Raw genomic sequence first — 72,089 nt, 5'->3', positions numbered from 1 at the left:
TGGACCGGTCCTCCATAGACCACGGGAGGAGGAACCGAGGTAAAGGTATTTTCCCCACTCGTTTCTTGAGGCAATTTATCTTTTTCACTACTAGTACTTTCCTTTTCAGAATTGGCCCCCGTATCCGAAGCTGTGGGATTAGCCACAAACAACTCGTCGGTAGACGGTTTGTAAATATCAAGGAAATCTTTAAGCATGTTCTTGACTTCGACAACCATTAAGGATTTAAATGTGGACATGACTTCATTTAACTCCTCTCGGGTGACCGGGTTGGCACAACCTCCCTCGGCCACCTCCTCAACTCGCTCCTCATCGTTAGCCATACTCTCTGGGTGGTGAAACCCTTAATAGAGAGACGAGGCTCTGATACCAATTGAAAGGATCGATATGGTTGACTAGAGGGGGTGAATAGGCAACTAACAAATTTTACAATTTTCTTTAAACAATTTAGGTTGAGCAACAAATATGTTGTCTAGATATGCAACTAAGTGAGCAACCTATATGATGCTAACAACAACAATAATAAGCAAGAAGTAAACACAAGTAAAGGTAAGAAATAACCATAAGTGGAACCAATGAAGACAAGGATGTGTTTCCGAAGTTCCTTCCCTTTGAGGGTAAGTACGTCTCCCTTGGAGTAGTGTGGAGGCACAATGCTCCCCAAGATGCCACTAAGGCCACCATATTCTCCTCACACCCTCACACAATGTGAGGTGTCGTGATTCCACTAAGTGGTGCCCTTGAAGGCGGCGATCGAACCTTTACAAACAAGGTTGGGGCAATCTCCACAATTTAATTGGAGGCTCCCAACAAGACCATGAAGCTTCACCACAATGGAATATGGCTTCAAGGTGACCTCAACCATCTAGGGTGCCCAAACACCCAAGAGTAACAAGATCCGCGAGGGATTAGTGGGAGGAATCAAATTTCTCTTGGTGGAAGTGTAGATCAAGGCCCTTTCAACCAAACCCTAGAATATCAACAAGTTTTGTTGGCTAGGGAGAGAAATCGGGCTAAAATGGAGCTTGGAGCAACAATGGAGCTTTGGGGAAAAAGGTAGGGTTCTCAGGGAAGAAGAACCCATTTATATAGTGGTGGAAGGAAACTGCCGTTACCCACCCCCAAGGTTGTGAGAATCGCGATTCTGTTGTGCGATTCTACGACTTTACGATCCAAACAAACCCCTCTGATTCTATGATTTTGGTTCATAGAATCTATGTTTTTATGATCCTGATAGTGAAGATTCTACAATTTGCGATCATGTCATCACGGCTCCAATCCGATTCAGAATCGCGATTCTAACAACCTTGCCCACCCCCTCTGCACGAGCCAGAGCGGTACTACCGCTCCTTGGAGCAATACTACCAATGATAAGCGGTAGTACCGCTCAGGTGAGCGGGGTACTACCGCTCACGCAGAGGGAGGCCGAGCCAGAACCAAGGCAAGGCAGCTAGTACCACCCGGAGCGGTAGTAACAAGCGGTAGTACCACCCAGTACTACCAGAAAGTCCGACCACAGAAGTGTTCACACTTCCGAGCAGCGGTACAGGCCCGCGGTACCATCACAACACTACCGCTCTGAGCGGTACTACCGTCGGCTCTGGCGGTACTACCGGTGATAAGAGGTAGTACCTCTCCTGGGAGCGGTACCGCCGCTTAGAAACTTCAGGGCAAGCTTTTGGCAGGGTAGATAGCTCCATCGAAGCGGAAAAGGGGAGAGGAAAGTGTACGTGATGATTCCACCCAGACTTTTCCAAAGTGGATCCCCTCTTAATAGTACGACTTTTCCTACGACTCAAGTCCATCGACAATGAAGCATAAGAAAGAAAACCGTCTTCACATCAAAACACCGAGGAGCAAGAATCGTCTTTGTGCAAACCGAGGAAGTACGTGAAAGGCTTATTGCACATGATTAGTCCACAAATGGATTGTCATCAATCACCAAAACTACTAGGGTAGAAATATGCCCTTACAATCTTGCTATCACTTAGTTGTTTATCTTGCTTAGCATAAGTTGTTGGTGCACATAGGTGAGCCTAGTTGTTTTATGTTTTGTGCTTGACAAATTAAACGTTAGTTTTATTCCACATTTGTTCAAGCCTAAACTGTAATTATTTTAATGCACCTATTCACCCCCCCTCTAGGCGACATCCACGTCTTTTCACATGGGTTGCTTGCGAGTACATTCAAAGTACTCACTGGCTTGCCACTGGTTATTTTATTGACCATGCATAACAGAACAGGATATGATGGGGAATACCTTGGTGATGTTCTTGCGAGCTAGGACGCTTCCTAGTCAGAATGCTTGTTGGGTTAAGGCAAATGGCTTGGGTTCACATTCTCGATGAAGATTCTCCGCTGAAGATACATGAAGGCTTGGCCATAAAGGCCATATTCAAGCTAAACTATACATAATTGACGTAAGATTCTTGTTATTCAGAACACTGGGGGCGGCCGTACTGTCTGCCCATGACGAATCTCGTTGGACGATGCCGAGCGTACCACACGTGTCCTGCGTCAACCTTAGGCGAGAGCCTCATTGGCTAGTCAGCGGGTCCCACAGCCAGACGGGACCTCGCAGCCGGCGGGCCCCTCAAGTGACAAGACAAGACCCCCGCGGGCCCTCTAGCCAGCCGGCGAGGCTGCCAGCCGGGTCCCACTCTTGTACCCTTTATCCATATTGTAGGCCGGTGGGTTCGTCTATAAAACCCCCCGGCCCCCTCCATGCAGAGGGTCGGTCAACTGATCACACACACACACACACCAACCACGTAGGAGAGGCAGAGATGAGCCGAATTCTCCTTCTTCCTCATCCGCAATACAGCTCCAGGAGCAACTTGTAATCCCATCCATACACATCATACACTCCGATAGGACTAGGGGTATTATCTCTAGGGAGAGCCCGGAACCTATGTACATCGTGCGTTCCATGCTTGTACCAACCTTGCCACCAGCACCCTCCGGTGCCACTTCGGTTCCTACCTTCTTTAGCCTACCCATCGCTTATGTTGTGAGTATTCACCGACATTTGGCGCCCACCATGGGGCCGATCGCGGCATCGGTTGGCTTTATGCGTTGGGCGGGGCCCCGCACCTACACCACCGAATGCATCGCGTCCGGACCAATCTGCATGCCCATGGAGCCTGCCTTTGATGAGGCAACGCCGATGATGATTGACATCCCTGTCCGCCTACGGATTCAGACGGGGAGTACGACGACGAGGCGCCTCCCAGCGTCGACGTCGCTGCTATGGAAAACCTCAGCGTTCTCTTTAGCGACCTGTGCCTCAACGATGGTCCTTGCTACTTTGGCAAGGACTTCGATGTTGAGGCGTTATGCGCCAGCTTTAGTAGGCTCTCTATCGCTGAGACGCCTACACACGACGTGTACCCCAGCAACGTACTCGTCTTCGACGGCCCTCCGCCGTCTGTGGGGTTCTTCACCCCGTACCATGTCGCCACTGTCTCCAACATCGTGGAGGTGATGGTCATCGGCGCCGGCACCAGCACGACTCAGAGCAAGGCGCCAGCAGACGCTGGTGAGCCTGCTGCTGTCGCCGCTGACACTCTTCAGGCTGCGCTTACCGGCCTGAAGATGCCCATCGCCGCCTCCACAAACCCTAGCGACGCGCGAGCCTTGCTGGAGGAGGCTCGCAGGCAGATCTTGGAGGAGGGCATCGCCATTGCTTTGGCGAAACGTCGGATGGAGGCCATGCAGCGCGAGTATAACTCCGCATACGACCTCACTCCGGTTTCCGAGGCCCCTAGCCAGCTTGGCTCGGTCCGCGGCCGTGGCCGGGTCATCGCCGAGATTCTATGCGGCAAGCAGCCCATCTACGAGACTCCTGCAGCCGACTTGCAGGCGGCCCATGCAGCCATGGAAGAAATGCCGAGTTTGGAGGGCGAGGAGCGCGCCTTCCAGGAGAAGCGGGTCAAGGATCTCCTTGACGCCGCCAACAAGTAGGAGACACGGCTTGACCCCGGTCGAGCCCAATCAGAGTCTTCGGGACCCAACCCCGGAGCGCGCCGCAACCCCAGCGGTCATCAGCACGCTGAGGGATCTTCCTCGCATCGCACTTCCGAACGGAAAGGCGAGGGAAGCCATGACAGGCGCTCCCAGCGCCAGAGCGAGCATACTTCGAGCCGTCATCGTGGAGATGACGAGAGCGACTCGGTGTATGAGTTTCCTCGTCCGGGGAGGACCCATGCCACCGGTTCACAAGGTGCCCTTCCGATTGCGGCTCGGATCGGCGCTCGCGTTCCCCAGGGCGACCACGACGCCCGCACGCGTATCAACGCCCTTGTACAGTCAGCACTTCTGGAGGAGGACGGTCCCATCGGTCCGGCCTGCTTCGGCCCCCGGATCTGAGGGGAGCCGTTTCCCCAAGGCTTCACCTTGCCTCGGGATACTCCCAAGTACAACGGCACCGCCAAGCCAGAGGACTGGTTGATCGACTACACCACTGCCGTTAGCATTTCCAGGGGCAACAAGCGAGTAGTAGTCCGCTACGTGCTACTCATGTTGGCCGGCTCGGCTCAGACATTGCTTAAGAGCCTCCCAGCCGGCAGCGTCAACTCGTGGGTGGACTTTGAGGAGGCATTCGTCCGCAACTTCACAGGCACTTAAAAGCGTCCTCGCCGGCCTCGCGAGCTGGCCATGTGCATCCAGAGGCCCGACGAACCCCTCGCGACTACATCATGCACTGGACGGAGCTTCGCAACTCTTGCGAGGGAGTGCATGAGGTACATGCCATCCAGTACTTCATAGACGGTTGCCGAGACGGCGCCCTCCTCAAGCACAAGCTCATGTGCTCCGAGCCCACCTCTCTGGCGGTGCTCATGACCAAGGCGGACAAGTACGCCACGGGCGACTCCGTGATGCGAGTCAAGGTGACCGCCTCGGACAAGGATGTCCCCACGCTGGCTACTCCTAAGCCGGCTGTAGATAATCGAGGCGGGCAAAACAACAACAAGCGCAAGGCGGATCAGCTAGATTCGCACTCCAACAACAAGTTGGTAGCCAACGTGGAGGGTGAGGCGTTGTCTACTCAGACCGGCTCCCAACGGAAGCGGCCCAACAAGGGCAACTGGTTGCCCAGGCAGACCTTTGAGCATATGCTTGACGCACCCTGCAAAATACATTCTGGGGCACAACCCTCTACCCACACCCTTCAACAGTGCAGCTTTGCACGAGGCTGTCGCAAGGGGAGGGCTTGCCGGCTGCCCCAGGTGCACCGGTTGCGCCTCAAGCTCCGGCTCCCGGTCCTACTCCGACTCCACCACCACCGCCTCACGACGACGGCCGTCTCCACGACGACTACTGATACGTCTCAAACGTATCTGTAATTTTTGATGGTTTCACGCTGTTATCTTGTCTTCTTTGGATGTTTCATGTACCTTTTTTATCTTTTTGGGACTAACTTATTAATTCAGTGCCAAGTGCCAATTCCTGTTTTTTCTGTGTTTTTGACTCTTTTCAGATCTGATTTTGGAACGGAGTCCAAACGGAATAAAAACCCCGAAATGATTTTTTCCCGAACGGAAGAAGATCAGGGGGCCTTTGGGCCAAGCCAGGTGGGCTCCAGGGAGCCCACAAGCCCCCACTCCGCCACCAGAGGGAGGCGGCAGTGTCAGGGCTTGTGGCCTCCCTGGCCGCCCCCTGACCTAGATCCTTGGCCTATATATTCCCAAATGTTTAGAAAAAAATCAGGGGAGCCTCGAAAATACTTTTCTGCCGCTGCAAACTTCCGTTTCCGCGAGATCTGATCTAGAGACCCTTCCCGGCGCCCTGCCGGAGGGGACTTTGGAGTTGGAGGGCTTCTTCATCATCATCATCGCCCCTTCAATGACTCGTGAGTAGTTCACTTCAGACCTACGGGTCCGTAGTTAGTAGCTAGATGGCTTCTTCTCTCTCTTGGATCTTCAATACAAAGTTCTCCATGATCTTCATGGAGATCTATCCGATGTAATCTTCTTTGGCGGTGTGTCTATCGAGATCCGATGAATTGTGGATTTGTGATCAGATTATCTATGATATATATTTGAGTCTTTGCTGATTTCTTATATGTATGATTTGATATCCTTGTAAGTCTCTCTGAGTCTTGGGTTTTGTTTGGCCAACTAGATCTATGATTCTTGCAATGGGAGAAGTGCTTGGTTTTGGGTTCTACCATGTGGTGACCTTTCCCAGTGAAAGTAGGGGCAGCAAGGCACACATCAAGTAGTTGCCATCAAGGGTAAAAAGATGGGGTTTTTATCATTGGTTTGAGATTATCCCTCTACATCATGTCATCTTGCTTAAGGTGTTACTCTGTTCTTATGGACTTAATACACTAGATGCATGCTGGATAGCGGTCGACGTGTGGAGTAATAGTAATAGATGCAGCAAGTATCGGTCTACTTGTTTTGGACGTGATGCCTATAGATATAATCATTGCATAGATATCGTCACGACTTTGCGCGGTTCTATCAATTGCTCGACAGTAATTTGTTCACCCACCGTCTACTTGCTTTCATGAGAGAAGCCACTAGTTAACACTACGGCCCCCGGGTCTATTCACATCCATCGTTTACACCTCCGCTTTTACTTTGCTTTGTTACTTTGTTGCTTTCAGTTCTCACTTGGCAAACAATCTATAAGGGATTGACAACCCCTTCATAGCGTTGGGAGCAAGCTTTTGTGTTTGTGCAGGATCTTGTGATAGTCCTCCACTGGATTGATATCTTGGTTCTCAAACTGAGGGAAATACTTACCACCGCTGTGCTACATCACCCTTTCCGCTTCGAGGGAACACCAACGCAAGGCTCCAAGGCCACGGGGGAAATCCTTTGCATACTTGCCTAGGAAGTCCCTTAAGGCGTAGCCGCAGCTGAAGGATTCCTGGTGCCGTCAACACGACAATTTCTGGCGCCGTTGCAAGGGAAGCACAGCTGACATCAACTACCCCCATCAAGACGGAGCATTCGTCGTCTTCACCAGTGAAGGCGACGACAAGCACAGCCTGCACCAGCGACGACGTGAGGTGAATGCCATGGTCCCCCCGGCTTCTCAATACATGCACTGGTCTGAAAAGCCCATCACATGGAGCCGGGTTGACCATCCTGCGGTGATGCCCAACCCGGACTCATATGCGCTCGTCCTTGACCCTACCTTCGCCTCCAAGAGGCTCACCTGCCGGTTCTCCCGGGTGTTGGTTGATGGTGGCAGCAGCATCAACATCCTCTACCTCGACACCCTCCTCAAGCTTGGGCTCAAGGAGACAGACGTCTTGCCGACCAATATTATCTTCCACGGCATCGTGTCGGGGCTGTCCTGCTCGCCTATCGGCAAAATCCAGTTGGATGTCCTCTTCGGTGACAAAGCTCACTTCTGCCGCGAGTCCATGTGGTTCGAGGTGGTGGACCTCAGCAGCCCGTATCACGCACTGCTAGGCAGACTGGCTCTGGCCAAGTTCATGGCTATCCCCACTACGCCTACCTGAAGATGAAGATGCCGGGTCCAAAGGGCATCATCACCATTGATGGCGACTACAAGAAGTCGCTTGAGTGTGGATAGGGCAGCAGCCGCCTGGCCGACGCCACGGTGATTGCTGAGGAGAGGAGACAGATTGATCGGCTTGTGGCTCAGGCTACCGAGCAGCCGGCGATCCCTTCTCCTCCATCCGAGTCGACCGGCGAAGGCTCCTTCAAGCCGGCTAAAGAAACCAAGCAGGTGCCACTCGACCGTGAAACCCCAAGCAGTGTGTCACCATCGGGGGTGGCCTCAGCCCCAAATAGGAAGGCGAGCTCGTCGACTTCCTCCGCGAGAATCGGGACATCTTTGCATGGTCCCCCAAAGACATGTCGGGTGTACCGAGGAAGTACGCCGAGCACAAACTTCACGTGCGTCCGGATGCAAAGGCGGTAAAACAACCTTTGCGCTGCTTCGCCGAGGGGAAGCGGCGCACAATCGGAGAAGAGATTACCTGGCTCCTTGCAGCCGGCTTCATCATGGAGGTTTTCCATCTGGACTGGTTAGCCAATCCAGTCTTGGTGCTGAAGAAAAACAACACATGGCGAATGTGTATCGACTACACAAGCCTGAATAAGGCATGCCCGAAGGACCCTTTCGTGTTGCCTCGGATAGATCAAGTGCTCGACTCCAGTGCTGGCTGCGAAATGTTGTCATTTCTGGATGCTTATTCAGGCTACCATCAAATCAAGCTGGATCCATCTGATCGCCTGAAGACCTCCTTCATCACGCCCTTCAGGGCCTACCGCTACAGCACCATGAAGTTCGGTCTGAAGAACGCTGGTGCGACATTCCAACGCTGCATGCAGCAGTGCCTACTGCCACAGATTGGCAAAAACATCCACGTCTATGTGGATGACATCGTCGTCAAGACCAAGCAACACTTCAGCCTCCTCAACAACCTGCACGAGACGTTCGCCAACCTGTGCGAGTACAAGATCCGACTAACCCCAGAGAAGTGCGTCTTTGGGGTTCCCGGCGGCAAGCTCTTGGGGTTCTTCGTGTCCGCTCGTGGCATCGAGGCGAACCCCGAGAAGATCGGCACCATCAAGGGGATAGTGAAGCCGGTTCGAATCCTAGACGTCCAGAAGTTCGTCGGCTGCCTGGCATCCCTTAGCCGGTTCGTCAGCCGGCTCAGCGAGAAGGCCCTTCCACTCTACCAGCTCATGAAGAAAACAACGAAGTTCGAGTGGAACGACCAGGCGGACGAAGCCTTCCGCGACCTCAAGCAGGTCATCTCGAGTCTGCCAATCTTGGCAGCACCGGCTGAAAGGGAACCCATACTCATATACATTGCAGCGACCACTCGCGTCGTTTGTGTAGTGCTGGTAGTTGAACACAAGGAGGAGGGCAAGGTACTGTTAGTGCAACGCCCTATCTACTACCTCAGCGAGGTCTTGTCCGCCTCCAAGCAAAACTATCCCCACTACCAAAAAATGTGTTATGGTGTTTACCTTGCTACAAAGAAGTTGAAGCAATACTTCCAAGAGCATGCCATCACTATGGTGAGCACTGCTCCACTTTCAGAAATCATGGGCAACCGTGATGCGACTGGCAGGATCGCCAAGTGGTCCATCGCCATGGCGGACCACGATATCCGCTACGAGCCTTGCACTGCCATCAAATCTTAGGTTGTGGCCGACTTCGTGGTCGACTGGGCTGAAACCGAGTTTGAGCCACCACCTCCAGACTCCACTCATTGGCAGATGCACTTCGACGGCTCGAAGATGCGAACTGGTCTGGGAGCCGACATCGTCTTGACGTCTCCGAAAGGAGACCATCTCAAGTATGCTCTCCGGATCCACTTCGCCGCCTCCAACAACATCGCCGAGTACGAAGCGCTCGCTCACGGTCTCCGGCTCACCAAGGAGATTGGCATCCGGCAGCTCCTCTGCTTCGGCGATTCAGACATCGTGGTGCAGCAAGTTTCTGGCGAATGGGACGCTAGGGACGCCAACATGGCAAGCTACCGCTTCCTCATCCAGCAGCTCAGCGGCCCTTTCGAGGGTTGCGAGTTACACCACGTTCCCAAGGCGGACAACGAGGCGGCCGATACATTGGCTAAAATTGGCTCCACGAGACAGGCCATCCCAGCCGGCGTCTCTCTCGAGCAGCTGCACAAGCCGTCTATCAGGTCGTCTCCAGAGTCGGCATCAATTTTCGTGTTCGCTGATTCCTCGATGCAAGCGCCGTCGGCTACGCCAGCTGCGCCGGCTACAGCTCCTGTGCTGGCTGCACTGGCTCTGCCGACTCCAATTGCGGCACCGGCTACAACCACTTCGCCGGCTACGACTACTTCGCCGGCTACAACAACAAATCCGGCTCCGCCAAGCCTTGAATCATGTCGTCTCGATACCAAGTGGGTGGACGTCATGGAGGTAGATGGCGAGCTAGTTGCCAGGACGGCATCAAAACACAGTGTCTCAAGCCCGCGACTGCTTCATCAAGCGCGGGGGCTGCAGAAGCCCCCGGCAATCAGGTCGAGACAGAGCCAGCCCTTGTGTCGGCTCCATCATGTGCTCAACCCATCCTGGCCTTCCTCCTTCGCGGCGAACTTCCTCAAGAGAAGGCGGAGGCGAGGCAGATCCAGCGCAGATCTGCAGCCTACGCCATCATCAATCGCGAGTTGGTTCGGCATAGCGTGACTGGCGTGTTCCAGCATTGCGCCGAATCCAAAAAGGGATAGGAGATCCTCAGAGACATTCATCAGGGGGAGTGAGGGCATCATGCCGCCTCTAGAACCCTGGTGGCCAAGGCATTTCGCCACGGATTCTATTGGCCCACGACCCTCGAGGAGGCCGTCGACATGGTCAACAAATGCGAGGGCTGCCAACACTTTGGCGCGTAGAGCCACATGCCGCCTTCGGCCCTCAAAACCATCCCCTTGTCATGGCCTTTCGCGGTCTCAGGGTTGGACATGGTGGGGCCTTTCAAGACGGCTCGCGGTGGCATGACTCACCTCTTGGTGGCCATCCACAAATTTACCAAGTGGATCGAAGCTAGGCCCATCAAGAAGCTTGATGGACACACGGCTATCAAGTTCATCATGGACATCTCTGTCCGATACGGCGTCCCCCGCAGCATCATCACCGACAACGGCACTAACTTCGCCAAGCGCGCTTTGGCGCTCTACTGCTCCAAGGTAGGCATCCGGCTCGACTTGGCGTCAGTGGCACATCCCCAGTCCAATGGCCAAGTGGAGAGGGCCAACGGCCTAATCTTGGCCGGCATCAAGCCAAGACTGGTGGCACCGCTGGTCAAGTCAGCCGGCTGCTGGATCGAAGAGTTGCCGGCAGTACTGTGGAGTCTCCACACCACGCCCAACCGGTCAACTGGCTTCACCCCGTTCTTTCTGGTATACGGGTCCGAGGCTATCATCCCTATGGATATTGAGTTCGACCGCCTCGGGTCAACCTGTACACACAAACGGAGGCAAGGGAGGCAAGAGAAGATGGCGTTGATCTCCTCGAGGAGGCATGGGACCTAGCCTTGAGCCGGACGGCAATCTATCAACAGAAGCTGAGGTACTACCACAGCAAGAAGATCAAGCCTCTCTCCTTCAGAGAGGGAGACTTGGTGCTCAGAAGCCAGCGCACAGCCGGCCAGCACAAGCTCTCATCCCCATGGGAGGGACTGATACGTCTCCAACGTATCTACTTTTCCAAACTCTTTTGCCCTTTTTTTGGACTATAATTTGCATGATTTGAATGGAACTAACCTGGACTGATGTTGTTTTTAGCAGAATTGCCTTGGTGTTATTTTTGTGCAGAAATCAAAATTCTCCAAACATCCTGAAAATTTACGGGGAGCAGTTTTGGAAAATATCAAAAATATCTGCACCAAGTTCCACCTCATGGGGTGGGCCAGTGGGCCACAAGCCCCTGCTCCGCCACCACCCCCTGGTGGCGGTGGGCAGGCTTGTGGGGCCCACAGGCACCTGTCGCCCCCAATTCCAGCTCTATAAGTTGTCTTTCGTCCCAGAAAAAATAAAAAGAGAAGTTTTCGTCGCGTTTTCGATACGGAGGCGCCGCCACCACCTGTTCTTCATCTGGAGGGCAGATTTGGAGTCTGTCTTGGGCTCCGAAGAGGGGAAATCATCGCCATCATCATCATCAACCTTCTTCCCTCTCCAATTCCATGAAGCTCTTCGTCGTTCGTGCGTAATCTATTCGTAGGCTCGCTGGGCGGTGATGAGTAGGATGAGATCTATCATGTAATTGAGTTAGTTTTGATGGGGATTGATCCCTAGTATCCACTATGTTCTGAGATTTGATGTTGCTACTACTTTGCCATGCTTAATGCTTGTCACTAGGGCCCGAGTGCCATGATTTCAGATCTGAAATTATTATGTTGTCACCAATATATGTGTGTTTTAGATCCGATCTTGCAAGTTGTAGTTACCTACTATGTGTTATGATCCGGCAACCCCGGAGTGACAATAACCGGAACCACTCCCGATGATGATCATAGTTTGAGGAGTTCATGTGTTCACCAAGTGCTAATGCATTGGTCCGGTTCTTTATTAAAAGGAGAACATTAATATCCCGTAGTTTCCTTTTGGACCCCGCTGCCACGGGAGGGATGGACAATAGATGTCATGCAAGTTCTTTTCCCTAAGCACGTATGATGACACACGGAATGCATGCCTACATCACACTGATGAACGGGAGCTAGCCACATATCTCTCCGTGTTATAGTTGTTGCATGACGAATATCATCCAAACAAATCACCGACCCATTGCCTACGAGTTTGTCCTACTGCTGTTGTTACTTGTCTTGCTCTGCTGCTGCTACTACTGTTGCTACTATTGTTATTTGTCTTGCTCTGCTGCTGCTACTACTGTTGCTACTGCTGTTACTTGTCTTGCTCTGCTGCTGCTACTACTGTTGCTACTATTGTCGCTTGCTATTGTTGCTACTTGCTACTGCTGTCACTACTCGTGTTCCTTGCCACTGCTATTGGTCGTTACACTGCTACTACATGTTACACTGTTGATTCGCCTGACCGTTGACGGGAATTGACAACTTCCGGCAACGCGGCAATGGAAGCGCCATTGATACAATCGTTAGGAATAGTCTGCCATCAACAGGTCGTTTCTAACACCGTTGTTATCATACTACTTTGTTGTTACTATTGTGCTTGCAGATACTAATCTTTCAGGTGTGGCTGGATCCGACAAATTCAGCTGCTAATACTTGAGAGTATATTCTCACCTCCTTTTGGCGATCTACAAATTTGGGTCGAATACTCTACCCTCGAAAACTGCTGCGAACCCACGCGCTGGTGGGCCATCAACAACATTCTTCCAGTTTCATTGCCGGGGAGTGCTATCAGCATTCTTCTGGTGCTGTTGCAGGAGAAGGTTAGTTGTTATAAGCATTCGTCTAGCTAACGCCAGAGATTGCAGGATCAACCCTTTTCTGGAGCCATTGCCAGGGAAGCACAGCTGACGTCAGCATTTTTCTAGCGCCGTTGCCGGGGAGGTGTTGCTATATTCTCTGAGTTACTTGGGATTTGTATCTGCTGATCACTATGAAGAATCTGAAGGATCCGAAGACCAAAGTCTTGCCCTCAACTACGAGGGGAGGTAAGGAGTTGCCATCTAGCTCTGCACTTGATTCACCTTGAGTTATGAGTAAGTTTGCGACTTCACCTCCTGCTAGAAATCTTGATATGTCGCATGTGCTTGATGATGCTTGTGATACTACTGCTAGGATGCTATGCTTGATACTATGCGTGATGATACTATGCTTGATGCTATGCCTGATACTGCTAGAGATGCTATGCTTGATACTATGCCTGATGATGCTATGCTTGATACTACTGCTAGAGATGCTATGCCTGATACTGCTAGAGATGCTATGCTTGATACTGTTTTGCCTGATGATGCTAGAGATGCTATTTTGCCTGATAATGCTATGCTTGATACTGCTAGAGATGCTCCTTTGCCTGTTCCACTAGGAGTGTTCCTTGATGCTCATATTGCTAGAGTTACTACCAATGCTCATGATGCTTCTGAAATTGCCGATGCTATTGAGATAGAACCTGCTTTTCCTCCCATTATACCTAGCTCTCCTAGATTTGGAACAAAGTGCTCGTATGCTTAGCCATTTAAGTGCTTGTGTAGACAGAAATGTCAATGCTCTGAAGCTTCTGAGTAAACATGACTCTATGATTACTACTCAGGTAGAACAAGTACTTAAAGCTCAGAATGACCTGCTCAATGAATAAAATGACAACTCTGTCAGAGTCATTACTAGAGGAGGCAAAATGACTCTGGAACCTTTGTATCCTGAAGGTCATCCTAAGAGAATTAATCAAGATTCTCAAGGAATCAATGGTGATACACCTAGTCATCCTAAGGAGAAAAAGAAGGATGATAGAAACCTGCACGCCAGTTCACCAAATACTATCACACCTGAAGAACCTAATGATATTTTTGCGTCTGATGCAGAAACACAATCAGGTGATGAACATGAACCTGGTGACAATGTGGACAGTGATGTTCATAATAATGCTCAACCTAGCCATGATGAGGATGTGGAGATTGAACCTATGGTTAATCCTGATAATCCACAACCTAAGAGATACGACAAGAATGACTTTACTACTAGGAAGCATGGTAAAGAAAGAGAGCCATGGGTTCAGAGACCTATGCCCTTTTCTCCTAAGCCATCCAAGAAAAAAGATGATGAGGATTTTGAGCGCTTCGTTGAGATGATAAGACCCATCTTTCTGCAGATGCGGTTAACTGATATGCTCAAGATGTCTCCGTATGCCAAGTACATGAAAGATATCGTGACTAATAAACGAAAGATACCAGATCTTGAGATCTCCACCATGCTTGCCAATTACACTTTCAAAGGTGGAACTCCTAAGAAACTTGGTGATCCCGGAGTGCCCACTATACCTTGCTCCATTAAAGGAAACTACGTAAGAACTGCCTTATGTGACCTTGGATCCGGTGTTAGTGTTATGCCGCTCTCTCTTTATCATAGACTTGAGTTGGATAAGTTGACACCCACTGAAATTTCTCTGCTAATGGCCGACAAATCAACTGCTTTCCCTATCGGCATTTGTGAGGATGTGCTTGTTGTGGTTGCTAATACCACTATCTTAACAGACTTTGTTATCATGGATATTCCCGAGGACGATGCCATGGCTATCATCCTCGGAAGACCCTTTTTAAACACTGCAGGGGCTGTTATGGATTGCAACAAAGGCAATGTCACTTTCCATGTCAACGGTAATGAGCACACAGTGCATTTTCTGAAGAAACGATATCAAGTACATTGCATCAATGCTATCGAAAAGACTTCATCGATTCTCATTGGGAGCTTTGAATGCCCTATTCCTCGTGTCAAGATGAAGTATGATTTGCTTGTTGGGGAGATCCATATCCCCATTGAGGTGACTTAGTGGCTATTTGAAAATTCTCCGTTCTCTCTTGCAATTCGAGAAGGTTTTGTCATAAGGACTTGATCAATCCCATTGACGGATTTCTTTCGATGACCATGAGAAGGATGAATCAAAGAGTCATATACCTATGTTTTGAGTTTTCCTTTTCTGTTGCTTAGAAGAAAAATGATAGAATTAGTTTAGCTTTTCCCGTTTTCTGTTTTAGCGTCCCGGAGAAAAATACCTCGAAAATAAAAGTTCTCCGATGGTCCTGAAAATTTAGTATGATTTTTTCTGGAATTTTTGAAATTTTTTGGGCCTGAGAGCTGGCCTGGGGGCCAGACCAGTGGGCCAGAAGCCCCCCCCCCCCCCCCCACCGCCACCTACCCCCCTGGTGGCAGGGTGCAAGCTTGTGGGGCCCACAGGCATCCCCACCACTCATTCCAGCTCTCATCCTCTTCTTCCACCTCCAGAAAAAATTGTTTTGCAGCTCAAACTCGTGTTCTTGCTCATTTGGCTGTGATTTTCGATCTCCTTGCTCAAAGCACCATTCTCCGAACTGTTTTGGGGAAATTACTCCTTGGTAAGTGACTCCTCCATTGGTCCAATTAGTTTTTGCTCTAGTGCTTTATCCTTCCGAATTCTTACTACCTTGGTGACCCTGTTCTTGAGCTAGAAATGTTGATTTTAACTGGTTCAAGTAGTTTTAGCGCGTGATACGGTCTCTAGGCACTAGTATGAGTAGTTGCTACAAGTTGGGTTGATCCTTGTTCACTTTTCTTTCGAAGTCTCTAAAAATTTCAGAATTTTTCAGAGCTAGAAAAAGGAAAAGATGAGGAGGTTCTTGAGAGTCTCTTCAAGTCGTAACCACAAGGAGGATGAGAAGAACCACCCCAAGTACGTAGTCCCTCGAGTCACAGAAGTTCGAGCGTGCGAGTGGCCAAGTGATGAATTTTTGCGCGCCGCCGGACTTTATGAAGACTTTTATTACTTGGTGGAGAACGCAGGTCTTACTGCGTTCGTTGAAGATAAGTGCCCACAATATCTCCTCCTCACCAATATTTTCGTTCAAAGCTTCAACTTTTATCCGAGGAAGAATCCTCCCATGGTTGAGTTCATGATTTACGATGTTCCCCAGTGCATGACGCTGCAGAACTTTTGCAATGTATGCAAATTACCTTATGTTGGGGATATCTGTTACCCTCGTCCATGGGACTTGGAGGATTTCATTGGTTCTATTGTTGTTGTAGAGGAGAGAGGAGTGTCTCGCGCTAGAATTGCTAGCATACATTTTCCTGTGCTTCGGTACTTCTCACTATTTGTGGGAAAATGTTTGATTGGCCATGGGGAGGCTGGATCACTTAGTTCTCCAGACCTTGCGGTTTTGCACGAAGGCCTTTATAATGATAAGACTTATAGCTTGGGCACTATAGTAGCTCAACGGTTGAACATGAACCATTCTAAAGGTGTTGTCTATGGAGGTATCTATGCTACCCGTCTTGCCAGACACTTTGAGATACCGATTAGACTCGGAGAGGAAGGAGAGATGCTTCTCCCTGAGAGATATCTGGATTATGACAACATGGTTCGCCATGATTTTTTGGATAGAGATGCTAGTAGACGGATGATTTATAACCTGGTGTTTAGTCAGAGTACTCGAGAGACTATTACTTTTCCTGCTCCTTCTTTGTTTGATCTTCATGCAGGCAGGTACACTATTATGCCCGCGGACATCTACGCATATTGGGGCTTGGCCCAACCACAGGCGCTCGTGCCTGAGCCGCCAGCCGAGTACGAGACGCCAGTTTATCAGTGGGAGCCAGAGGAGCTCGCACAGCAGTGGCATCCGCAGTCTGCTCCGGGGTATCCTGGAGCTGGTTATTTCCCACGTTGGGAGTAGACCAAGCTAGTCCAAAAGCCTAAGCTTGGGGGAGTACGTGTTCTCACCGACTTTACATTCATGCTTATGCTTTCACTTTGTTAGCCGGTGCTTACACTTTGCCACTGTATTATCCATGCTAGTTTCTTTTTGTTTTCTTGTTTTCTTGTTTTGTGTCCTTTTGAGAAAACCCAAAAATATTTTTCTTTCTTCTTTTGCTTTTTGGGAGCTTTCCTGTGTAAATAGCTTTCTTTTTCTTTGTGTCAAGGTAGAAGATATTGGTTACAATGCTTAGTGGTTCTTACATGCCCACCTGTTTAGCTTTCAAAGAGCCATATTATTTTGTATTCTCCTTTGCGTTTGCCTACAGATTCAGCTTACTCCAATGCACTTATTATCGTTTTCATCGTTCGATCGTGCAAACGAAAGGCAACAATGATGATATATGATGAAGTGACTGAGACTAAAAAGTTGGTATGAACTCTATCTATTTTGTTTTTGTAAATATGACTAGCTTGTCGACCCAGATTTAGCTTTGTTGTGAGGGAACCATGTTTGCAATGACAACTTAGAGATCATAGTTTCTGATGCCATGCTTATTTAGCTAAGAGCTTATAATGGTTTGTCTTGAATGCCAACATAGATTTTGAGATGACTGTGATGTGGTATGATAGGATGGTATTCTCCTTTGAATGTTTCAAGTGGCTTGACTTGGCGCATGTTCATGCATGTAGTTGAAACAAAATCAACATAGCCTCTATGATGTTCGTGCTCATAGTGATTTATATCCTGTTCATGCTTGCATTCAATGTTAGTCAAACTCATTGCATCTTGATGACTATCGTCGCTCTCTAGTTGGTCGCTTCCCAGTCTTTTGCTAGCCTTCACTTGTACTAAGCGGGAATGCTGCTTGTGCATCCACTTCCATGAACCCAAAAGTTTTTCCATGAGAGTCCACCATACCTACCTATTTGCGGTATCTACCTGCCGTTCCAAGTAAATTTGCATGTGTCATTCTCTAAACCTTCAAGAAATAAATCTGTTTTGCATGCCCGAACCGCTCATGTGGTGACAGAGGGCTACTGGTATCTTCCATGCTAGGAGTGTTATCCTCGACATGTGTTTATTCACAGTCCTTCACGAGAAAGGGGACGATATTTGGGATGCCCAGTTCCATGCTTAAATCGAAAACATAACTGTAAAACAAGACTCCCCCCGGATTGATGTTAGTATGGACGGTACCCGAGGATTCGGCTAGCCGTGGAGTGTGATTGATTGGTGGTGTGGGGGTTAAAACTTTACTTTTCTGTTTGGGAACCGCCTATAGCATGAGTAGCATGGAATATATTGAGAACTCTTGGTCATTGCGTTGACAATGAAAGCATGCCACCCAAAATTATTATCTTTGTTTTCAAAAGCTTGAGCTCTGGCACCTCTGCAAATCAATGCTTCCCTCTGCGAAGGGCCTGACTATTTATTTTCTTGACGAGTCGTCCTCCTCTTATATAAGCACCAATTAGAGAGCACCCCTATCATTTTTATGCTTTGCTTTTGATTGATATTGAGTATGACTATGACTGGATCTTCGTTGCTATGAATTACAATGTTTAGTCAGCCCTTGATCTTTGAAAGTGCTCTGCATTTATGTTTTGCGGTCTCAGAAAGAGCTAGCGAGATACCACCTATTCATATTGCTTCATGCTTGCTTTGATTCAAGTGTTGGTATTTGAAACTCATTATTATTTTCTCGTTAACTGGTTATGCCATTGATATTAGTTTACCGTGAGACCTTTGTGTCATTTGCTTATGTGGTTAACTTGTGATCTTGCTGAAATTCTCGTTATGAGTTAGACATAGTTGCAACAACAAGATCAAACAGAGTTTGTCAAAGTTTTTCTTTCTCTCTCAGTTTGTCAACTGAGTTGCTTGAGGACAAGCAAGGTTTTAAGCTTGGGGGAGTTGATACGTCTCCAACGTATGTACTTTTCCAAACTCTTTTGCCCTTGTTTTGGACTATAATTTGCATGATTTGAATGGAACTAACCTGGACTGACGCTGTTTTCAGCAGAATTGCCTTGGTGTTATTTTTGTGTAGAAATCAAAGTTCTCCAAACGTCCTGAAAATTTACGAGGAGCAGTTTTGGAAAATATCAAAAATATCTGTGCCAAGTTCCACCTTAGGGGGTGGGCCAGTGGGCCACAAGCCCCTGCTCCGCCACCACCCCCTTGGTGGCGGTGGGCAGGCTTGTGGGGCCCACAGGCACCTGCCGCCCCCAACTCTAGCTCTATAAGTTGTCTTTCGTCCCAGAAAATATAAAAAGAGAAGTTTTCATCGCGTTTTCGATACGGAGGCGCCGCCACCACCTGTTCTTCATCTCGAGGGCAGATTTGGAGTCCATCTTGGGCTCCGGAGAGGGGAAATCGTCGCCATCGTCATCATCAACCTTCTTCCCTCTCCAATTCCATGAATCTCTTCGTCGTTCGTGAGTAATCTATTCGTAGGCTCACTGGGCGTTGATGAGTAGGATGAGATCTATCATGTAATCGAGTTAGTTTTGATGGGGATTGATCCCTAGTATCCACTATGTTCTGAGATTTGATGTTGCTACTACTTTACCATGCTTAATGCTTGCCATTAGGGCCCGAGTGTCATGATTTCAGATATGAAATTATTATGTTGTCACTAATACATGTGTGTTTTAGATCCGATCTTGCAAGTTGTAGTTACCTACTATGTGTTATGATCCGGCAACCCCGGAGTGACAATAACCGGAACCACTCCCGGTGATGATCATAGTTTGAGGAGTTCATGTGTCCACCAAGTGTTAATGCGTTGGTCCGGTTCTTTATTAAAAGGAGAACCTTAATATCCCATAGTTTCCTTTTGGACCCCGCTGCCACGGGAGGGATGGACAATAGATGTCATGCAAGTTCTTTTCCCTAAGCACGTATGACGACACACGGAATGCATGCCTACATCACATTGACGAACGGGAGCTAGCCACATATCTCTCCATGTTATAGTTGTTGCATGATGAATATCATCCAAAAAATCACCGACCCATTGCCTACGAGTTTGTCCTACTGCTGATGTTACTTGTCTTGCTCTGCTGCTGCTACTATTGTTGCTACTGCTGTTACTTGTCTTGCTCTGCTGGTGCTACTACTGTTGCTACTGTTGTTACTTGTCTTCCTCTGCTGCTACTACTCTCGCTTGCTACTGTTGCTACTTGCTACTGTTGTCACTACTGCTGTTCCTTGCCACTGCTATTGCTCGTTACACTGCTACTACCTGTTACACTGTTGATTCGCCTGACCGTTGACGGGAATTGACAACTTCCGTCAACGCGGCAACGGAAGCGCCATTGATACAATCGTTAGGAATAGTCTGCCGTCAACTGATCGTTTCTAACACCATTGTTATCATACTACTTTGTTGTTACTATTGTGCTTGCAGATACTAATCTTTTAGGTGTGGTTGGATCCGACAAATTCAGCTGCTAATACTTGAGAGTATACTCTCACCTCCTTTTGCGATCTACAAATTTGGGTCGAATACTCTACCCTCGAAAACTGCTGCGAACCCACGCGCTGGTGGGCCATCAACAACATTCTTCCAGTTTCATTGCCGGGGAGTGCTATCAGCATTCTTCTGGTGCCGTTGCAGGGGAAGGTTAGTTGTTATAAGCATTCGTCTAGCTAACGCCAGAGATTGCAGGATCAACCCTTTTCTAGAGCCATTGCCAGGGAAGCACAGCTGATGTCAGGGACCCTTCATCATCAGTAGGGCATTGCACAACAATGCATACTACTTGATCGATGCCTAGAAGCCAAGGAAGCGCAAGAGGGACGACTCCGGCCAGGAGACGGAACGTCCATGGAATGTGGCGTTGCTTCGCATGTTCTATTGCTAGAAGGCAAGTATCAAACATGGAAAGAGCATGCACATATGTATCTTTCTCCCTCTTCAGGGATTTCTAATGAATGCAATGAAAAGAGCATGCACATAGCCTCTTTTTAGATTCATATCTAGAGTTTTCACTCACTCTGTGAGTCCCTTGACTGGCTCTAATAAGCTCGGTGGCTCGCTAGCCGCCCGGACGACTTCCTTATGTTGTAGAAAAGCACATAGTGTACGCCGGATCGATCCCTGGTCACCTCGTAACAGCTACAGACCGGCTCCCGGCTGTCCGGCTAGCGAGGCGACGCCAGGTAAGGCCGGATACATGAAAAGTTTGACTACAAAAAGGTTGTCGGCTCGGGTTGGCTTGATCTTTTTACGATCCCATTCTAGCCGGCCTCTGTTGGTTTATGTCTGAGTCTTTAAGTCTTGATGGCTTTGAAAAATCGAAGTCCTATATTCCCAAAGACAGAAACCTCGACCCAGTCACAGACCGGCTCCCGACCGTTGGGCTGGCGGGGTGGAAGCTAGGGGGAGTAGAGGGGTTGGAGAAAAAGAAGTCAAGTAGGAATCAAAAGATGAAGATATAAAATAGCACGCATGGCATTACGAATATAATGTAGAATTCATACATTCAAAGGCTTTGGCCCACGGCCGAAGTTCATTACACCCCCAGTGGGTGGAACTATTGGACTGACAAAGTATTGCACACAACGAAAAGAAAAACAGGATCGGCTAAGGGGAGGCGGCCTCGTTTGTTGCCCCGACTGCTGCTCCTCGAGTGGTGGCTTCACCATCGCCGGCTACTCCCGAGGTGGTGGCGTCGTCTCCTCCGTGAGGGCTTTCGGCTCCGTCCTCGATGGATTCGGCATATGCCTCGCCGCTGGAGGTGGCGTCTTCCACCTCACGGGCCGCCTCGTCGGAGCTTCCATCGGCATCATAGGGCTGAAGGCTGTGCAGATCCTCAGGGATCACGTTTCCGTCTTCACCCCGCTCCAAGTTGAGCTCATCCCACGCGGCGTACGAGGCGATGTCGCTGGCCCTCACGCGCAGCTGCTCCTCCACGGCTTATAGCTCCCCCTCCGAGTCGTCGCATTGAGCGACGAGCTTGCCCAAGTCCAGGTTTCGGTACCAGGACTTGGCCAAGCGCAGGGCCATGTAGGCTCCAGCACGGGCGGCCGAAGCACGCCAGGCGTCAAGGCGATCATCGCCAGCCGCAAGCCATCGGGAGAGCCGACTCATCGACGCCGGCTCCACGGGTTCAGGCCGCAGAGCCTTCACCATCGACGAGCCTGCGACTTGGAGCCGCGCCATGGACTCGCCCAGGGCATGCAGGCGGGCTCTGAGGCCCACCCCGATCTCCTTCACGCTCCAGCCGGAGGCGACATCTACCTCCTGCCCAGCCACGCGATGCTCCTCGCGGCTCACCTCGACGGTCGTCTCGGCTGCATCCTGTGTCTCAGGGAAGAGACCTGAGATAGGGGAAGGGGCGCAAATAAGAATAAGAAGAGGATGCAGCAAAGAAGAAAATTCAAGACAAAACAAAGAGGACTCGCGATCGAAGTGGCCGTCAGTCTCGTGAGCACTCTCCAGGGCCTCGAGCTCCCGCACCTTGCTCGCTTGAGTGATGCAGGCGACTTCTTCCGGGAGGGTCGCGGCTATGTCCAGCGCCTTGGCCAGCTGCGCCTGCCTCTGGATCAGGGTTTCCTCCTTCTCCTTCAAGGCAGCGTCCTTGAGCTTCATCTCCTCGGGATGAACCGTCTCAAGACGCTCCATGTCGGCAGCATGGGAGTTGTCCTTCTCCTATACGGAGGCGCGCAACTGCTCCTGCTCATCCTGGCGGGCCGCCTCGAGCTCCTTTTTCTCCGTCTGAAGAAGAGTCAGCTGCTTCTGGAACCAGCCGTCCGCGTCGCGCAGGGCGTCCCGCTCCACGACGACCTCGCCCAGCCGGGCCTTAAGTTCGGCGACCTGGCCATCGGTCGCCTGGTTCTGAGCCTGCAGCGTGTTATATGCTTGCACCTGAGCATCATAAAGATCCTACAAGCAAAGAATAAGCAAAAGTAAGATTCGTCCTGGTTAATTCATAACCAGCCCGATTCTCGGGGATACACCCAGTGGGTGCGCTAGCGCGCCCCCACTAAAAAAGCAAAGCAAGAGATAAGCTCAAAGAGATTCGGCCAATGCTTGGCCGGCCCAATTCTCGGGAGCTACACCTAGTGGGTGCACTGGCGCGCCCCCACTGATCCAAAAATAAGAAGAAAAAATCGAAATCCAAGACAAAGACGAGGCAATTACCCTGGTGCGCTCCACCAGGCGCTCCAGATCGCTGCCCGCCACGCGGGCCGCCTGCTCCACCTTTGTATCGGCTGTTGGCAAACATCGATACCAGCTCCGGGACACCTTGGAGTATGGTGCCTACGGGCATCGTCTGGCGCTCAAGATTGGCCGCTCGCCAAGCCTTCATGGGCCGGCTCCCGGCTCTGGGGCCGGCTCCTGGAGCAGTCGGGCCACGATTGGAGACAACGATGGTGTCGTCTCCAGGCGTCGGTGTGGCGACCGGCTCCGCCGACGTACAAGCCGGCACCATCTCCACAGCAGGAGGTGGATTAGCCGCGTCCGGCGCATCAATGATCACCTCTGGTGCGTCCAGGGCCACATCTGGCGCGTCCAGGGCCACATCTGGCGCGTCCAGGTTTAGTTCTGGCGCGTTGGCCGCCACCTCGGCCTCCGACAACTCAGGGATCTCCTCAAGATCCACTAGCGCACAGGCGTACGAATCGGACGGCTTGGTCGCCTCGGTCCTCCGAGCGCGCCTCGGGGCCGCCTCGCTAGCTAGATCCTCCACGCGAGCACGTGTGGAGGGGTCATTTTTAGCCTTCCTACGCCTCTCCACAGGCTTCTCGGCCCGGCTGGGCCGAGATTGGCCTTCGGCCATCTTCTCCACGGCTGCATCCCAGCGGCGGGCAGATTGTTCCTCAAGTTCCTTCTCGGTAGCGTCAGGCGCTGCCCAGCCGGCTCGCTCAGCGGCGGAGGCGGTGTCTTCCTCTACGTCCTCCGCCTCCCTGCCAAGTAGCACTTTGAGGAACAAGTCTTCACGCAAGACAAAGCTAAAAGCATGAAAGGGAACCCTTACCCCGCGACGATGGGCACCTGCCTCCTGCCGGCGCCAGCACGACGCTTCTTAGCGCCGCCTGCTCGTACTCCAGCTAGAGGACCCGTCGCGTCTCGCTTGGGAGCTGGCCTGGAAGTTGTGGCACCCTTGCCTTTCCTCCGGGCCACCTCGCCAAGACTGTCTGCCTCGGCCTTATGGTGTCGCCTGCACGTCAGAGGCGGGCTGATGACCTCCTCCACCCCGTCGGAGTCTTCTGCAAAGGTTGCATCAGATAAGGAGGGCGGTGTCTCATCATCATCCGTCCAATCAACAATGGAGGGCTTCAAACGCTCACCAGACGGCTCTGTGCCCTCCGACTCCAGCGCGTCCTCTGAACCTTCGGAGGTGGCAGAACGAGGCTCAATCATGCCCTCGTCCTCGATCTCCGAGGCGTCAGACGTCACCACGTCGGGGGCAGGCGGGTTGAGTGCCTGCAGCTTCTCGAACGTCTGCATAATGGAGTCGGCGGCTAGCTCAAAAAGATGATCGACTACAAGAAAACAACAAGAACAGACTCAACGAGAGTGCTTACCATCGGAGGCGGACGGGACCCGTCGTAAGGGGCCAGCCCCCACTCCCAGTTCCCACTATCGTCCATGTGGGCGGTGGAAATCTGGTTCACCCCCCGCGCCACCACGCTGGCTGTGAAGCTCTTGGTGGAGGTCCGACAGGGATCATACCGGCCGCTCATCTGGCAAACCAGATGGGGCTGCCTCTGCAGAGGCAAGATCCTCCGGGAGACCATGGTGGTAAGCACGTCACGGCCCAGGAGGCCGCAACCCTTCAAGCTATCAAGGTAGGCGCCGATCTGCGCCACCTCGGGAATCGGCTTCGGATACTTTGCTCCCCAGTTCAACTTCACCTTCGGAGGATCGATGTTGAATGGGGGCATGTTGAGGGCGTCGTGTGCGGGGCTGGCGTTCTTCACATAGAAGAAGCCTTTCTGCCACTGCTTCATGGATTCTTGCAGTGGCATCTGGGGGAAGCCGGACTTTGAGCAATGGTGCACCAGCGCAGCCCCGCACGGCATCATCGGGCGAGGCACGTCGAGCTTCTCCAGCTCGGCCTTGTCCATCTTCCTGGAGTGCTGCTTGAGGAAGAATAAGCTTTGTCAGAGGTCGAGGTGAGGCTCTATCCCCAGAAAGCCCTCGCACAGGTCGACGAAGGAAGACAGCTGGAGAATGGCGTTCGGCGCCAGGTGGTGCGACTGCAGGCCAAAGAAGATGAGCCCGTTGGAGAAGAAGGTGCTCGCCGGGAGCCCGAAGCCCCTGTCGAAGTGCTCGTCGAATACGATGATCTCTCCTTCCCGCGGCGTCGGGGTGGTCTCGGCGTCGGAGATCCGCACCATCACGAGAGAGGCCGGAGGCAGCATCCGACGGTGGTGGAGCGCCTCGATGTGGCCGTCGCAAATCTCGCTGCCGAACCAAGCTCCCTGGGACGAGGTCTTCTTTGAAGAGGAGCCGCTCGCCATGACTGCAGGCGACGGATGCTAGGGAAGACTGGTGGCGACGGGTGGCGCGACGGCGACGGAGAGGACGAAGACGGAGGCAGACGGTCTCTTTCTCTCTAGGCTCAGGGAGGAAGGGGGCGTTGATGCGGGGCAAGAAGGGGGCGAATGGCCTCCTCGGTACCACCACACCCCATTTAAACCCCACGAAGGATCGTGGGGAGGGGATCTGGTGCGCGCGGAGCCCCACTAATCCCGTGTATTACGGGCGGTAACGTTTCCCGAAACCCAACCGTCGCACAGTAAATCCACAGAGGATCCTCCGCACGGCGGCCGAGGGGGGCGTCGTGGCGGGACCCAGGGCCCGGTCCCGGTCACGTCACCTACGTAAACCATCATCACGCCAGGCCGGGCCTGGCACCTGGCGCGATTTGCACAACCTACGATGAAGCCAAGGCGTCGCTTGGAAGCCAGCCGGCTTTCGAGCCGACGTCCCCTGCCACAAGCGGCGGCAGGGATAGAACGACAAACAATCAAGCCGGTGAGGCCACCCGCAACCAAGCGGTGGGCATCTCCAGCTTCGGGGACTACTGTCGGGGGGATAACCCCGGGGTAGGCTCAACGAGCCCGCTCCTTTATCTCCAGCCCAGAAGGAATGACCCAAAACAATTCTACAAGGCCCAATTCTCCTCGCCCGCTAGGCAACACCTACCGGCTGGGGGGCGAGGCGACCAACTCTCTGGCCAGCCAGGAAGCACCTGTCGGCTAGAGGCAAGACGGCTCCCTCTCCCTGGCCGCCTAGGCCAAGCCAGACGGTTAGGGACGAGGTGGTCGTGCCCAGGCCGGCTAGTCGAGCAGGCTAGTCGGTCGGGGATCTCGAGTCACATCAGATCGTAGGTCATGACGAGACCCTACGATTAAAGGTGGCTACGCGTCAGCAAAGGTACTCGATCGGAGTGCACGACGGGTACCAGCATCGGCGGCCATGCCGCTGACCTCCCCCGGCTCTGATCCATCACCCAGCACAGTGTCGGCCCATCAAACTCCCACTACATTACTACACTCGGCATGGGAACAGTGGAGGCCACCGTACTGTCTGCCCATGACAAATCTTGCTGGATGACACCGAGCGTACCACACGTGTCCGGCGTCAACCTTACGCGAGAGCCTCATTGGCTAGCCGGCAGGTCCCACAGCCAGACGGGACCTCGCAGTCGGTGGGCCCCTTAAGCGACAAGACAAGACCCCCGCGGGCCCTCTGTCCAGCCGGCGAGGCTGCGAGCGGGGTCCCACTCTTGTACCCTTTATCCATATTGTAGGCCGGTGGGTTTGTCTATAAAACCCCCGCCCCCTTCATTCAGAGGGTAGGTCAACTGATCACACACACACACACCAACCACATAGGAGAGGTAGAGACGAGCCGGCTGCTCCTTCTTCCTCATCGGCAATACAGCTCGAGGAGCAACTTGTAATCCCATCCATACACATCATACACTCCGGCAGGACTAGGGGTATTATCTCTATGGAGAGCCCCGAACCTGGGTACATCATGTGTTCCATGCTTGTACCAACCTTGCCCCCAGCACCCTTCGGTGCCACTTCGGTTCCTACCTTCTTTAGCCTACCCATGGCTTATGTTGTGAGTATTCACCGACAGCAAGAGAGTGGGTGTATATCAGCATGCTCAAGGGAGGGTGCTTGTCTGACGCTTCTGAAGATAGCATTGTTTCTTCATTAGTGAAATAGATCTCAATGTCGGAACAACGTCTAACGAGAGGGAACAAACATCGGCAAACAAAAAAGCAGCAATGTTTATTTCACGGAAATGCAACACTACGATGCATCATCATGATATGGAAATATGGTGTTGAAAATGCATCTAATAACCAGATTAAATGAAGTTTGTTTGAATCAAGATTAAAATTCAAACACCAAATATGGTATTTCAAATACCCTTTAACTGATTTGACCTCGTCAACAGGTGTAACTTGTTTTGTCATGCATGAAAATGGTATAAACAGATTGATTGGATTTTTCTCATCATTTTCATATATAAAATATTTTCATCTGACTTACAAATCATTTTCTATGATTTTTGGAAGTTTCAAACATTTTCTGAATTTTTCTTAATTATTTGGAATTTAAAAAATCAAGAAAATGCATTACCGCATCAACATTGCGCCACTGTGATGTCAGCAGGTCAATTGATCGTTCCACGTCAAACCTGACGAGTGGGACGCATTCGTAAGTGATCCAGCTAATTAAGAGAGTTGATTAGCATTAAGTTAATTCCTAACTAAACTGTGAGCAAGACTGGACCGAATTATCACTGAGTCATTAGGTTGAATAGGGTTATTTAAAACTTAACTAAGATTTTTAGGGCGCGTAGGCCCACTTGTTAGTGACCGAGGGGGTCAAACATGGTGAGTTTGGGTCAAACCCACCGGCGATTAGTCGCCAACGAAGCCCGAGACATCGAAGGGCATCGGTATCGCTCCTCCGGCGACCAAAATAGCGGCGGAGACCATGGTCGAGGTCCTGGGACTCGTCCACATCAGATGGAGCAAATGGGAGGTGCGAGGCCGTCGGAGGTGCCGCCGGCAAGCTCATCCGTGGCGGTCGGAGCACGATGATGAGTGATTGTTCTGCTGTGTATCCCTTGCAATGGCGCCAGAAATAGTTGTGTTGACGGCACCAGGAATCCTTCAGCTACGGCTACGCCTTAAGGGACTTCCTAGGCAAGTATGCAAAGGATTTCCCCCGTGGCCTTGGAGCCTTGCGTTGGTGTTCCCTCGAAGCGGAAAGGGTGATGTAGCACAGCGACGGTAAGTATTTCCCTCAGTTTGAGAACCAAGGTATCAATCCGGCGGAAGAGTATCTCAAGATCCTGCACAAACACAAAACCTTGCACCCAACGCTATGAAGGGGTTGTCAATCCCTTATAGATTGTTTGCCAAGTGAGAACTGAAAGCAACAAAGTAACAAAGCAAAGTAAAAGCGGAGATGTAAACGATGGATGTGAATAGACCCGGGGGCCGTAGTGTTTACTAGTGGCTTCTCTCATGAAAGCAAGTAGGCGATGGGTGAACAAATTACTGTCGAGCAATTGATAGAACTGTGCAGAGTCGTGACGATATCTATGCAATGATTATTTCTATAGGCATCACGTCCGAAACAAGTAGACCGATACTTTCTGCATCTACTACTATTACTCCACACGTCGACCGCTATCCATCATGCATCTAGTGTATTAAGTCCATAAGAACAGAGTAACGCCTTAAGCAAGATGACATGATGTAAAGGGATAATCTCAAACCAATGATAAAAACCCCATCTTTTTACCCGTGATGGCAACTGCTTGATGTGTGCCTTGCTGCCCCTACTGTCACTGGGAAAGGTCACCACATGGCAGAACCCAAAACCAAGCACTTCTCCCATTGCAAGAATCATAGATCTAGTTGGCCAAACAAAACCCAAGACTCGGAGAGACTTACAAGGATATCAAATCATGCATATAAGAAATCAGCAAAGACTCAAATATATATCATAGATAATTTGATCACAAGTCCACAATTCATCGGATCTTGACAAACACATCGCCAAAGAAGATTACGTCGGATAGATCTCCATGAAGATCATGGAGAACTTTGTATTGAAGATCTAAGAGAGAGAAGAATCCATCTAGCTACTAACTACGGACCCGTAGGTCTGAAGTGAACTACTCACGAGTCATTGAAGGGGCGATGATGATGATGATGAAGAAGCCCTCCACCTCCAAAGTCCCCTCCGGCAGGGTGCCGGGAAGGGTCTCCGGATGAGATCTCATGGAAACGGAAGCTTGCGGCGGCGGGAAAGTATTTTCGAGGCTCCCCTGATTTTTTGCGGAATATTTGGGAATATATAGGCGCAAGACCTAGGTCACGAGGCGGCCAGGGAGGCCACAAGCCTGCCCACCGCCGCCTCCCCTGGTGGCGGAGTGGGGGCTTGTGGGCTCCCTCGAGCCCACCTGGCTTGGCCCAAAAGCCCCCTGGACTTCTTCCGTTCGGGAAAAAATCATTTCGGGGTTTTTCTTCCGTTTGGACTCCGTTCCAAAATCAGATCTGAAAAGAGTCAAAAACACGGAAAAAAATAGGAACTGACACTTGGCACTGAATCAATAAGTTAGTCCCAAAAAGATATAAAAAGGTACATAAAACATACAAAGAAGACAAGATAACAGCGTGAAACCATCAAAAATTATAGATACGTTTGAGACGTATCAATGAGGCATGCAAGTTTGTAAGGCACGTGGAGGCCGGATGTGATGCTCTATGGGCTCCTAGGATCTCCAAGAGTTCAACGCCATGCTCGGACGCGATGTGTGGGTGCTCTAGGCATGGTGGTGCCATGTATAGCAGTAGCTGGAGCTCGACTATGTCGGGGATGGCGGCTAGGGGGATAGTATTGGTGACGGGGCATTGAGGAAAAGGTTCAGCGACTCACCACGAATCCAGCAGAGGTAACGGCGAGGCCGGGGGAATGTTGGTTGCTCCGAGTCAACAACTGTAGTTGTCAGAGCCTAAGGAGGAAGACGAGGTCGAAGACGACGAAGCACTGGCTCCTAGCTTGCATGGATTGGCGAAGAGGAAGAGGACGTCACGAGGCTTCTTCTTGACATGATGTTGAGGCAAGGTGTAGCCGGAGGGTGTGGTGGTGGCGAACAGCGGCGACCGTCTCTCTCGAGTCAACACATAAATGAGAGGGGGGGGGCGAGGGAGAGAGGAGTGAGCGAGGGGGATAGCTAGAGGGAGCTCGTGCACGTCTCCTAGCAAGGGAGATAGGCTCGGGTGACCTTATCCATGGAAGGCACGAGTTGCCGCCGTACGTGTGCGCGGGCGACACCCCTCTCATCCCACTATCAAGAGGTGGAAGAAGACCTTTTCGCCCCTGGTGTGGTGGGCTGCACTAGTGGGCCGGCTAGGTAAGTTAGGAAAGTCCTTCTCTCTCTCTGTTTTTCCATTTCTGTTTCAGTTTTCTGATTTTCTTTCTTTGTTTTCAATTACCCCTTATCTTCACCTTTTATTGTTTGGGTCGATTTAGCGCTCTCACAAGTAGTTTATTGGAAATCTATTGATAAACCAGGCTTATTCATAGCATTATGCTTGCAAAAACTGTGTTTTTTTGTGTTTTGTGGACCTTCTTACTCAATATGTAATGTTGTTCTATTTTGTTTGTCATTATATGAGGAATCAAAGGTTAGGAATCAACGTAACCGTTTTGTCCAATATTGTTTTTGTGTTGAATATATAATATTTTAGTGTTTGAAACCTCAGATATACAAAAAGTGAATGATTAATAGTCGACCGATTAATCTCTAATCCCCATGTGACCGAGACGCTAACAATAAGCGATATCCTCAACATGTTAAAAATACTAAATCATTTCCAAAACTCCTAAAATTATTTATTGCCATCTTTCAAATTATTTCCAACGGTCGTCAATTGTTTTCAAAGTATTGAAGCATTTAAAATATTTATAGCAATTAAATGCTCCAATTCAAATACGCTATGATTTAATTCAAAAATCCAGAGATGATCTAGAGAAATGTGCACAATTTTTGGCAGAGGTTTTCACCCAGTTAAAAAATGATGAACTTTTTCGATTGCCATTTTGGACTGAGTGAAAATATTTAATTTTATTTGGTGTTAGGGTTTGATCATCCCCGTTTTAAATTTAAAATTTTAATCATGGTGCATGGATGCAAATGCAACTACTTGCAAACAATAATCTAGGGTTGTGACACCAACACTTCGGCGCTATGCTACACAGGGTAGCGTCGTTCTGACAGGCACTACACTCCCTGCCAATGTGGCATCGCACGACCAGGTCGAGGCCCACCCTAGTTGTGTGACCCATTTGGTCTATGCGCTATGCTATTGAGCATAACGTCTTTGTCTTAGGAACTACACGTTGACTTGGAGAATTTCCGGCTTGCCCCATCCCTCGTATGCTCTCTGTTGCTCTCTAGCCCCGACAACGGGAAAACATGCTCTTTGTTGCCCTCTAGCCCCGACAACGGGAAAACATGCTCTTTGTTGGCCTCTAGCCCCGAACAACGGACAAACACTAACTCTTAGAGTAACACATGTGAGGTAGACCCTATCGTACACATCATAGCGCCTTCCCCTTAGGCACTCTGATAATTGAAATGCAGGTTGGAGGGCTCGAGAAAGTTTATGAGACTCGAAGAAAGTTTATGAGATTCAAAGAGTATTCTGAAATGAAGGCATCTCTACTCGCCATAATCCTGAATTTACCACCATTGAAGTAAACGATCATGTTCTCTTATATGTTTCTTTCGTTCTGTTGTTCAACGCTCCTTTTTAGGGAGATATCTTGTAGCTTAATTTCTCTATCTCCACCTTTCAATTTCCCACGCCCCTTTCTCTCCTTCATTTTTGCTTTCAGAATGTGCTACTTTAAATAAGGTCTCACTTGCCCCCTTATACTTGGAAGCTAGGTGTATGAAACATATTTAGACTATGAAAGCATAATGAATTTGGCTAAAGAAATTGTAAATCAACGTGCTATGACTACGACTGTAAAACTTAAGATTGATTGTCAGATAATGTGTTTCAAGTCTACCTATAATATAATAATATATTGTGTTGCATTATGTGAGTCAATTTGGATTGTCAAGACAAGCAACATAGCAAAATCATGTCATCATTTGTTGCTCATATCAGTGTTTTACTACACATCGTCTTTTTGTTGCCGTTTTTATCAAAGTGGAACTTATTGGCATTTTTTGGCCCTCAATAATGCTCTATTAGCAGTCTGGTTTTGGGTCTTATTGTCTGACCTGGATTACCCTATGCAGATTGGCCCGGTACACATGCAAAATCAACGCATAATATTTAAAGCACATGTATATATTTATATGCGTATTCTTTTCAGTCCATGAACTGACATATTTACTATGACGCATGAACTTGAATATCTTTGGAAAGACTATGAAGAAGGGAACCCATGAATTATCTTGTTGAAGAAGCAACATGAATAGACTCATTAGCTTTGGAGATGTTGAATCTACTAAAAATGTTGCAAAAATAAAGTTGGATATTAATTACAGAGTGTAGAATTTGTAGGAATGGACTATCATTCTGTCATTAACTATTGCATTGTCCATTAAAAATGCTTTTTGTTGCTCTCTCGACATGCACTTCAATTACCATAGCGCCCAAGAGAAGGCACTATGATGTGTTGGATAGCGCCTAAAGCACACACGCTACTCTAGGACTTAGTATTTGCCCGTTGTCGGGGTCAGAGAGCAACAAATAGCATACGAGGGCTGAAGCATGCTAAAAATTCTCTAAATCAACGTGTAGAGCCTAAAGCAAAGGCACTATGCTCCATAGCATAGTGCCTAGATAAAAGGCTTCACACATTTAGGATGGACCATGATTTGACCGCATCATCCTCACTTCTTGGTCCATTTGGTGCCATCGCAATCGGTGCATCTTCAACGACGAACAACCATCCGTCGAGCGTCTCATCGTGGATATCGAGGAGGAGGCCAAGACTTAAAGCTCGTGCGGGTGCTTGAGGATTAAACAATATAGTCTTGCAAGAGCCTTTTCTTTTCTTCACTGTTGAGCACCTCTTCCTTGCTACGCCAACGATCTCGGCGTTGTTTCCGCCTTTATCCATGGAACCCCCTGCTTCTACCTACTCCAACGACCTATATTCCGGTACAGAGGGAGTAATTCTTGGGTATTTTGGTATTTGCGAGAAAAAACGATGACATGAAATGTAGCGAGCGACTGTTAGAACGATGCTATCCGTGTACTATCGTCTCTAAGTGTTGGGCATTATCAATTATTTTATTCGACAATTTATTGTTGGAAAATTTTATATAGAAGCGCCGCACGGTGGACATCCGGTGCCGCGACTTGTGTGTTCTCTTGCATGCATGCATGCAGTGATGTCATCAGATTCGTTTTAAATGACCGAAATTTAAATTTTTTTATCTCTTAAACCGTTAATTCGATCGATAATCCGTTTTCATCGTTGACTTTGTTTCGACGAAATCTTCAAAACTCCGTATAAGTTTTTTAAAAATTGGCAACTACGTAATTTTAAACTACTACTAGTAGTATAGTACTAACCAGATACATTTAGATAGTGAATAAGGCTTCCCAACAAATGTTTTGTGTGAGACAATTTTTCTATCAATTTTCTGTGTGACACTTTTCATGCAATGCATATTTTTATGATGCCATCAGCATATCTTTCTAGCCCACGTTGCTATGTGTTGCAATATGGACACATGCGGCATATGATTCACATCGAGAAAAAAATAGCAATTAAGTTATATTTTTTCAGACAAATAAGTGGCTAATAATACAACAAGTAAGTCTAAAAATGTGGCAATTATGAATGGAGAAAAAAAATTCTCAAAACATGTTGACATGGGTCTAGTTTTGAAGATCTCGTCGCGACAAAGCCAATGATGAAAATGGATTGTCAATTAAATTAACGGTTCTAGAGATAAAAACTTTTTTTAAATTTCAAGTCAATAGAGAATCTTGATGACGTCATTGCATGCATGCATGGTAGAAAGACTCGCATGCGGCGCCGCTATGTAGTTAAGTCCTTTATTGTTTGAATTTGTTTTGACTTTGAGGTTTAGTTTTAGGGAAAAGATTACATCCCACCGGCTGATCCGGTTGATCCATCCGCCGCCCGCTCGTCCGTTAGATCTCACCTTGGTCACGAACTATTTCCTGAAACTGACTCGTTGTTTCAGAAACTGGAGCATTGTTTCAGAAACGGAGGCCGAAGCTGGTGCACTCCAGGTTCCTCGTCGTGGCTCCTCTGCTACCGGGGACGAGCCTGCCGGAGTCCGGTGAACCGCCGCTGTCGGTCCTCGCCAGCTCGCTGGATCCCCACCTCGCCGGATCCCCACCTCGCCGGATCGCCGGATCCCCACCTCGCACGGCGAACGAGGAGGTGTGCGGCGCGGACGCCGGCGAGCTCCCGCCGTCGGGGAGCTTCTCTGCCTCGTTCGAGATGCGTCCGTGCTCGCGCGCCCGACTCTCCGTTGAGCATGGATCCCGGTTGCAACGTGACTTTCGTTGCAAAAATTCCTGAAACTCGATCGTTGTTGCAAAAATTTCTTCCGTAAAAATACCTATATTACAGAAAGACAAAGATTTTTTTTCTTCTGCAACAAGCAAATTGTTTCTGAAACTCGACCGTTGTTTCAGAAAATTAACGGATCCAAAGTTTATTTCTTTCAACAAAGCGAAAGTTTCCGCAACTCGAACGTCGTTTCAGGAAATAACTACTGACTATGCGACGTGGATGCGGGGCGTTAAATCGGCATCCGATGGCTAGCTAGGTGACGGATAATTTTAAAAATCATCCGGCGGACGTGCGTTCCCCTTAGTTTTATCATTCTTTTTTGACGATAATTAGTTTTGACCATTTTACCCGTCCTGCCGACCGGACGTCTAGACAGCAAAGAGAAGAACAAAACGAGAAGGGCAATAATAAATAAAGAAGAAACAAAGGACCGAAAAGCAAAACCCTAGCTCTTCGGGCACCTCTGGTGATGGCGACAGCGACGGCGATCTCCTGCCGCGTATCCGGCGAGGCCAGCGCAATCCTCGCTCCTTCCGCTTCATCCCTCCCCGCGCCGCTCCGACGCGCCGCCAACTCCAAGGTCATCCTCTCCATCCCCATTTCCCTCAAGACCCTAATCTCTATGCTAAGTGCTTGTCGATTGCCACACACCACAAAATCAGAGCTAAGCGCTTCTCTCTGGTTTCGCATCGATTGCTTTCATTGCCCTTGGGAGTCCGTTTGAATTTGTGACCGGCTCCATGGAAGATCAGCTGTAGGCGCGGCCCCGAAACCTAGTGGGCTTGAAATCTGCATTGTTGTGTCGATTCGATTGGTGATGCAAGTAAGCTGCTGGGCATGTTACCAGTGCTAGGAGCGTCAACCATGGTTGCAAAATCTGGTCATCCAAAATTTCGTGCTGGCCCTATTTCCATCTCTTGTCTGATTTGCATTTCTCGCCCTTTTTCAACTTTGTATTTCTTGTCTGTAGTGTGGTGCTTATTTCATCTTGTATAAGCACTAGTAGAACTGCCTCCTGGTCATCACATGTAGTATACTGAAATATGTTCAGATCTACTCTCTCCGGTTGGAAATGTAGGGACTAGTTTGACTGCCCAAGTGTGAGCTTTCACTATAAATTTCGGGAACAATGTTTTGTTAACGCTTAAAAAATTATAATCATAAGAAAGTCAACAATATCAATTGTGTATAACATCACCCACATTTATTGGATTGATTATTTGTCAAACCTTGAACTTGGACAGTCAAATTAGGCCCTACAATTTCCAAAATAGTTGGACTGTTAAATAATGTACTACATTTCCAAAGGAGTCGGTACTTGGTAGACAACTCAGTTATGAATCTCTCTGTACCATTATGTCCATTAATTTGCTTAGTTAGGCCTTTTCCTTTTAGAGATGCACATCCGTCATTTTTCCTTGTTGCAGAAATACAAATGTGTGTGTTATGTGGACCAGCCCATCAAACGTGGAGTCTTATCCCTTAATTAGTCCTAGTTGATTAAGCATCTTTGTTAGGAAAGAGTCCAATCAGTTTAGAGATTGTATTAGAGTTTTAGATTTACCGGCTTGTTGGTCAAGTTTTGTCTATTGTATAAAGGGGCTGACTCCTCTCAGTAAAGCTGAGAAGAATATTGTCGTTCTACTTTTCAGTGATTAGGGTTAGGTCAGTAGTAGATTCTTCCAGTTTGGTACCTGAGCCATCTATGATGGCGGATCGAGGTTGTGGAGCAGATGAAGATCGTCATGAAGCAATTGGAGGCCTTCGCACGCCAGCGAACGGAGGGCCAGGTGCTCCTCGCCGGGCTGGTGCAGTGCTTGCTGGCGCTCGAGCAGTGGCTGCCGGCCCTGCCCCCACCTTCAAATTCCACAGCTGCAGCAGCCGCCCATGACGCCACCTTTGCGACCTAGGCCCTCCTCCTCCCCAGCGACGATTCGCCCCTGGTGGTTCTCCTCGCCAACACCACCTCTAGTGTCCCCTTTTCCAACGGAGGTATCGCTGGCGGCGGCGGACCTCACCCGCTCGGCAGATTGCCCACCCCCACCATCCCCTCACTTTTGCTGCCAACCACCATCAGCCGCTAACACCCTTTTACCACCTCTAGCCATCTCCTTATTCACCAAGCCACCCCCAATAATCTGGGCCACTTGGTACCCTACAACCCAAATCCCACCCCAATTTTGTCACCCACCTACAGCCTTACCACCCAAATCCCACCTACAGCAGCAACAGTAGATTTTCGCCGCCGCCTCTACCACCTTCACATCTCCACCCGCCAACCAATTTCATTCGTCGCTATGGCCGCGCAACCCATTTGTGGATCCGCCTCACCCATCACCTCCCTTCGCCCCCTACCCAACAATCACATTGGCTCAGGTTCCGGTTCAGGCATGCCTCGCTTCCACAAACTTGACTTCCCGACGTATTATAGTTCGGTCGATCCTCTTGGTTGGCTTCATAGGTGCAAGCAGTTTTTCCGTGGACAACGCACAACCGAGGCTGACAAGGTTTGCGCTGCAGCCTACCACCTCACCGGTGACGCTAAGTTCTGGTACTTACAGCTCGAGCGCAAACAACATGCCTACATGGGAGCAATTCAAGGAAGCTTGCCATGTTCAGTTTGGGCCGTCACTCCACGCCAATCCTTTGGGCGAGTTGGCATGTCTGCCGTTCACTTCCTCGGTTGCTTACTACAGATTCTAGCTTCTGCCCTAAGCTCTAGCGACGCGCCTTGCCGCTGCGGAGGGGCTGCCGGTGTCCGCACACTAGTCCGGGGCACTGGAGACCCCAGTCTTTAGTGCACTGACAGGAGCCCCCGGGCCTGGGCCACACACGCATGCGAGGCGTTGTTGGGCTAGGCCCAAAGTGGTGCGCGGACTCGCAGGCGTCGGGGTTATCGGAATCGAGCCGTTACAGGCTTTTTCCCCACGCCGCGCATTGAACGCGTGAAGTGGGAGGGTGTGCGGCGTGCGCGCAGTGGCCGAGGCAGCCGTGTGCGCGTGGAGCCGTTAGTTGCGCAACCAAAGGCCGACCTGCGTTCCTCATAAAGGAAAATAACGAGGGGCGCGGTTGCTTCTTTACTTTCCTGTTCCTCCAATCTCACCGCCGCTGTCATCTTCCTTGAGACCGAGCCTCTGCCCCCCCTTCTCCTTCCCGAAACCGCTTCCCCCAGTAGCCGCCCCACCCGCCGTTGACATGCCGCCGAAGGGGAGCAGAGCTTCCGACGGGCGTTATTCCTCTGTTCATCAGCTCGGCCCTGAGCACGCTCACGGCAATGATGCCGGAGTGCAACGCCCATGGCGTCCTTCCGACCCGGGCTCAGCCGTCGGACGAGGACATCTTGTCCTTTTTCGACCGCTTGTCGGAGAAGGTTGCCAGGGTGGAGGAGGTTGTGCTCATCCGTCCCACCACCGAAGAGGAGGTGGCATTCATAGCCAGCTGTCTCCAGGAGAGTGCCCTCGCCGAGGCGGCGGGGAGGTCGGGTCCTGTGACGAAGAAGAGTACGACATGGAGTTGACGGCGGCAGCGGATGCGCTTGCCGGGGAAGCCGGCAGCTCCTTTGCCCAGGGCCCCTCCGTTGTCCATGTGCCTGAAGAGGCAGAGGAGGAAGAGGATGAGGAGCCTCTGGTCCACCGAAGGCCCAAACGGGTCCTTCGACGCGCCGACACTGGGCTCCCAGTGCAGCAAACTCCAGTCTCCGTCCCCGCCAAGCGCTCAAGAGGCGCATCGCCTCCTGCTGGCGGCGAGGAGGATCTGAACTTCGACTTCTCGACCTTCAGCTCGGAGGAGGAAGAAGAGTACACACCCGTGCCCTCATTCTTCCATTCTTGTTATTTCTCATGAGACGCGTCTTGACCTTGGCCCCTGCAGGGAAATGGAGACGCTGGCACAGAGGATGGCCAAGAGGGCAAAGGTGTCGGCGAGCGACAGACCCTCGGCCAGCACCTCCCGGGCGCTGGAGTCGACTTCAGTCAGCCCTCAGCAGAGTCCCCCAGCGTGGGTCCATCGACTGTTTCCCCTTGCCGAGCACCGGGAACGTGGTCTTCTCCGCTGACATCACTCATCGTGCAGGGAAGGTCCGGCAGCAGGCGGAATCACCAGCGGCCTCGCCAGACGGGGGTGACCCCCCTGCCGGGGCCAATCCCCGCCAAGGAGGACCCTGTAGGATTGGAGACTGAGGACCCCGCGTCGGTCGCCGACGTTGCGGGGAGAGGACAGCCACCCCGCCTCTGCTGGACGAAGGTGAGTATCCCATCTGGGGACACTTGCGCTTCCCTTCCCTTTCTTTTCTTTTTCTTCTTCCCGGACCTCAGGCTCTTTCCTCCTCTCTTTGCTTGGGCGAGGCAGATGTTGACCTCGTCATTGAGGAGATAACACTGGACGCTGCGGCCGCGGCCGACAAGGTTGCTGCCGGGGAGACCGCGGCGGAGGCGCGGGACCAGATCGCCCAGGACTTGATGGAGGAGAGTGCCAAAGTGCCTGAAGGGCATGCTGGCGGTTTCTCTGCTGCCGCCATGGAGGAGGCTGCGTCGGACGCGGCCTCCCCGCTCGTCGACGAGGGAGCCGGGGGAGACCATCCTTCCTCCTCAGCGGTCCCTCCTTCCGGCGAGTACATCCATGCAGGCAAGGGGCAATTCATTAGCCCGCCGGGGATGACTCGCGTCAGCGAGATCGTGGCGGGAGTGACCCTTGATGGAGAGGTCTCTACCGCCGACGGGCTCGAAGTCGGTACCGGGCTGGAGGCCGGCGGCAGCAAGCTTGGCGAGGAGCAGCTCTTCCTGTCCATGGAGGACAACTTGAGCCAGCTCCAGACCCTTTATCGTGCCCGGAAGGAAAAATTGGACTCCCGGGCGGCAATTGCGGAGGCGAGGGAGGAGGCGTTCTAGCGGTGCTTTGATCAGGCGCAAGAACAACTCACTAAAGCCTTCCGGGAGCTGCAGGAGGAGCGCGCCCGGTCGAAGACCAAAAGGGAGGAGCTCCTCCTGAAGTCTTACGACATTCAGAAGGAGGAGGCGAAAAGTCGCCACGCCGCCGAAGAGGTCCGCTTCAACTCCCTCCGTATCAGCCTTGACGCAGCGGAGGAGGACATCGCTGGCCGCGAGAGGGCGCTCAACGACCGCGCTACAACTCCCTCCGTATCAGCCTTGACGCAGCCGAGGAGGACATCGCTGGCCGCGAGAGGGCGCTCAACGGCCGCCTTCGTGCAAAAGACGAGGAGGTCGAGCGTCTCGTGGTGCAGCGTACCCAAGAGTTGGCGGAGCAGCACAAAAATGCCCTTGCCGCCCAGGCCTCCGACTTCGTCGCGGAGTTGAAGAAGATGGCGGACAGGGCCGTTGTCGCCGAAGGGGCCAAGGAGGAGCTTGCCGCACGGGCGAGGTAAGGAGGCCTCGGAGCTCAGGACCGAGAGGGAAAAGACCCTCACTAGCTTGACGGAGGCTCAAGCTGCCGCCTCCGACGCTTCCGCCAAGCTCCTCTCCACCAACAACGCCGTTGCCGCGCTGCAAGGGGAACTGGCCTCTTCGGAGCAAGCTCTCCAAGACAGTCGAGCTCGCGAGGAGGCCTTGGCCGTGAAGCTCCAGGGCGAGGCTGACGAGCTCAAGTCCGTTTTCGCGGCCCGTGCAGCTTATGCGCGCGACGTCGAGCTGTGGACTGAGCGTCTTGTCGACGTGTCCGGAAGGGTTGACGCGCAGATGTCCGCCATGGGCATCCAGGGCTTCGGCTACCCTTTGGACCCGGCGGTGTCCCATAGCGCCCGACTGACCTTGTTCTTCGAAGGCGTGGAGGACGCTTTGAAGCAGCGCCTTGCTGACGAGTCCCGCGAGCTTTGCTGAGGCGTTCTCTTGAAGGTGCTCACCAAACTGGCGTACCGAAACCCCGACATGAGTTTCACCCTTGGGCGCATACCGGAGGGCGTGGACCTCAAGGCGCTCGAAGGGCTCGTCATGCCCATCGTCAACAAGGTGGACCGAGTCAAGAGGGTGCAAGGCTCTCGACGGGATTAACGGCTTCGCGTACCCCTGTCCCTGCGATCTTAAACTCATGGACATTTTTAAGCTCAAAATGCGCTTATCAACGTTTGTCATATACTCATTATTTTTCTCGACTGGGTGTGATCTCCTTTCAGCCGCCCTTTCTTTGTATGGTTTATCCTTGTGTTTCCGCCGGCATGTCTTGCCGGGGATGCCACGGGAGATAGGCTTTGGCTTCCTTGCCGGGGTCGTCACCACCGACGAGGTGCCTTGCCGCCTCTGTGTTTTGCCTTCGCACTATCGAGCACGCCTCTTTTCAACGAGGCGGCCATCAGAGGCCGCTAGTTGACAGGCGTGCTTCCAGATAGTATTCAGGGCATTCGTGGCTAGGCTCTTCGGCGCACAAGTTTTCCATATAAGAGTTTTGAAGGCGCTGGTAAGGAGCTATACCTTGAGCCAGGAGTTTGTTCGGAGTTTCTGTCACTTATCACTTGGACCGCGACTCTCCTTTTGACTCCGGGCACGTTCCTGTTCTGTATGCTGTATGTCTCCTTTCTTCCCCTTTCCCCCCGGCAAACTTGTGCGCGGAGGAAGACCTGTACTTTGTGGTAAGAAAGAAGAGAAAATAGACATAGATATCTCGGTGCTTGTCAGTTTATGTGCTACACCAAACTCTAGATTATATGCATGCATGATTTTAATCATGAGAAATCTAGATGATGCATGACGCTAAACTTCATTTGACTGCGCTCAGGGTCTTTGCCTGGCTTTGTACAGAGGATTACATGCAACATCGGCAAGACTTGTACAAAAGGTGGTCGCCGGTAATACCCGGCGGCCTCTCCCTACGGGTAGAACTTGCGAAGATGTTCGATGTTCCTGGAGTTGCTCACCGGAATTCCATCCTCTGTCTCCAGCCGGACTGCGCCAGGCCTGGTGACTCGCACCACCTGATATGGGCCTTCCCACTTCGGCGTCAACTTGTTTGAGTTCTTGGCCGACTGAACGTGCCGAAGTACAAGGTCGCCTTCCTCAAGACCGTCGGTGGAGGCGTTCACAGGTCGCGAGGGCGCCCTGGGCTGGCGCCTCTCCTCGGGCCTTCTCTTCCTTCCCGGCAGGGTTACCTTGCCGGGGCTCTTGTTCCTCTCGGCAGGGAGGCGATGGCCTACCGAGGCCTTGCCAATCTTCCTGGCAAGGATGGCTTGCCGGGGCTCAGTCCTTCTTCCTCGGCGGGAGGGTCTTGCCGTGGCATTGTCTATCTCCCCGACAAGGAGCTCCTGCCGGGGTCTCTTCTTCTCTCCCAGCAAGCGAGTGCTTGCCGGGGGCTTGCAATCTGTACTTGGTGGCTTTTGAGTCTTGCTTCCGCCCTAAGCTCCAGCGACGTGCCTTGCCGCTGTGGAGGGGTTGCCGGTGTCCGCGCACTAGTCCGGGGCACTGGAGACCCCAGTCTTTAGTGCACCGACACAGGGTAACCTTCTTTGGGACTAAACCTTTCCAACTTAATGCCCAGACTCCTAAATCTAAAAGGACTCTATTAATTAAACTAGGACATAACTAGGCAGGTGCAGGGCCCTTGTGCCTATAGGATTGGCCCCACATGACATATCCCCTTCCATTCTGAAACAACTTGTCCTCAAGCTGGAAACTTGGATAACGGTCGCGGAAGGCTATGACATCTTCCCACGAGGCATCAGACGCAGGCTGTCCCTCCCGTTGAATGAGCACCTGCTATACACCGCGAGCAATATGAGCACGAATGCCTGGACGGGAGTTGGATGTACTCGACCCTGAAACAGTGGGGGAAGCATCGACTGACCTTTTGGTGGAGGACCATGGTATTTCTTCAGTACCCCGACATGGAAGACATTGTGAATGCGGGCGCGTGGGGGTAGCTCCAGACGGTAAGCGATCATATCTATTTTAGCGAGGACCTTGAAAGGCCCATAGTATTTGGGAGCCAATTTCCCTTTTGCGCCTGCTCCGAGGAATGTCGCCGACCGGTGCTGCAGACGGAGCCAAGCCGACTCCCCAACATCAAAGGAAAGGGCCCGATGCTTGTCATCGTAGTAATGCTTGTACTGCTGTGCTGCCTGAAGGAGACGCTCGCGGATGTCGAGTAAGAACTGGTCGCGGTCGACGATCTGCCGCTCTACCGCCTGATTGCGAATCTCGCCCGACGTATAGTCCCGCAGAGACGGGGGATCCTGTCCATAAACCATCTTGAAGGAGTGTCCTTCAACGCTGAATGATATGAAGTGTTGTAGCAGTATTCTCCCATGACAACCATTGGAGCCAGTGGCCTGGGCGACCCCAGTGATGCAACAAAGGTACATCGTGATGACGCGATTCACTGCCTCTGATTGCCCATCGGACTGCAGGTGGAAGGCTGAACTCATGTGCAAGCGTGTTCCTGCGGCTGCAAACAAAGCTTCCAAAATCCCGAAGTGAACACCACATCTCTGTCTGAAACGGTGGATGTTGGAAATCCATGAAGGCGGACAATGTTGGAGAAGAAGGCCTTAGCAACAGACTCGACAATGTACGGATGCGCCAAAGGAATAAAATGTGCATACTTGGAGAAACGGTCCACTATGGTAAGGATAACACTTTTTTTTTGACCGACAATAAGGATAACACTTTTACCGCCCACCTTTGGTAGTGCCTTAATGAAATCCATGGAGATGTCTTCCCAGACACGAGATGGAACTGTCAAAGGCTGTAACAGGCCAGCCGGATGAAGCTGCTCCGTCTTGTTACGTTGACAAACCGGACAAGCACAAATATACTGTTGAAGTGCTGCCCTTGCTTGAGGTAGATGGAAATCCTTGCGGAGACGATGTAACGGCTTTTGTATGCCTTCATGGCCTGCTCGTGGGCTACAACCAGGACCTCCCGACCATCTGTGACGCGGGTGGCACATAAGCCTTGTGTTGAAAGGTAACAATGCCATCGACGAGAGCCAAAGGCTGTCCCAACTCGCTAGACTCTAGCTGTTCCCTGAATGTGACGAGCGTCTGGTCAGTGTGAGCGGCCTGACGGAGAGCTTCAAATAGATCGAAGAAAGGCCCGGCGATGGCGAGTGCATGGCCTGAAGGAGCATCACGGCGAGAAAGAGCGTCGGCGACGATGTTTTTGCGACCTGGTTTGTATTCCACAATGAAGTCGAATCCCAATAGCTTACCCACCCAATGATGCTAGGGGATGGTAGCCCGACGTTGGTCCAACAGAAACTTGAGGCTGTAGTGGTCGGTTTTGACGACGAAAGCACGCCCTCAAAGGTAGGGCCGCCAGTGCCGCACGGCGTGCACCAGACCAATGAGCTCCCGCTCGTAAGCGACGAGAGAGGCATGGCGCAGAGGGATGGTCTTGCTGAAATAGGCAATCGGCCCGCCGCCCTGATGCAAAACTGCACCGTAACCGGACCCGGATGCATCACATTCCACAGCAAACGAAACGGCAAAATCCGGTAAGTGAAGCACTTGGGCTGTGGTAAGAGCAGTCTTGAGAGTCTCAAACGCGGTGGTCGCCTCAGATGTCTAGAGAAACCCATCTTTCTTGAGTAGCGCTGTGAGGGGTGCTGCAATGGTGCCGAAATCCCGGATGAACTTTTGGTAGTAGCCGGCAAGACCCAAGAAACCACGCACAGCTCGGACAGTGCGCGAAACTGGCTAGTCCACCACGGCGAGAACCTTATCGCTGTCCACGGCAACTCCTGCTGCAGAGATGACGTGACCAAGGTAAGCCATGGTTTCCTCCCCAAATGAGCACTTGGAGCGCTTGAGAAAAAGTTGATGTGTATGCATAGCCTCCAAGACGAGCTTGACATGATGAAGGTGATCCGACCAGGAAGAGCTGTATATCAAAATGTTGTCAAAGAAAACAAGCATACACCAACGAAGGAAGGGGCGGAGTACTTCGTTCATGAGTGCTTGGAACGTCGCGGGAGCGTTGGTCAGACCAAAAGCCTTCACCACAAACTCAAAGAGGCCCTCATGGGTGTGGAACACCGTCTTGTGGATATCTTCAGGGGCCATCCGAACTTGGTGGTAACCGGACCGAAGATCCAGCTTGGTGAAAAATCGGGCGGCTTTAAGCTCATCCAGCAGTTCATCGACAACTGGAATAGGAAACTTGTCCTTGATGGTGACAAGGTTGAGTCCCCAATAGTCGATGCAGAAACGCCAAGTACCATCATGCTTTTTGACAAGGAGAACGGGTGACGAAAACGCCGAGGAACTATGACGTATAAGACCATGGGCCAGCATCTCAGCACATTGTCTCTCTAGTTCATCCTTTTGAATAGTCGGTTAGCGGTAGGGTCGTATAGCAACGGGCTGAGTCCCGGGAATAAGGTGAATATGATGGTCATGGGCGCGCAGTGGTGGCAGGTCCTGGGGGTCGGTGAAAACGTCGGGGAATGTGGTTAGGAGGTTGTCAAGGAGGTCCTTGCCGTCACACACATGTAAATGGGCAGGCCGTCCGGGTGAGCCCAGTCTTGACCACTCCACGCGATGATCCGAGTGCCAAAACGACATCCACTGGGTATTAAAATCCCACAAGAATTGGCCCGAGAGTTTTGAGAAAACACGTGCCAAGGACGATGTCGAATCCACCCAATGGTATGGTGTGCAGGTCGACAATGAAACGCTTTTTTTCAATCGTGAGAGCAGCCTGCTGAAGGAGTCCGCGGCAGGTCACCTTGTCACCATTAGCGACCGTGACTCCGAGGCGGCGGTCGGAGGAAAAAGGCAGTCCCACGACAGCGGCCAGTTCTTCGTGGATGAAGTTATGAGTGCTACCGGAATCAAGCAAGGCGACCAGGTCACGATCCCCGATGCGAAGAGTGACCTGCATGGTGTCGCTGGTGGGAATCCCGATGACAGCCAGAAGCGAGATTTTGGCGTCCTGGAAATCCTCGAACTGCTCTTCGTCGTCGTCGGCTGACTGAATGTAGAAAAGGCGCTTGCAGCGATGGCCCCGAGCAAACTTCTCGTCACAGTTGAAGCAAAGGCCTTTAGCGTGCCGTTCATCCATCTCGGTCTGAGTGAGCTTTTTGAAGACGAGCACTGGCATGGAGCTGGAGGAGTCCGGTAAGGCCGAACTGGGGGTGGCCATGGGGCGGAGTGGACGACTGGGTGTGCAATGGCGGCCATGGCTCGGGTGACGGTATTGAGGTGCTCGAACGAGATTGCCAAATCCATAGTGGCGTCCAGGGTCTCAGGTTTAAGCATCTCGACCCGAGTTTTCATGGGCTCGCCCAAATTGTTGTTGAAGATATCATGCTCGTCGTCATCGGCAATGGGCGCACATGAGAGAGATTCTCGAGGAAGCGCTTGGAGTACTTCGCCATGGTGCCGGAGCGGCGAGTGGAGATCAGTTCGCCAAAGGGGTTGGCGCGAGTCGGTGGTCCAAAGTGGTTAGCGGTGAGTTTTTTGAACTCGTTCCAAGACTGCCGCTGGCCCAACTTTGCCTCAAGATGGCCATACCATAAGGCGGCGACGTCGGTGAGGTGGTAGGAAGTGAGCCACGTCTTGTCTGAATCAGGCGTCCGCTGACCGAGGAAGAAAAGGTTGCAGCGCGGCAACCACGGCCATGGATCGCTGGCCTCGTCAAAGAGGGGGAAGTCGATCTTGTAGAGGCGCATAGGCCGATCGGACTGATCGGACACGACAGCAGAGTTGGTCGTGGCCCCGGTGTGGGACGTCGCCTCTGGAGGCCGCTTGAGCCCGAGGCCACCAAGTTGAGGCGTGTCCTTGCCTTCAAGCCGGAGGAGGGCCAGATTCTGCGCGCCCTGTTGTTGCGACGCATCAGCGAGCTGGCCTTGGAGTGACTTCAGCGTCTCGGCGATGGATTTGAGGGTGGCAGGGCCCTTGATGCGTTCCGTCCTGGCGGTGTGGTTTTCCTCGGAGAGGCTGTTGAGAGTAGCGATCACGGCGTCATGGTCCTCCTGCTGTTTGGCGGCGAGTTCTTCTAGGGTTTGCGGAAGGGGCGGCGGCGGGGACATGGCTGCCGGGATCGACGAGGAAGCTGATACCAAGTTGTCATGGGTTGGGCCCTGGTTGGAGTGGAGGTTGTATTCGTGAGAGATTGGAGGACGAGGGCGAACCCCTCGTCGACCTATTGTCAGGGAAGGAGGTGAGGAGGGGCGCCGAGGCGTAGATGCACGAGGGGAGAGAGGTTAGGTTATATTCTGCTTGCCTTCATTGATCCCCAAGGGGTGGCTATAAGTAGCCTGATTACAAGACCTGGATTGTAGACTCCAACTCTAATTGGGTGTTGGCAGGGTAACCTTCTTCGGGACTAAACCTTTCCAACTTAATACCCAGACTCTCAAATCTAAAAGGACTCTATTAATTAAACTAGGACATAACTAGGCAGGTGCAGGGCCCTTGCGCCTATAGGATTGGCCCCACATGACACAGGTACTCAGGTTAGAGATTGTATTAGAGTTTGAATAGATTTACCGGCTTGTTGGTCAAGTCTCGTCTATTATAGCCCCTTCTCAGTAAAGCGGAGAAGAGTATGGTCGTTTACTTTTATCTACTTTTCAGTAATTAAGGCTAGGTCAGTACTAGATTCTTCCAGTGTGTTTACGTGCTTGCTGCCGTATACCTGTTTTACAGGTATTGGCCATGTTGTGCAGGTATCATGTAGACCCTGATAATCCTGTTGTTGCATAATTGATAAAAAATAGTATGACATCAGGTATTGGCCGTGGATTCTACTAGGGGTCATAATAGCAATGCTACACATACATAAGTTTACATGGGTTTTACAAACAGATGGATTTTGATTGGAGATTAAGGGGAATGAGGGTCCCATCCTCCTTAAAAATCAGGGGGGAGTGGTTAGTTAGAAATAAAGAATCCTAGTCAGCGTGTAACCTTATGTAACTCTTTGTATGTCTAGCATTTTTGGGGTCATAATGTGGTAGAGGCTAGGGTTCTACCAGGTCTCGGACGTAGGTTGTAGGGGTGGAAGTGCGGGCTGCGAGGTTGGGGACGCCGGCGCCGGCGGTTGGGCGCCGTCGCGGCGTGAGAGAGAGAGAGGCGGCTAGGGTTTGGGGCTCTCGTCTCCTGAGGGAGACGACAACAGAATATACTGTTTATTGTCTGCTTAATATCGAAGGGGTACATGTGTTTATATAGGAGGACAGCCTCCACTAAACCCTAGATAACTTGGACTCTAACTTGGACTCTAAGATAGGTAAGATAACTTGGGCTAAGCCCGTAATTAACCCTGCCCATTGGGCCTCCTCCGTTGATACGTTGTACCGGTCATAACATCTCTCCCCGCCTTCTCAAACAGCTCGTCCTCGAGCTGAACATCTGGAAACTGCTGGCGGAAATCGTCGAGCTTCTCCCAAGTCGCTTCCTCCTCTGGCAGGCCGGTCCACTGTACCAAGACATGCCAGACGCCGCGACGCTGCTGCGACTGCAACACCTTCGCCACCTGTGCGGAAGCTGGAAGGAGGCGGCCATCCGAAGTAGGAGGAAGGGCCGGCGTCGCTGCAGGAGGGTCCCCGCGGTAGGCCTTCAGTAAGCCGACATGGAAGACGTCGTGGAGGCGAGAACCAGCTGGCAGCTCCAAGCGGTATGCGAGTGTGCCGACACGCTCCAGCACACGAAAGGGACCGGCGTAGCGAGGTCCCAATTTGCGCTTGGAGCGCGGGTCCAGAGACTGCGTGGTCCTGTGGAGGAGGCGCAGCCACACCCAATCGCCCACCGCGAACTCCGCCTCGTGATGATGAGCATCGTAGTACTTCCGAGCCAGCTGCTGTGCTTGGAGAAGATGCTGGCGTGCCTCAGCCAGAATGTCGTCGCGGGTGTGGAGTAAGTTGCCCGCCGTCTCGGACCGAGCCGTCCCAGGCTCGTAAGGGAGCATCGCCGGAGGTGGGCGCCCGTAGACCACCTCGAAAGGCGTGGTGCGCAGGGCGGAGTGATAGGAGGTGTTGTAGCAGTACTCCGCCCACGCCAACCAGTCCACCCAAGCTCGTGGACGATCACCAGTAACACAATGCAGGTACATGGCGATCACCTTGTTGACCACCTCGGATTGGCCGTCTGTTTGAGGGTGGAACGCCGTGCTCATGCGGAGCTTCACGCCCGCCAGTCGAAAGAGATCCCGCCAGACATGTCCCGTGAACACGGGATCACGATCGCTGACGATGGACAACGGAAAACCGTGGAGGCGGACGATGCCGTCGGAGAAGGCCCGCGCCACGGAGGCGGCTGTATATGGATGACCCAGGGCGATGAAGTGCGCGTACTTGGAGAAGCGGTCAACCACCGTGAGGATGACGGACTTGCCGGCCACCTTGGGAAGGCCCTCGATGAAGTCCATGGAAATATCCGCCCACACCTGGGAGGGTACGTCCAGCGGCTGCAGTAGACCCGCGGGTCGTAGTGTCTCCGTCTTGTTCCGCTGGCACGTCACGCACGACCGCACCCAGTCGCGGACCATCGCGCCATCACCGGGGATGTAAAAATCAGCACGGAGACGATGGAGAGTCTTCTGCACGCCCTCGTGCCCTGCAGAGTGCGCCAAGGTCAGGACCTGGTGGCGTAGGTCGCCATGGTCGGGCACGAAGATGCGGCGGCCATGTAGGAGCAGCCCCTCGTCCAAGCACCAGGGCGCGTCCAGCTCGCCGGCGTCAAGGCGCTGGCGCAGGCCCTGGGCGTCCACGACCGTCGAAGTTGCCCGGCGAATGTCGTCGATGAAGGCGAAAGATGGCCCGGAGCGAATAAACATGATAGTGCCAGCCATGGCGACGTCGTCCGCGACATCCTCAGTGTAGCGGCGGGACAAGGCGTCGGCGACCGTGTTGAGACGGCCGGGGCGGTACTCAACGATGAAGTCGAAGCCAAAGAGCTTGCTCATCCACTGGTGTTGCGGAACTGTGGAGAGGCGCTGGTCCAGCAAGAACTTGAGGCTGTAGTGGTCCGTGCGCACACGGAATGACCGGCCCCAAAGATAAGGCCGCCAGTGGCGCACCGCCTGAACCAGCCCAATAAGCTCGCGCTCGTAGGCCGCGAGCTGATGATGGCGAGCGGCGAAGGGGCGGCTGAAGAAGGCGAGCGGTCCCTCGCCCTGGTGGAGGACGGCGCCGAAGCCGATGCCAGAGGCGTCGCAGTCCACCATGAACGGCATATCAAAGTCCGGCATCTGGAGGACGGGTCCTGTCGTGAGCGCCCGTTGGAGAGCCTCGAATGCCGTAGTCGCCTCCTCGTCCCAGGAGAAGGCGTCGCGTCGAAGGAGACGCGTCAGTGGCGCGGCGATGAGGCCGAAGTCCCGGATGTACTTCCGGTAGTAGCCGGCGAGGCCCAAGAAGCCGCGGAGCGCCCGCGGTGACCGCGGGATCAGCCACGCGGCGACGGCGGCGACCTTGTCCGCGTCCATCGCTACCCCGTCCGCCGAGATGACTGCCCCAGGTACGCGACGGAGGTCGTGCCGAACGAACACTTCGAGCGCTTGAGGTGAAGACGATGCGCTCGAAGCTCATTGAAGATGATGGCCACGTGTTGTAGGTGCTCCGCCCAAGATGCACTGTAGATGAGAATGTCATCAAAGAAAACAAGCACAAAGCGGCGCAAGTATGGGCTGAGCACGTCGTTCATCAGGGCCTGGAAGGTCGCCGGCGCGTTGGAGAGGCCGAACGGCATCACCAGGAACTCGAAGTGGCCATGGTGAGTGCGGAACGCCGTCTTCTCGATGTCGTCAGGGTGCATGCGCACCTGATGGTAGCCCGAGCGAAGGTCGAGCTTGGTGAAGAAGCGCGCTCCGTGTAGCTCGTCCAAGAGCTCATCCACGACGGGGATGGGGAACTTATCCTTGGACGTCAGGGCGTGGAGGGCGCGGTAGTCGATGCAGAAGCGCCATGTGCCGTCGGGCTTGCGCACAAGGAGCACCGGGGCGGAGAACGGCGATGTCGAAATCCGGATGATGCCCTGCGCGAGCATGACCGCCACCTGACGCTCGAGCTCGTCTTTCTGCAGCTGAGGGTACCGATACGGACGCACGGCTACAGGTGCCGTGTCCGGCAGCAGGTGGATGCGGTGGTCACAGGGCCGCGCGGGAGGGAGGCCCTGTGGCTCGTCGAAGATGTCGCTGTGCTGCTGCAGGAGGTCGGCCAGGAGGGGATGCGCCTCGTCCAGTGCGGCCGCCATCAACTGGAGCTGTGGAGTCACGGCGCCGGAGCCGCCGATGCCTGTCCACTGAACGCGACGGCCGCCCTCGCGCCAGAAGATGAGGGACAACACATCGAGGTCCCAAAGGATGGGGCCGAGAGTGGACACGAAGTCGATGCCGAGGATGAAGTCGTAGCAGCCCAGGTCGATGCCGACACAGTCGATGGAGAACGGCTCGTCGATGATGAGGACGGGAACCTGCCGCGCCACCCCCTGGCAAGCAAGGCGGTCCCCGTTGGCGACGGTGACGCTGAACTTCTCCGAGCCCGCCGGTTGGAGTGCGAGGCGGCGCATGGCGTCCCCGGACAGGAAGTTGTGCGTCGAACCCGTGTCCACGAGCGCGGTGAGACGCTCCCCGTTAATCGTCACCGGAAGCAGCATCGTCTTTGCCGTCTTGATGCCAGCCATGGCATGAAGGGATACGACGAAGGCGGTCGCGTCGACCGGCCCGTAGGTCGTGACGCCGGCCTCGGAGAGTGTGGTGGCGTCGAGCTCCGCGGTGAGGGCCTCCTCCTCCGCGTTGTCGACGGTCTCCAAGTAGAACAGGCGGGCACACGTATGACCCGGCGCATACAGCTCGTCGCAGTTGAAGCACAGGCCCTTGCGGCACCGCTCGAGCTGCTCGGCCGACGTCAAGTGCCAGAAGGTGCGTGTCGGCGCGGGGGCAGCCGCAGTAGCGGCCGGCAGGGCGGGGCTTGTCGGGGTGGCGGCCGCCGGGGCGGGGCGGGTCGGGGGACGCGTGCCGCGGCCTGGGAACGCCTGCTGCAGGGCGTTGGCGCGCTGCTCGTACGCGCGTGCGTAATACATGGCCGTCTGCAGGTCCTGGGGGTCGCGCATCTCGACGTCGATGCGGATGTGGTCGGGAAGGCCGCCGACGAAGAGCTCGGCGCGTTGGCGAGCCGTGACGTCAGGCGCATGGCAGGCCAACGTCTGGAAGCGGTCGGCGAAGTCCTGCACCGAGGTGGTGAAGGGAAGGCGACCGAGCTCGGCCAAGCGGCTCCCACGTATGGGGGGGCCGAACCGGAGGAGACACAGGTCGCGAAAGCGCTCCCACGGAGGCATCCCGCCCTCGTCCTGCTCGAGGGCGTAGTACCAAGTCTGGGCGGCGCCACGGAGGTGGTAGGAGGCGATCCACGTGCGGTCGGACGCCATGGTCCGCTGCCCCCTAAAAAACTGGTCGCACTGATTGAGCCAGTTCAGGGGGTCGACGGTGCCGTCGTAGGTGGCGAACTCCAGCTTGGTGAAGCGGGGTGGCTGCTGCACGTGTGGCGAGGCCGCATTGGTGCCCTCGTGACGACCCAGCGCGGCGAAAGGAGAGTGATGCGGCACCACGGAGCTCCCGGCGTACGGATCAGTGTACTCGCCGAACCCCCCGAAGGTGGGGGCGGGTGGCTGCAACACCGTCGGCTGTAGTGGCGCTGTTGTGTAGGTCGGCGTGTCAATCCACGTCGGTAGCGGGGACGGCGACGGCGGCCACCGGACCTGGGTGATCGGCAGGCCCTGGGGCGCGACAGTGGCCGGGGGCGGTGGCGCGAAGGGCGCTGCCGGCGGAGGCGGTGGTGGCGGGGTTGCGTACGGAGCCTGGAGGAAAGTCCGGAGGTTCGAGACCGCCAGGTTGAGGTCGCGGATCGCCGAGGACATCTCCGCCGGGGAGAGGACGGGGGCGGGTTCGGCCGCCAGGGCCGCGGGACCGGAGGCGGCCGGACCTGAGGTGGCCGGCGGCGGCGAGTGGTGTGGCGGCGGCAGTTGCTGCGAGGTGGCAGGGAAGGCGGTGGTGGCGGTGGCGGTGGTGGTGGGAAGGTCCGACAAACTCATCGAACCCAAGCTACCTGGTACCAAATTGGTAGAGGCTAGGGTTCTACCAGGTCTCGGACGTAGGTTGTAGGGGTGGAAGTGCGGGCTGCGAGGTTGGGGACGCCGGCGGTTGGGCGCCGTCGCGGCGTGAGAGAGAGAGGCGGCTAGGGTTTGGGGCTCTCGTCTCCTGAGGGAGACGACAACAGAATATACTGTTTATTGTCTGCTTAATACCGAAGGGGTATATGTGTTTATATAGGAGGACAGCCTTCACTAAACCCTAGATAACTTGGACTCTAACTTCTAATATAACTTGGACTCTAAGATAGGTAAGATAACTTGGGCTAAGCCCGTAATTAACCCTGTCCATTGGTACGTTGTACCGGTCATAACATAATGTGTGTGCTGCAGAGATGCAATCATAGGATCTTGATGCTGAATATACTAGGACCCTTACTAAAGCACAGTTAGTGAAACACTCGTTTGTCTTTGGTCTTGCTCACCCATGCTTGGTGTTTCTTCCTACCATAGTTCTTTCAGCCGACCGAATTTTTAAATTGATTATTTTGTGAAGTTATGTTTTCTTCTGCCTTGCATTGCATGCATGACCTAACTTGTACATTTGTTTGAAATTATGTTCACATTTTTTTATTTACTACTCTAGATAATTGCCTGTGCGTTGCAACATGATATAAATATTCTAGCATGTTAGCCCATGATTTACATGCCCGTATTAATGTGATTGTCGAAATTTTTATAAAATCATGTCTGTGATTAACCTACCTAAATAAAAAATCACCTGTTTGTTAAGAACTTGGTAGCTTACGAAAGAAGACATAATTTTATTTGGTAAGTCAATAAATGGTGGGGCAGTTAAGATGGTTTTCAAGGAAAACCGGTGAAAAAGACCAGAGATAGGAGGGGGAAAAAAAATCAAAAATGGAGAGGTAGGGGAGGATCATAGGAGAAAACGGATCACTATTTTTCTTTTAAGTAGTAGAGCCTGACCTATTTATATAATTCCACAGGGATGCTTTCGTGCTTTTCCTCGTGGAACATCTAGCAGGCTCATGCTTACACTGGGACGACTACGGGTTGAGCGTCAAAGCTGTCTAGTGCGATCTAGTGCCTGCTCTGCTCTTTCAAGGCGGGACTTCTCTCCTGTTACTCAAGACATGGACGGCTTCCTTCACAGTATTGTTAATATGGGATTTCTTGACCGTCTGAAATTGGCTTGGGAGATAATCTTCCCAGCACCAACCATACATGAGAACACAAATGCAAGTATTGCAAAGCAGAGGCTGAAGATGATTCTATTCTCCGACAGGTGCGAGGTCAGTGACGAAGCAAAGAAAAAGATAGTGGAAAGCGTTGTTGAGGCGCTATCTGAATTTGTCGAGATTGAATCGCGTGATAATGTACAAGTGGATATCTCGACCGATGCTGGCCTTGGCACTGTGTATTCTGTAACTGTTCCAGTGCGCCGTGTGAAGCCCGAGTACCAGGAATCTGAAGAGCAGTACGGAGGAAAAATCGTTGGTGTTGACTTCAAGGACACTGGAGAATCGTCTGGTAATGTTGATGTCACATTCGATTTCTATGTCCCGAATGAGAACCACTGATTCCTTGGCCTAGTGCGTCTGTTGTGTTCCTTTATCGCCCCTTGGGACTCCTCGGGTAGGATGCTAGAATTTCCACTTCTGATGTAAATATCTAGGCTTTTCTTTCATTCAGTGTTTCATGTAATTCGGTTTTGGAATTTTGTTCAGGAGGTGGCAGACATGTGGTGCCAAGTTCTTGAAATCATATTTGGACAACGCTACCCAGCGGCGCCGCACCTGCGTCTTGCGGTGCGGCGACCGAACTAATCACCATCCTAATAAAAAATAGCGTTGCTTTAATGCTTTACTAATCATGTTACTTAAAAAAAAGCAATGTGATGCTGCCGCCAAACCCTTTTCCTTTGTCATGCATGTAATGATGTCGTCAGATTTTTTTAAAGTGATTAAAATTTAAAAAGTTTTATCTTTCAAACCATTAATTCAACTGATGATTCATTTTCGTCATTGACTTTGTTTTGACGAAATTTTTAAAACTCTATCCCATGTCGATATGTTTCGACAACTTATTTGTTTCTCATACTTATTACATTTGTTGTACGTACTTGTCATATTAGTAAATACTTGTTTGATAAAAGTTAACTTAATCGTCATATTTTTTAGAAATTGCGTATAAATATAACATCTCGACATAATCAAACGAGCAAGCACAAACGACATTTTTAGGACGATAACATGTAAAAATATAACAACTCAGTATATTTAGAATCAACGACTAGACAAAATCTTTTTTTTGATAATTGTTAGTAAATATGACAAGTCGGCATAGTTAAACTAGCAAACACATAAAATATTTTTCTGACAAAGTTGTATGTAAATATGACAAGTTGACATATTTAAATTGGTAAACTAAACCTATGGCATGCGTTTATATCATGTATAATGAAAATTGCTACAAGACAACAATAATTTGTTAAACACGGTCTTCGGATTTAAACAAGCATAGCTGACAAAAATCTATACATACAATTGCCAAGTTGATAATTAGGTTAATTAAATATGGCTACTAAGTGTCTCATAATCTAACAACTAAGTAATAGTAATCTGACAACTATCGATGAAAAAAAAGTTGTCGAAACATGTCGACATGGATCTAATTTTGAAGATCTCGTTGCAAGAAAGCTAACGATAAAAACGGATCGTTAATTGGATTTATAGTTTAAGAGATAAAACTTTTTGAAAATTCAACGATAAAATACTCCGTCGCGCTGCAGGGCCGTACGATGCCCGCTCAGATCGCTGCGCGCCCGCCGCACGGGAAGGAAGAGGTGCGGCGTCGTTACTTAGATTTTCCCTATTTTTCTTTCCCAAATTGTATTGTGTTATTTGGTGAAGTTACACTGATCCAAGGGTTTGGTCGGTTAGATCTTACAAAAATGTCGCGGGATTTACATTGGTCTTGTGTAGGAGGGAAATGCTTACAACTGTAGGATGTGACTGCGACTTGCATTGGTCTTGTATATGGGAGAGGAATGCTTACGACTGTAAGATGTGAGTGGCACCCGTCATAGCTCTTGCTAGAGTATTATTTGTGTGGGAGAGGAATGCTTACAAAAGTCGTTTACAGGTCACGTAAAAATGCTTTTGCGGGTCGGCGTGGGCGGCGGGTTTGAGTACGGGTGGAGCCACCCCATATCCTTACCCGTCGTCTCAAACCTTACCCATCACCCATACCCATATCCATCAACGGGTATAACTTTTTCCCATACCCATCACCCGTCAGGGTAAATGGATACCCACGGATAAAATTACCCATTTTTGCAACACATCAATTTGAGTATTACAAAGTCATAAACAAAAACTTTTAATAATAACGTATAAACAACAACACTTCATGACAACAATACACATTCGTAAACAATAACACATTCTGGACGTGGGCTTGCTGCCGGATTTTTGTACATATAATATGTTTAATATGTTGATAAACAATAATTAAGTCCTATTTTTAAATTATATGAGGGTACATGGGTACACGGGTATGGGTTATACTAAACCATACCCATACCCACTATACCTAATGGGTTTCAAATTTTCCCGTTTATGTATCCATGGGTATTTTTTTGACCCATACCCGTATCCTAATATGGTTTTTACCCAGAAGGTACGCGGGTAATGGGTACCCATTGCCATCCCCAGACCCTGCAAAATAGATCCGTAAAAATAATATTCAGCAGCGAATATTTTTTACGGGTCCGTTTTGCGGGTCTGCTCGGCCGCCGCCCACGCTGGCCCCGCCGTAAATCAGTTATTTGCATTTTAATTTCGAACATGAAAACACATTTATTTGCTTTTTTTATTTTCCTTCAAAGGCATTTGATACATAGTAGTTCATCAAATCTTCGCTAAAATAGCAGGGCCAAAGAAAACAAAAATCACAATTAGGCATTTTTTCATAACTGTTCTTACTAGTTGGACCAATATCTTCTCCATGCATTCGTTGTTGATCTGCGGATTCTTGATCTTACATTCTTCATTCTTCGGCTTTGACTTCAAAGAATTAGACGTTGCTTCTCCTCTAATTTCTTTTCTAATTGCACATACAACTGCATCATTAGCATCAATTATACTAAGGAGTGCACGAGCATCTATTAAGTTTCTTCCTATCAATAAATCGATGTATTCTTCTTTTCAATACCAAAATGAGCATCCACCTTCCTACACACATGAACACCTCAATAAGCTACCGAGATTTAACCAAATAAGTTGACAAAGACGAACAAAAAGAAGAACACGTCCCGTCATTATGGCATTTGAAGAATACACATCCGAGGTGTTGCCACGTGCTAGATGTGAGCTCCAGCACCGTGTTAGTGCAGTCGTCACACTGTGACCTGCCGATGTCGCTGCGCGAGCACCGTGCCCGGGCGACACCCGGAAGAGTCCTTGCCGGCAAACCGACGACGACGACGACTAGAGGACGAACCAGCACCTGCATGTGGCGCTCGCGCTTTGCCGGGGCTGTGCGGGGTGCTCCCCAACCAATCCATGACCGGAAATGCTAAATCCGGTGGCCGTGACAAACATCCGCCGATCTACAACTTTCCTGCGAGCCGAGGCACGAGGGAGTGGTCGAGGACAATCTCGGGCGTGTGGCGGGTCGCCAGCGTGATCCCGACGGCTAGTATGGCCGGAATCGAAGGCGCCAGCTCGACGGCGGTGGGTGAGGGAAAAGTGCGGGCTTAAATGTCCCACCCACTAATCGCTCCCGATATATATAGGGCACCGTCGGGGCGAGAGGGAGAACATGCGTTTTCGTGGGTTGGGGTGGGCATTTTACCGCGCTCTGCAAAAAGTTTTACGGACTGGAGACGTTTGCGGGGTCTGGTCAGACAACATTTTTACGTTGATCCATATTTTAACAGTTATTTTGCGGGTCAAGGCGTTATACGTGGTCTGCTAGAAAGGCTCTAACACTAGAAATCTTATTTCAGAATCTGGCCTCTCCCTATCGTGCCTAATGACATGTGTGTTGGGTACACGTGAAGGCGTCTTAACACCAGACGGTTTGACCATGAGTCACGCCTGAGCTAAAGGTGAAAAGGAGCATGGAACTGCCCAATGGTCATCGCGTGTCCACTTTTCTAGAAAGCGACGAATTAAGGACAGTAAAATGACACCTAATCCCTGCCCTCTCAGCGATTAGACATTTCTGACCGTTGGATTTCATTAATTAAGAGTTTCTGGCTGTTGGATTTAGCTCTTAGTCGAGCTGATCCGCGCAGTTTATGGAATTCAGCCCGTCTATTGTGTGGGCTGCTGCTGTGGAGGCCGAAACCAAGGCATCTGATGCATTGGGCCTTCCGCTAGCCCATTCGTAGGAGACCCACTGCTTGGGGCGACCACGTGACCCATTCGCAAACCCGACAACCTGGTTCATCCGCTCGCTACTGAGACGGAAGTCCTCCTTCAAGCTCGCAATCATGCCCTTGGAAACTGCTCTGCTCTCCTTAAATAACACCATGTCTTACTAGTGAGACGAGGATTGAAAGACGGCACCTCTCCCGCGACCTCCACCTCCAGAAGTGGAGCCAACGGTGACTTCCCAGCTCACCTTGCGGCTGCGCCTTGTAGTCCGAGAAGAGAAGAGGTGTGGCAAGAACAAGAAGGTTGGCAAGGACTAGGAGAAGAAGAAGGCGCCCCCGCTCCCCGTGGTCACCGCGCGTGCTCAAGATCGATATGCCTCGTGGCTTATGTTCCGGCCACCGCTTATTAAGGAGGAGAAGCGCATGTACAGGTAAATGGTTTCTTGGTGTCTCTTTCAATGTATTGTTGCTCTATGGGTTCTACCGTTCTGTGTGGTCATAGTGCGCAGGCGGCTCTTCCTGCCGTCACGGAGTCCGAGAGAGAGGGAGTATATGGCGATCATGATGCGCACTGCACACAACGGGTGCTAGTCAGTATACCAGTCCAGTCATCTTGCTATTTTATTTAGGTGCATGCTTTAGATCTTTTAGTTTTTTGAGAACACATATGGTTAGGATCTACCGCTGAATAATGAAGCTTAAATTCAATCTTTGATTTACCTATTTTAATAGTCGATACTCCATTCTTAGTTATCATAAAGTTGTTGGCATTTATTGCATGCCTCATTTACCATGGTCTATCAAGTTATTCTTTTGGCTTCACATAGATGTTATTCTGATAGCCAACAGACTTTGTTTGTTTTAAGGCCTTCGAGCAAGTAATTTACATTAATTTAGTAGAGCTATTTTTATAGATGATTGTTTTCTCATGTTCGTTCTCACGGGAAAGAAAACAAGATCTTTATACATGTTTGCATTTTCTCATGTCAGGATGCTTTTGTGGGCGTTAATGCGTACAAAGGAATGAAGTCTTTCTGGAAGGAGCTTTTCTCATGAAGAGCTTTGCTGAAGTCACAGGCAAACTCTGTCAATGTATGCAAGGAGCGTGGTCAGACCCATGGTTGTGCATTGGTTGTTTGGGACCCTGCTTGTAGTGCCATGCTTGGTGATGCACACAAGATCAACCAAGAAATCCTTAAAAAGTGTGCATCTACTGTTCAATTTATGCATATAGAGGCTCTTCGTAAAATAGAAGATGATGCTCTTCATATGTTGCCTTCATGCTTTCCTGAAAAAGCGTAAGCATATATAGCTCACATCACCATATACAGGCCTGGTTTATTATCGTGGTCTCCGCGTCCTACCTATGTGCATCTCTCTTTTAGCTAATCCTTGTTTTGCATGCCTCAGTGTGGTTCAATTCAATAAAACGAATGTGCCCTATCGCATTTTTTCAGTGCGACGGAACATTATCCGAGATGGGTCAGCGTTGGATCAACATGTGTCTATACGACTCTGCAGATTATGTTACCCTTGGATATGGTCCTCCATGGAGCGAAATTTATCTTCATGGATCACAAAAAACAGGTTTGATTGGTGCCAATGGGGTTGCTGCTATGGGTAGTCTCTTCGGAGCTAAGTGTACGGACTTCGAGACAATTTTTTATGGAATGCTGCCTTCTAAAGGAGGTGTTCTGAGATTGATTCCTCATTTTAGAAAAATATTATCTTACTATGATCATGATTTTAGTCGTTCTGCTTTAGCAGGGATTGCAGGTTATCCGTTTTTGCAAGAAATGTTATTTCGTTGCTCATGTATTCATGTGGTTGGGCTCTCTCAAGCAACATGAAAAACACACTTCAGCACGGAATCGCACTGCTTTCAGCAGTGATGTCCAACAGGCTATCATTGAACCGAGCAAAATAGGATAGGGATGCCAAGTTGCTGATTTTCTATGAGGTAAAACAATTGTTCATCAAATGTATATTCAGCTCTATATTATTTTTGTTTCAAAAATTTGAATGCTCTTTTAATTTGGTGTTCTCCTTGTGGACGTTCTTTCCAGTGGATTATCTGAGCTTTGAATAAATATCTATTATGTTCTCCGAGGAATAAGAGCCCCGTCGCTCAACTTCTCATGTGTTATTCCTTTGTTGTTATTATCATAGAGTGTGTATGTACGAAGTACGAACCCAGTTTGTTGTTTTATTTCTCTAAATAAGAGAATATGTAGCCATACATTTTAAATTATAGACATGTTACGCTTATGGGTTACAATATATAGGTAAAGTGTGTATCTCTTTGTGACAAATATTTCTGTCAATTTTGCCACTTTTTGTCCACACTACTCGGTCACACTAAAAAAGTGTTGGAAGAGTAATGCTTCGTATGGACGGCAATCATGTCCGCCTAAATTGGGTGCCATGTTTCCTTGCAATAAAGGACTTCTTGATACACTTGAAAAGTGGCTTATAAAATTGAAGAAGAGTTTGCTAAATGATTTAGAAATGACTTTGTGTGTTTAGAGTTCGACATTGATAGACAACGGTGGAATGACCATGATTACTCTACTTTGCCGCTTCATCTTGCAGTACAATAATGATATGTCAAATTATTAGCATTATGATTTGGAATAAAGAATTTTAGACGCCATTTATTTCTTCTTACGTTAGTATTTGCAATAAAGAATTCCCTGATTCTTAAGGTATTTAGATGAGTAGTTGTTCAAATTGTATGGTCCTTTCATTTCTAGAATTATATTTTCCTTGCATTATATTTTAGAATAAATAGCTCTTACATTTTATGTTATTTTTTGCCAAATGGATCCTCCTACTATATATGCTTGTCTTATTCAAAACATCTACATCGGTTATCTGGTTGTGTACAAAAATTTGGAATGATATTTCTCTTTATGGTGCATATTTAATTTAGTCCAGTTTAGTCCTCACATATGTTCATGCTCTTGTTCATTAGATTTGATGGAGACTAATGCTGCTGCGACCGTAAGTGTCGGTGATTTCTATACATGCACTGAACCAACTAAAGCTAACATTGACTCTGTAGCTTCTTCCTAGATAAAAATAACGCCCACTCATCTTTGTATAAGTTTTATATAGTTCTGAGTTTGTAATATATGTACATAAACAAGTGGGACCAAATGGTTCACCAAACAGTATTTGTTGCGTCTTGGACTGTTATTTATGCAAAATGTTTGTTTGTGTTGATCTAAACAGAAAGGCCATGGTTGTATTTTGGTTCCGTATATGTAGTATTTCCACTGATATTTTTTCCTGTACAAATATATATGGCGCAAGTATTGGGAGTACACCAAAGATTGAGGAGTGTAGGATCGAAAGTATGTCTAGAGGGGGGGGGGGTGATTAGACTACTTGACAAGATATTTTTTTGCCTTTTCCCAGTTTTACTTGAGACGCAGCTACGACACTTATAGCAAGTCAAGTACACCCTACACATGCAGTTCTAATAGTATAGGAGCGGAAAGTAAACATGCAAGTGTAAATAAAGGAGTAAATAGGGAGATCAAACACATGAGGTTGACACGACGATTTTTGGCATGGTTCCGATAGGTGGCGCTATCGTACGTCCATGTTAGTGGAGACTTCAACCCACGGAGGGTAAATATTGCGAGACTCCACGGAGGGCTCCACACACGGAGGGTCCACAAAGAAGCGGCATTGTCTATCTGTGACAGCCCGATGCCGACGTTCCAGAAGATTCCCCTTCTATTCCGTTTTCGTCGTGTCTATTTTCTTTTGTCGCATCATCGTTGCATCATGCGCATCATCAGCATTGCATCGGCATCCCATTGCCGCCAGTTTTCAAACTTGCATCCATTGTTAGTTGTCGGTTCTCGTCGTGTCCGTTCTGAGCCCGATCACACACGCACGCGCCCGCGGCACCGTCAATATCTTGTTTTAAAAAGTGTGCGTAAAACTTTCTCTGATTGGGTTGAGATTTGACGTGCGGTCGTATTTTAATTTACGTAGGCCGCTTGTCAAATTTCGTCGCGATCGGAGTCTGTCTGGTACCCGAACGGTCGACCGTAGTGGCACCGTATTCGGTCTACCGTCAGACGGTTGTCGGTGTTTTAAAAATACGTTGCCGGGTCGCCCGTTTTCCCTCTCGTCTCCGAATAACTACACAGCATGGCCACTTACCCGTTCCCGTGGTCGGAATTAGTCGAATCCGGAACGAGATTTCGCTAAACCTAGCCCCCCATTTGTCTATAAATAGTCCCCGTGTGCATTTTTAGACAACCCCCCTTCCACCTCGGGATCCGCGCCACCTACCCCCGAAACCCTAACCTAGCCGCCACACTCTCTCTCTCCTCTCTCCTCAGCGCCGTTGCCGTGCCCGCGAGCCCACGCGAGGCCCGCCGAGCCCATCCGCCTGCCGCCCCCGATCTGCAGCCCCAGCTCGCCCCTCCTCCTCCTTGGGGAGAAGCAGCAGCCCCGAGCTGTAGCTCCTCCCTCAAACCCGCCGAATCCCGCCGCCGGCGACTCGCTGGAGCGCCGCCCCTTGCACGTCCTGGCCATCGCCGCCCCTTCTCCTCTTTTCTTCCTCCTCTCTCCCCCTAACCTCTCTGCTCCTCTTATTCGCAGGGTCGACCAGGAGCCGCCCGAGCTCCATGGCGAGCTCCTGGATCGAGCAGCCAGGCGGCTTGCTGCAGCCCTAGCCTGTCGGATCCGCCGGTCCTGAGCCCCGCCGTGGCGCTCGTGCCTCCGCGTCGGTCGGCGCCGCCATGCCCTCGCGCGACACGACGAGAGGAGGACGACGAGGCCCTGCGCCTCGCCCTCCCGTAGCCGCGTGGGGCGGCCTCCCATGTGGCCTTGCCAGACCCACCTCGGCCAACCTCCCGAGGCCTCCTCATCGCCCCTTCGCCCGGCCTGCTAGCCCAGGCGCCTCGGCCTACCTCGCCTCTTCAGTGAGGCCGACCCATGGTGAGCAGCTCCCGCCCAAGCTCGCTACTCTTTGCCCGGGCGAGAGATAGCTAACCTGCGCCATGCACCAGTTCGGCCCGTTAGTGTTTTTTTAGGTTCTAGGATTTGATCCTTTTCAGGAGATATAGGCATTTTAAAACGTTCGTATCTTTTTAACCATGTGTCGGAACGAGGTGTGTAGCATATGGATTTTGGGTAGTTTTGCGCGTAGACTCTGTTTTTGCAACTTGCATATTTGTTTGACGTAGTTTAGCGTGCCGAATGCATAGTTTTACGTGCTGTCCCAATAGGTTGCTCGTCCCATATGTATTTCCGCGCGTGTTCGAATTGCTAGAACTCTGTAGATAAAATGTTCACGTTTTAGGAACCCCTTTGCCATGTATTTTAGAGTAGTCATTGGTATTTTCGCGTGTAGGGATTTGCCGCTAGTTTATTTTCCGTGTTTAGGACATTATCTCGCATTTACGTGTGGCAATATTTTTGTGTTGCAACCCCACATGTTTTATATGTTTTCAGGGTAGAAAAATCCATAGGATTTTCCTGTGTATTTAGTTTTAGCTTTTGAGCAAGTTAGTTCACGCGATATTTTGCCATGTTGCCCTCTTGTCTTTTTCGTAGGATTTATTCCGTGCGTGCTATGATTAAGTTGTCAAGTAGAGAGTTGCCCTTTGATGTTTAGTCTAGCCCCTGGTATTTTTGTTTGCAATAGAAATCCATGTTTAGGTGTAGTTTGCTTGTTCTTTAGTTGCTAGAAATAGTGCTGATTTGGAGATGCTGAAATATTTCTAAGTCAGCGATCTGTTATATTTTGTTGCTGTCGTCTCTTGCTTCTATCTTGTGATCTGTAGCTCTTTTGAGGTTGGTGCAATGGAGTTAGTTGTAGACTTTAGGATTCTCTAGTATGCTGTTAAATTTCATGCCATTTGGAGTCCTGTAGAATATGGTGTTCCTGCTGTCAATATACCTTCAGATCGAAAACTGCAGCTTCATAAACTGCTATTTTCACTAAGTCTGAAACTGTGTGTGAGAAGCCATTTTGTGACTTCTTTTCCTAAGTGATCCATGCTTCCATGCTAGTCGTTATTAGTTGTTTGTTGTAGTGTTTCTTTCCCTATATCGTGTCATGTCTTGCTTGAGCATATTGGAGTTGAGTAGCTCGTAGTTGTGGGGTGTAGAAAATGCTATGTGGCTGGTTTTGGCAGATTGTAGTGATTTCTTGTTTAGCTCGTAGTTGTTGAACCGTAGCTCCGTTTTGACCGTGCTCTATATGAAACTTGCTTAGAATCTCGTGTAGTTTCATTTTATCTTGCTGGTTGTGTGTTTTGAAGTGCTCGTGACAGTCGTTGCACACATATTGCATTCATACCATCATATCTTGCGGTGCTTGTATCTTTTGATCCGTAGCTTCGTTGGAGATGATCTCTATGTGTAAATTGCTTGTAACGATGCGTAGAATCACGTGAACCTATTTGTTTTGCTATTTAACAAATAATTAAACGCGTTAGTTCAGATCTGGATAGAATTGTAAATTAACATGTGAGGTCGACCCGGAGATGCTATATGTCATTTCCGACCTCATTTAAAATGCCTAGATAGGTAGATTAATTACGCTTCACCTCTTGCCATGTTTAATCACATTTAATATTGCCGAGTACCTAATCGGTATAGAACTAAATAACCCCTATGTGGAGTTTCGTCAATATGCAACTCGTTGCATATTAAACTTCACTTAATGTGTAGTGGTTGATTGTGTGAATTGTCATGCCGTGACTTGCATGTATTCAGATGCCCATGCATCATATGTGTTGTGCATCGTGTGGTGAATATCGTGTGTTGATTCTTGTTTCCGGTTTCCTTCATCTCGATAGAGTTCCGCAAGCGTGTCGGATGTGAGGACCCGTTTGACTACATCGGTTCGTCTGCTTCATGGAGTCATTCTTCTTCCAAGAGGGATCTCAGGCAAGATGACCATTTCCCCAGATACCATTACTATCATTGCCATGCTAGTATTATTGTTTCTGTCGCTATGTCTCGTTGCCTACCACATGTTAAATATCAGCCTCTCAACAATGCCATGAAACCTTCAACCTGTTCAACCTAGCAAACCACTGATTGGCCATGTTACTGCTTGCTTAACCTTGTGTTAGTGTTGCTAGTTGCAGGTGTAGTTGGTTCCATGTGTTAACATGGGTTCCTTGTCATATCACCATATTAAATTCTATTTAAATTAATGCACCTATATACTTGGTAAAAGGTGGAAGGTTCGGCCTCTCTAGCTTGGTGTTTTGTTACACCTTTGCCCCCTTAGTTTCGGCTACCGGTGTTATGTTCCATAACTGAGCGCTCCTAACACGACCGGGGTTGTTATGGGGACCCCCTTGATAATTCGTTTTAGATTAAAGCTGGTCTGGCAAGGCCCAACATTGGTACTACATTTGCCCAACATAATAATTCTGTTAATACTGAAATGCATAGGGAGTTAGCGCTACCCGAGGAGTAATTCTACATAATACAGGGTGGGCCAGTGCTGATGGTGTTGGTCCAAAACAGAGCACTGTGCGGCGCCAACCCAGGGCAACTTGGGTGATTTCTATCAGGCCACCGTACGCGTCGCTCATCCGCGTGTCCTGAGAACGAGATACGCGGCTCCTATCGGGATCGTCGACACGCCGGGCGGCCTTGCTGGATTATTTTTACCTTTGACGAGATATCTTGTGCATCGGGATTCCGGTGATGCTTTGAGTAATCTCAGAGTTGAGGTTTTCCACTAAGGAATCCGACGAGATCGCGAGTGGCGTGATCGAGGATTTCTATGCGGTTTGTGGTAATTTGTGATGGATTAGTTGGAGCACCCCTGCAGGGTTAAATCTTTTCGGAAAGCTGTGCCCGCGGTTATGTGGCAACGTGGAAACTTTTTTTAACACTGGTTCTAGATAACTTGAAGTTAATTTAATTAAAACTTGCCAACTGCGTGCGTAACCGTGACTGTCTCTTTCGTGAATTCCTTCTTCGATCGAGGACACGATGGGGTTATGTCTGACGTAGGTAGGTGTTCAGGATCATTCATTTGATCATCAGTAGTCATGTCCGCTATGTGTAGATCTTCCCCCTCTTATTTCTTGGACTCGTAAGTTTAGCCACCAAATATATGCTTAGCCGCTGCTGCAACCTCACCACTTAACCATACCTCACCTAATAAGCTTTGCTAGTCTTGATACCTTTGGAAATGAGATTGATGAGTCCCCTGTGGCTCATAGATTACTACAACACCAGTTGCAGGTACAAGTAAAGGTTACTTGACGCGAGCGCGTTGATTGTTCATTTGGAGTTGCTTCTTCTTCTTCTTCTTCTTCTTCTTCATCGATCTAGGATGGGTTCTAGGCCGGCAGCCTGGGATATCAAGGATGGACGTCGTTCTTCTTTTCTCGTTTGTTTTCGTCCGTAGTCGGACCCTGCTCTTCTTCATGATGGTTATGTATTGAACTGCTGTGACTCTGATGTAGCTTGTGGCGAGTGTAAGCCAATTCTATAAATATATCTCTTCTTTTCAGTACATGTACTTGTAACGATATCCATTCTTGCGACACGACGAGATGCGCTTCTATCCCTGACGAGGCCCTCGTGCCAAATTGAGGATAGGGTCGCATCTTGGGCGTGACACTATCCCACCACGGCTTACGTCCACGGATGACTAGCCTTACTCACGGTAGATCTTCACGAAGTAGGCAATCTCCTTTCCCTTACAAACATGTTGGTTCAACTCCACAACACGAAGTAGGAGGCTCCCAAGCGACACCTAACTAATCTAGGAGGCACCACCCTCCAAAAGGTAATAGATGGGGTAGGTCAATGAACTCCTTGCTCTTGTGCTTCTAAAGATAGTCTCCTCAACACAAATCCCTCTTTCACATAATATGCATGGGTAGGAGAGGTTGATTTGGTCGAAAGCAGTTTGGAGAGGCTAGAGATCAAGTTTCAAATGATTGGATTGGAATATCTTGATATCAACACATGAGTAGGTGGTTCTCTCTCAGGAAATGGATGTTGAAATGAAGTGTCTATTCCGAGTGATTCTCCCACGAATGATAGGTGGGTGAAGGGATATATATAGGAAACAATCAAAATCCAACTGTTACACACAAAAGAGCAAACCCGGTGACACCGAAGTGGACAACTCGGTGGTACTGACTAGTACTGAAGGTGTGAACTTTTGAATCTCGCTGAGACCGATATATAGAACTCAGTGGCACCGAAAAGGTAACTAACGGTCAGATGACCAAACTCGGTGGCACCGATGCTCAAACTCGGAAATTCCAATTTTGTGTATCTTGACAACATAATGTTGGTCACACTGAACTCGGTAGCACCGATGCAGTTTCGGTTGCACCGATTTGGTGGGAATGGCTAGGGTTCTGTATGAGGTTCAAACTCGGTGGGTCCAGTGTGGAAATGTTGGTGACACCGAACTTGTGAATGTGGAACTTGACATAGTGGATACGTGGGAAAAACGACTGAGTGTTTTGGTGGCTAACTTTGAGCATTTGAGCAATGAGTTCATCTTACTACCTCACCCCCTTTTAATAGTATTGGCTTTCCTATGGACTCAAAAGTGATCTCTCACAAATATAAAATGAAGAGTCTTCTAGCTTGAAGCTTGAGCCAATATTGTTCCTTTCTTGCATCGAGGGGCATATCCACATAAACCTTAAGCCATATCATCTTTTGAACTTTTTTTGAAATATACTTGGAAAACACATTAGTCCAATGATGCATATGTTGTGATCAATTATCAAAACCACCCTAGGGAGCAATTGTGCTTTCAATCTACCCCTTTTTGGTAATTGATGACAACGTATAGATCAAAGCTTCGACAAAAGATATAATCAATTATTAGCATCTACGCTTTGAGAAGTATGCGAAAAGCAAGACCCCCCCTAAATTTGTGTATTATTTAAATTTTGCGTTTGAATGCAAATGCACAATTGATTAGGATCATGGGTTAATCTTCCATGTCACATACATCTTGGTGGTGCGTAAAAACAATAGCAATGCACATGACACCAACAAGATAAGTGAGTGATCATCACAAGGATAGCTAAAAGATGATATCGTAGCATCACACAGGATAAAGCGTATGATCAATCACAGAGAGGATAATGTCATCCAAAAACCAAACTTTTTAAAACCAAAGGAGAGCAAATAAAGTCAAAAGCTCTCTCTCACACGAAGTCTATGATCTATACATTTCTCCCCATTTTGCAACAAGTTACCAAAATTTTCAAAAGATAGAACTACTCATCTCACTGGGCAGCAGATGATGGAGTCGATAGAACACCGTGTGCGAAGGTTATGCTGAATGTCCTGGAGCTGGAGGAGTTGATACTGAAGGAGCTTGAGCTGGAGCTAGTGCTGAAGGTGCTGAAGCTTGTGCTGAAGATGTCTGTCTTGTCTCCTGAGCAGGAACAACAACATACCGAGGCTTGGTGCTAAACCTAGTAGTAGTGGGAGGAAGAGATTCATCCTCGTCGTCATCATCATCATCATCTTCATCTTCATCTTCATCCTCTGAGTGTGGAATCTCCATAGAGTCAACTTCATGTTGAAGCCATGTGGCAATGGTGGTCAACTCAGTTGCCTTCACATCCATGTTGTGGAATTTTGTCTCCACAACCCTCTCAAGACTCTTCTGATTTTGCATGATCTCTTGGATATTATTCTCCATGCCTTAGACAGTGCTCACTAGAAATTCCATTTGCTCAGCTTGAGTTCTGAGCTGTGGAACTAGAGGTGGCCTATTCCTAACAACTTCAGCCTCTATTGCCATTCTTGCTGCAGCTGAGTTTGGATCATTGTCAGGTTGAAGAGGTAGATGAGGACGATCAAGTTGATATGCATGCTTGCTTAGCTTGGCATTGATGAGCATATGAATTTAAGGTGCATATCCAGAGGATCTCTTCTGATCCGCAGCTGTCCTTCAGATAGTCTCAACTATCAAATCCATCACTCAAAATCTGGTATGGGTATCAAGCAGGTGTAGCAAGTTGATAGAATATCCTATAATCATCTTGTCTTCACCTGACTTAGGTATGAGGTTGTATCACCGTATAGTGTCCGTCGTGGGAATGCCAGCTTGAAGAAAATATACTGAACCAAACTTGTGACTGGCCAAGTACTGACGTGGAATGGTCTTGTCATATTGGCCATGGAGTTGTGATTCTGCTTTGGTTGTGCATACACATCTACATCTGATTCTTCCTGCTTGGGGACACCAATGATAGCATCCCATTGAACAATTGTGGCTTCATACTTGTGACCATCAGTCATCCACACTACAGAGTCATCATAGAAGTGAACAGTTGCATATAGTTTCATGATCAGCTCGTCATTCCATAGGGTCATCTCCTTCCCAACAAAATCTTCTATGTCAACTAGCCTGAAGTTCTCTTGAACATGTGGAAAGAAATTCTCATTTTCCTTGATGTATTCCCCATCGACATACCTCATATCACTGACAGCAGGACTCTTGTCATGCAGGACAGTCTCATAAAAATCTTGTTGTTCCTTGGTGTGAAACATTGGATCAACAACAATTCTTCTTCTGACAGCATATGGATCAATAGCTCTCCACTTTCTAAGTCTGGCATCCTTCCTCTTCTTCATATCTTCTGCTATAGGATGAGCATCATTGTGGAATGGAAGGAATGGTCTGAGCTTCCTGAGAACCGGAGCATTCTCATCTTCTTCCTCTTCTGCAACATGGATACTGGATGCAGGGCCTTTGCTCTTAGCAGCTGCAGGTATATCTTTGGTGGTCTTCCTGGAAGCTACAACCTTCTTTGCTTTAGCAGCAGGCTTAGGAGCAGACTTCATGGCATGAGCCATCAAATTCTTCTTCTTGGGAGGAACTGGGATCTCCTCAGGAGCTTCTTCCTCAGCTTCTTCTGGATCTTCAAACATAGAAGTATTTCTGCCAACAAGATGGACGGTTCTCTTAATAGGCCTCTTCATACGAACCTTCTTCAGTGGTGCATCCTTGGAAAGTGCTTTGCCCTTTTTGGCATATTCAGGTGCTCTCAGATCACCAGCACTTGCAGATATCTTCCTGACAAATTTCCTTGGAGGAGTCTTAGGAGGGGTTGAAGTTTCTTCTGGCAAAAAGTCCGAGTCTTCCTCATCAGAAACTAGCTTCTTCCTTTGCCTGGTGGCTGCCTTGGGCAAGCCATGAGAACTGTCAGAACTTGGGTATGAAGCAGTCTTCTCTGGACTAGTGCATGACTCCATCTCGACATTCTGCTCTCTGAAGTCATTCTGACTATCATCTGAACCTGACGTACTGAGAGACATGCTCAGCAACAAACAACATAACTTGTGAAGTGGATATAGGAAAGACAGAATGGATGATCATCGCAAAATTAAGATATTTTTGAGAATTTGAAGTCTGAAACTTAGGGTATGATCTTATGCAGGATGTAAATCGGTGGCACCGAGTTGGCATTTTTGGAGTCACGAGAAGGCTTACTCGCTTAACATAGACTTGGCAGTCATTTTCGGTGGCACCGAAAAGAGCTGCTCAGTCTCACTGAGTTTCTCATGAGCCCTAAAACAAGAATCAGTGGAACCGATTTTACAAACTCGTTCTCACCGAGTTGCATGCTGTGGTAGATCAGATCCAAAATTTCTACTTCTTCTACACTACGAGATTCATCTGGTGGAAGGAAGGGTTTGCACATGGTGGCTCGAAAAATTACTTTCTCAATGCGTAAGAATCAGATAGGGGAACACAAAGGAAATCGGATCCGTACCCTAACTTGGTGGCGGTTGCTGCTGGCTACGCCTATAGGGATTTCCTTGGCAAATATGCAAAGGATTCCCCCGCGGCCTTGGAGCCTTGCGTTGGTGTTCCCTTGAAGAGGAAAGGGTGATGTAGCACAGCGGCGGTAAGTATTTCCCTCAGTTTGAGAACCAAGGTATCAATCCAGTAGGAGGATCGCGTCAAGTCACAAGTACCTGCACAAACACAAAGAGCTTGCACCCAACGCTATGAAGGGGTTGTCAATCCCTTATAGATTGTTTGCAAAGTGAGAACTGAAAGCAAAAAGTAAACAAAGCAACGTAAAAGTAAAAATGGAGATGATAATTGTGAATAGACCCGGGGGCCGTAGTGTTCTCTCATGAAAGCAAGTAGACGTGGGTGAACGAATTACTGTCGAGCAATTGATAGAACCGCGCAAAGTCATGACGTTATCTATGGCAATGATCATACATATAGGCATCACGTCCAAAACAAGTAGACCGATTCTTTATGCATCCACTACTATTACTCCACACGTCGACCGCTATCTAGCATGCATCTAGTGTATTGAGTTCATAAGAACAGAGTAACGCCTTAAGCAAGATGACATGATGTAGATGGACAATCTCAAATCTATGATGAAAGCCCATCTTGTTACCCTTGATGGCAACAACATGATGCGTGCCTTGCTGCCCCTTCTGTCACTGGGAAAGGTCACCGCACGGTATGAACCCAAAACCAAGCACTTCTCCCATTGCAAGAATCATAGATCTAGTTGGCCAAACAAAACCCAAGACTCGGAGAGACTTACAAGGATATCAAATCATGCATATAAGAAATGAGCAAAGACTCAAATATAATTCATAGATAATCTGATCACAAATCCACAATTCATCGGATCTCGACAAACACACCGCCAAAGAGGATTACATCGGATAGATCTCCATGAAGATCATGGAGAACTTTGTATTGAAGATCCAAGAGAGAGAAGAAGCCATCTAGCTACTAACTACGGACCCGTAGGTCTGAAGTGGACTACTCACGAGTCATTGGAGAGGTAATGATGTTGATGTAGAAGCCCTCCAGCTCCAAAGTCCCCTCCGACAGGGCACCAAGAAGGGTCTCCAGATGAGATCTCGTGGAAACGGAAGCTTGCGGCGGCGAAAAAGTGGTTTTGTGGACGCCCTTTTTTTTCCTGGGATTTTAGGGAATATATAGGCCAAAGAGCAAGGGAAGGGGAGCTCCAGGGAGGCCACAAGCCTGGTAGCCGCGGGCCCCCCTGGCCGGGGCTACAGGGTTTGTGGGCCCCCTATGGGCCTCCTGCCTTGGCCCTCAAGTCCCCCGATCTTCTTCTGTTCTCAAAAAATTCATTTCGGGGATTTTATTCCGTTTGGACTCCGTTCCAAAATCAGATTTGAAAAAGTCAAAAACACAGAAAAAACAGGAACTCGCACTTGGCACTGGATTAATAAGTTAGTCCGAAAAGAGAAATAAAAGGTATATAAAACATACAAAGTTGACAAGATAACATCATGAAACCATCAAAAA

The 72,089-nt window shown here is 50.1% G+C and overlaps 1 protein-coding gene across 1 annotated transcript; it reads left to right on the top strand.

Moving 5' to 3' along the window:
* The first annotated feature begins 34,815 nt into the window (after positions 1-34,815).
* On the top strand, positions 34,816-54,263 carry LOC123395792 (cell division topological specificity factor homolog, chloroplastic). The gene is made up of 2 exons (XM_045090825.1): positions 34,816-34,992; positions 53,391-54,263. The coding sequence occupies exons 1-2, from the start codon at positions 34,882-34,884 to the stop codon at positions 53,982-53,984; spliced, it is 705 nt and encodes a 234-aa protein (XP_044946760.1). The 5' UTR covers positions 34,816-34,881; the 3' UTR covers positions 53,985-54,263.
* The last annotated feature ends 17,826 nt before the right edge of the window (positions 54,264-72,089 follow it).

Source organism: Hordeum vulgare, chromosome 5H, assembly GCF_904849725.1.
Source record: "Hordeum vulgare subsp. vulgare chromosome 5H, MorexV3_pseudomolecules_assembly, whole genome shotgun sequence".
Lineage (NCBI taxonomy): Eukaryota > Viridiplantae > Streptophyta > Magnoliopsida > Poales > Poaceae > Hordeum > Hordeum vulgare.
Note: the sequence above shows the minus strand (reverse complement) of the source record. Positions and strands in the feature narration are given on the sequence as shown.

Excerpts from the sequence above, each read along its gene's own strand:
- LOC123395792 (XM_045090825.1), top strand. The coding sequence starts at position 34,882 with ATGGCGACAGCGACGGCGATCTCCTGCCGCGTATCCGGCGAGGCCAGC. Across the intron at positions 34,993-53,390 it reads GACGCGCCGCCAACTCCAAG|GGATGCTTTCGTGCTTTTCC; the intron begins GTCATCCTCTCC and ends ATAATTCCACAG.